Source organism: Misgurnus anguillicaudatus, chromosome 21 (assembly GCF_027580225.2).
Source record: "Misgurnus anguillicaudatus chromosome 21, ASM2758022v2, whole genome shotgun sequence".
Lineage (NCBI taxonomy): Eukaryota > Metazoa > Chordata > Actinopteri > Cypriniformes > Cobitidae > Misgurnus > Misgurnus anguillicaudatus.
This window is the reverse complement of record NC_073357.2, coordinates 16253828-16314567: the sequence shown is the minus strand read 5'-3', so window position 1 is coordinate 16314567 and position 60740 is coordinate 16253828. Positions and strand designations below refer to the sequence as shown.

The following is a 60740-nucleotide window of genomic DNA, read 5'->3' as shown; positions in this document are numbered from 1 at the left end:
GTTCATGGTGCATTTATTATAGTTTTTCTCAGTTGCTTTTGAGCTTAAAATATATGTTTGCATTTCTCAAAACAATCTGTACTGCACAACATTATGGATGTCCTGCAAAAGCCTGTAACTTGTTCAAAATCTTTAGGTCATCTCTTAAAAGTAAATTTTTACATCAGTAAACATGTTAGTGCCTTCAAAATAGCATATCCGCGTGTCATTGTTCATGAACAAGACAGTCAAAATGTTTAGTCAAATGTTGTCAATATACCAAGTGTACCTACACAATTATAAGTGTCAGTATTTTCTGATGTAGTAATGAATTCACCTTTTTACCATTTTTAATGGCGAAATTGTATTAAAGCATTTGCAATTTGTCCAAAACAATGAGAAATTGATTTTATGTTGTGCACAACTGACTTGATGATGTAGAGGTTGAACAAAATGTTTTGAAAATTAATTTCTAATCTGAGAAATGGTCCAAAGAGACTTGTAATAAGTAAAAAATGTGTTTTATACAGTCATGTGATGAAGACAAATGCAATTTGGCATCTCCAATTCATCTAACCTGCATGTTTTACCTGTAGGAGGAAACCGGTATACCCGGAGTAAACCCACGCTGACACCGGAAGAACATGCAAACCCCACACAGAAAGGCCACCTGACTTAGCCGGGGCTCGAACCGGGAAGCTTCTTGCTGCCCTGTTTGACCTGTTTCTTGCTGCCTCATTATAAAGGTAAGTGTGCAGTTTTATAGTTTCATCAGTACACTGAAAAAAAATTATTCATTGAATTTAATATTTTTTTTTAAGGTAAGTGGTTGCAATCAATTTATTTAAGCTACATTTAAACAAAAGTTTTATATTTTATTTTACTTTACTAATCTTTTTTGTTTAAATGTAGCTTAAATAAATTGATCATTTTTTCAGTGTATTTTATACATGTTAATAAACATCACTGCAAACACACAAAGAAGACTTAGTAAGACTGAAGTGTATTGGTTAGTTAAGTGGTCACATTTGACACTTTAGGCAAAAAAAAGTCCAATGAAGTTCAACACTCAGCTCTTAAAGGAGAGAGTTACGACAGCAGGAGTTCAAAATGCTTGAGCGCCTCGTGATTCATGTTGACTTCAGATACTTCCAGAAAGTTGATAGCAGGCCATTCAAAAACACTGAATTAGAGGCAACAAACTGTCATTTTTGGATAGAAAAATGCATCGATGTACATTATTTATATGATACAGGGTTGGCAAAATTATACTAATAATTTTATATTTTACAACATACTTGTACGTTTTATAAAACATTTATATTTTGGCCAGGAATTTTTTTTTGCTGTATAGGTTGTAAAATTGCCCCTGAAATACATTTTATATATGAAGGTTTAAACTAAATATTTTTTTCAAATGAAAAGAATATTTAAATTAAGCTTTGCTTTTTACAAAATGTATTTAGCATGTATTTAAAACATATTTTTGGCCAGAGAAATTTATTTTTTTGACATATATAAGTTCTAGATGATAGCTGAGTTGTCGTGACAACCGTGACGCATCATCAGTCAACAAAAGAGCAGCACCAAACTCTGAACTCTTTCAACTCTTCTCTTTTATTGTAAAAGGTTAGTAAAAATTATTTCAGTCCTCTCTGAAATGCCTAAACCCAACCAATCAAGGTGCTTCGTGGGGCGGGTCTTGGCGTTGCGGGAATCGTAATTTTGCAGACGGTGGTTACATGATGTCATGTCACCTCACCACATGCTGCAACTGACCAGGTGGAGCTGGACCTAAACATCGCTTCTACGGCACTTGTGATAATGTTCAGACGATATTCTTGTGCTTGTGCACACTCATTTGGTAAGTAAATATTTTACCCGTGTGCACACCGTTTTGTTTCTGTAAGTCAGCGCCAGTGTTTTGTGCTTGATATTCGTGTAGTAATGTCTGCTGAACTATATTATAGACATAACGTGGCTAACGTTATATTTTGCTGAAACTTGGTCAATACTTTATTCATTTTTCAATCCACAACTTTCTCGGTGTTGAAAATTGGTAACTTTAAAGACTTTTGACACGTTAAAATTCAGGAATAACTTTATTGTTATGCGGCGCCGCAAGAATCGACAGCCAAATGACGTCAAAGTATCGCGAGAGCGAGACGAAATAAGATTTCTTGAATCATTCTCGCGATACTTTGACGTCATCCGGCTGTCGGTTCTTGCGGCGCAGCATGAAGTCGAACAAGCCTAGTAAGGTAACTTTTGTCGAGTAACGTACTGACTAGCATGATGACAGACTGATCCCGGTGGTTTGTGAGTTTCCTGAGCTTTATAACTGATTTTTATAAGTTTAGGCAGAACAAGTATGTATCATTTTATTTTAAGCTAGGCTGTAAAGTTAGCACTAATGCTAATTTAGCTACCAATAATAACAGTCTGTGCTTATCAAAGACAAGATTACCTCGTGTGTCGTCATATGATTGGGGATATCCCCACAATGTTATTTTATTTAACACTCGCACTTAACACTGGTCGGTATTCATAGCTGTGCCGTTTCCATGGTTACCACGTGTAGTACCCAGATCAGACACGTTACAGACAAGAGTGTCTCCTTGTCTGAATTTTTTTTACACAGTTTATCATAGTCTGTTATGATAGGGAACGTATTTGCTGGCATACTCCGTTGCTTACCTTATTATTCAAGGTCATCTTGTACATAATGTGCACATTTTAATAAGGGGAACTGTCTGTGGGTTATAGGCCTATGTTAGTTTTCACATGTAATGTTACTTGTTTGTGAGTTGTTGTGAACTTTGGTTGTATTAAATTGTTGTGTTTTTTTAAACTGTCCTCTTTCAGGCTCAAGCAGAATGGTAATCAATCCTCCTCACATTCCATAATCCCAGCAATAAAAGTTATTTTCAACTAATAACTGTTATTATTGCATGTTAAAGTAAAAGTTATGCTTACATCAGAGCAATTGGATTACAACAAAAGCGAATCAATTTAAGAAATTCAAAGTAAATATCTTGTGTGTTTAAATGAATTTATCATTCTGTATGATGAAATATACTATAATGTTTTGTGCATATGTTGAATTTCAAATATTTGATGTAATTAGTATTTCTGAGCTGGCTTTATAGATACTGTGGACAGTCCATCATATCCAGGACTAGACAGTATCCTAGATGCCAACCACAAGTGAGTCATTTACCTTTTGTACTGCTCCGTTCACTTGTCTTGAAGTTCAATGATTAAAACTTGATAATTAGATTTTTGCAAGGATTTCGTTTTTCCTATAGCTCTGGTATTTAAAGTCTGATAATGAAGCCGGCCCTATCTTGCACCCGATGCACAGCGAACTTTCCCTCCACAGACGCACGTTAGTAAACTAGGAATGAACTTTTGTTCCCTGGGCTGTTCGGCCCAAAAAAGAAAGCGTGTTCCGGCGCAAACAATCCCTCACAAATCCTCAGCTGATGTATTATTCACTATCTAACTGGGATTGGGCCGATCCTAGCCTGATTTCAATCCTTACGGTAACTACGGATACAACGATATTACTTGCAGTGTCAACATTTACCGAGCAACACAGAATAAAATCAAACATAACAATTTATTAGCCAGGTAGGAAACACATAATTCAGAAGCCAATTTACATTCCAATTCAAATACGAAGAAGAAACAAAAATAATCAAATGAGAGTAATGCATACCTGGCAAATGGTGAATATCTGGTTACAGATTTCTCAAAGTAAAATAAAATACATGATGCTGTATCAAAGATACAGCATCATAGGGGTGAGTTTCCATGTACAGAAAAACCCGCTGAACAATTTTACATCATTCCCTTAAATATCCAGAGAGACAAAGCATATTGGAATTTGGTACTGATTGGTTGTAAAACTCAGGGGTGTTGCCTAATATACATACAGTGGGTGATTGGTCAACATGTCTAAGGTAGGAGTTGTCTCCCAACATTAGGTAAAGTTTACAGATTAACATTGAATCCTGTTGTCATATTAATAAACCCAAATGTACCACTTGCATTAAAACACTTCATATGACACCAAACAAGACCAGTCTCAGATTCTTTGTGCATATAGAATGTAGCATTTCATATACAGTTTGCTTTGAAAACATGAGGAGAGGGGGACGAGAAAGTGTGGCAGGATGTGACTCTTCTGTCTCACCCCATGGGGTAGCCGTCTTTGGGGGGTAGATGTGAATTCTTTGAGAAACGTTTCAGATGATAATTCAACAAGAATTAGGAAGCAGTTCCCTGTGGATTCAGCCATTTGCTGCTGGCTTTAGAAGTACCTTTTGTCAAGGTTTAAAGGGCTTACAGTCTTTAATTGTGAAACACGCAAGTCTTTTTGAGTTGTTGCGCCTTTCTTCTCAAATGTGTTTTTTTATCAATCTTATGCCAGGCCGCTGCAGCTCAGTCGTCTAACTTCCAAAATTCACCAGGATGTGCATTCTTGCCTTCACGCAGGAGCTGATCCACTGTGTGTGTGTGTGTGTGTGTGTGTGTGTGTGTGTGTGTGTGTGTGTGTGTGCATGCGTGAGCAAACGAGAGAGAGAGAGAGGCAGTGTAGTGGTGATTTGTATGCTTCTGATACTGTTGTCATTTTCTAGTAGAAGAGCCTGCGATGGGTTGAAATTACCAGAGCCATAACGGTTTACTTGTATAAAAAAATACATTTAGCAGTTTGGCTTTCCTAAGGGTCGATATAACCTGTTCTGAAAATAGTTTATTAAAATCAACACACTGCAATACATACCGCTATGGCAAAAGGCAGCAATGCATATCGCCATATGGATTTTAGGCCATATCGCCCATCTCTACTCGCGATGCACCTACATTTAAAATAACATAAAATGGTTGCAGGGAAAATGGTCTAAAGAACGGTTCAATATGAATACGCTTATCGTTACACCCCTAATACCTACACAACTAATTTGAGAGATGTAAATAGAAATAAAATGTTCCAAATAAACGTTATACATATTCATTCGTTCATTTCAAATTTAAGTAAAAGGAGTCTAGGTTGAACTGTCAGTGTCACTGTTCAAGAATGTTCAAGAATAGACCTTATTGGATCTCCATAGCTGTAGTTTAACCAAATCAAATATATTTTGTTTGCTTTATTGTTACAATCCAATGTGAAAATGTTATCAGAGAATGTGGCTTTAAATACATTACAACAATAAAAATGAATGTTATAGACTAGCATAAATTGCAATGCTAAAGAATTTGTGTCTTTGCATCTAAACAGCGAGAGACAAGGCTCTAGAATGCATCACTGTTGGTGTCCTGACGGTTGTCAGGGAAGATAGTCCTCACGAGAGTTAAAGCTTAGTGGTCCTCCAGCCCATCTCCACTGCCATCATTCTGGAGGGAGGTATTGTTATGGATAATGTTAAGAACTTGCCTCAAGTCTTTTGTTTTGGGTTACATATGCATTGCATTTGGATTACCCAAAATGCATGGCAAATACACTCAACTTCATTCAGACTGTGATGCTTGGACTGGGAAAGAAAAACCTCCCACCAAAACGGTTGACTCTGAAGAACAGTCAATCTGGGTTGGAACAATAAAGAGATGTCACATAGCACTTTGTAAGCTTTGCAGCCATTAATGTTCTCCTGTTATTAGAGACAGTTTGATGCTTTCATGCAACTGTAACTGATTTGTGAGTCAAAAACTGTAATGTGATCTGAACCGTGAGTTCTGTGATCCGTCACACACCCCTAGTAAAGTTAGTACACAGTGATAGCCATAAATGCATTTTTACTAATAATTGGCATAATAATTTCTTTCAGTGTTTCGGTTTTTCTGCCTTGGTTTCCTCTTTTTCGGTTTCGGCCAAGAATTTTCATTTCGGTGCATCCCTAACTAACATGAACAAACAATCAACAATATAGTTTTTCAGCATGCATTTATTCTTGTTAATGTTAGTTAATGTCAATACAACATAAGTTCTAGATGAGAGCTGAGTTGTCGTGGCAACCGTGACGCATCATCAGTCAACAAAGAGCAGCACCAAACTCTGAACTCTCTCAACTCTTCTCTTTTATTGTAAAAGGTTAGTAAAAATTATTACATTTCAAAGAAAAAACATTGTAATTCACACGCTTTAATCTCAAAGTAAAGATTTTATCGAATATTTGGTAACACTTTAACATTAACATTAATAAATCCATTAACTAACATGAACAAACAATCAACAATATAGTTTTTCAGCATGTATTAATTCTTGTTAATGTTAGTTAATGTCAATACAGTTATTCATGTTAGTTCATGGTGCTTTAATTAGTTTTTTTCAGTTGCTTTGGAGCTTAAACTGAATGTGCGCATTTCTCAGAACAATCTGTACTGCACAACATTATGGATGTCCTGCAAAAGCCTGTAACTTGTTCAAAATCCTTACTGTAGTTCATCTCTTAAAAGTAAATTTTTACGTCAGTGAACATGTTAGTGTTATCAAAATAGCAAATCCGCGTGTCATTGTTCTTGAACAAGAGGGTCAAAATGTTTAGTCAAATGTTGTCAATATACCAAGTGTACCTACACAATTAGAAGTGTCAGTATTTTCTGATGTAAACTGTGATGAATTCACCTTTTTACCATTTTTAATGACGAAATTGTATATTGGACAATTGTATAATAATCTGCATGATTGTATTAAAGCATTTGCAATTTGTCCAAAACAATGAGAAATTGCTTTTATGTTGTGCACAACTGACTTGATGATATAGAGGTTGAACAAAATGTTTTGAATGCTCCAAAGAGACTTAGAAAAACTGTAATAAGTAAAAAAAATGTGTTATATACAGTCATGTGATGAAGACAAATGCAATTTGGCATCTCCAATTCATCTAACCTGTTGGTGGAGACCGGTATACCCGGAGTAAACCCACACTGACACCGGAAGAACATGCAAACCCCACACAGAAAGGCCACCTGACTTAGCCGGAGCTCGAACCGGGAACCTTTTTGCTGTCCTGTTTGATTCTCATTATAAAGGTAAGTGTGCAGTTTTATAGTTTATCAGTATTTTATACATGTTAATAAACATCACTGCAAACACACAAAAAAGACTTAGTAAGACTTAGTTTATTGGTTAGTTAAGTGGTCACATTTGACAGTTTAGGCTAAAAAAAGTCCAATGAAGTTTAACACCCAGCTCTTAAAGAAGAAACTAGGGATGCATAACGATTAATCATGATTAATCTATAGCAGAATAAAAGTTTTTGTTTAAATCATATATATGTGTGAACTGTGTATTATTATATATATATACACATGTATGTATAATTTTAAGAAAAAATATATTTATATATGAAATATTTATATATAATATAGATTATACATACAGTACCAGTAAATATACAAATGTATATACACATGTAAACAGTTCTTAAATATATACATGCATGTGTATGCATTTATCTATACAAAGTTATTATACACAGTACACACATATATGATCTAAACAAAAACTTTTATTCTGCTATAGATTAATCGCGATTAATCGTTATGCATCCCTAATAGAAAATCATTAAATATATAAATTACTTCAAAAAACAACAACATGTTATCCTCATTTTAACCTATTTGGACTAATTTTGAATGTCCATCAGTCTGGTTTTGTTTTGCGGATCTGGCAACCCTGTTTATAATCACATAATTTTATAATCCACTGATTGAAGACTTGTTTATCATGTTTAAACCTTGGCCGAAAAGTGCAAATACAAAAAAAATTAATCAGAAAGTAGTTCCCAAACAAAGAGGCTTTTAAAATAACTCTGTTGTTGTTTTCTAGTTTTCTTTTTTCAAACGTGTGCCGTCGAACTGTTGTATAAAAGCAATATCGCTCTCGGAGTTGTGTGATATAGCTCTATATCATCATGACTGTGATTAGGCCAGAGGCACGAGGCCGTATATCACACTCCTACTCGAGCGATATTGCTTAATTATTGTATAGAGTTCAAGCAGATCACAGAGGAGAAAATGTTGGTGTGGCTCGAGTGATGTTTACTGCATGTGGATCAGACAGAAACTGCTTTATAGCAGACAAAAGTGTTCACAGTCAGAGGTAAAATTTATTGTTTTTTTTACTTAAGTCACTATTTCAAAGATTTAATGTAATTCGTCTGTTTCATTTAGATTAGAGAGCGTCTGGCGTGATCTCTGGATAGGGGTCACTAGCTTGTTCTAACATATTTTACACACACTAGAGGAACAGGACATGCTGGATCTGAACAGCGCTCTTCACTTATTTTAACCAAATGAACTGTGAATTATGATGATGTAAACAATAAACCTTATGCTTTATGTTAGGAGATGACCATTCCTGATATCAAAAGAGAGGACAGTGAATCTATCAAAGATAAACACAGCGATAAATTAGCCACACTTTAAAGGGCCTATAAGTCCTGAGCATATGAAGCAGTTAAGACAACTTATTACACGGCTCTCTGGAATGCTTGATTCTGATTGGTCAGTTGAGACATTTGCAGGTTCGTTCTTTTCAAATAATAACCGCTCCAAAATAATAACGCATAGCCGGACTACTTGCATGTTTTTAATCCCTCCGCGCCAACAAAGATTACTGTTTGGCGCCATCTTCTGACAAACACTGGACAACCACAATTAAAAATGGAAAGAGCTGACTGAACTTAAATAGAACAAAATAGAGCATGACAGCTACGAAGCCAACACACAAAAAAATACAGAATGGGCATTAAAACTTCTCAAAGACTGGCTAAAAGAGAAAAAAATGGAGACAGACAAGTATGAAGCAGAGGATCTTAATAAGGTATTACGATCATTTTATGCATCTGTGCAAAGTTTCGCGGAAGGATAAAAATGTTAATTTAAAACAAATATGCCAATAAAATGTTTCAAAAACTAGACTTATGTTCATATCAAGAAAATACATCTTAATTAAATCATTTTTTTAATATTTGTACTGAAAACAAAACAAAAATAAACCTTACTGAAAAATCCAGCGAAGACCAGCATAAGCTGGTAGCTGGTTTTAACGGGTTTAAGGTGGCAGTAGCTGGTTTAAGCTGGTCCTCCCAGTCTGGCAAGGCTGGTCAAGCTGGTGGGTCAGCCGGTTTTCAAGCCTGGCCAGCTAAGTCCAGCTAGACCAGTTTAAAAAGTGATCAAAGCACAGCTAGACCAGCTTGCTACACCAGCAAAACCAGCCCACCTGCTTATGCTGGTCTTGGCTGTATTTTTTAGTAGGGTAAGAAAGTAATTTTTGCAGTGTAATGGCTAGGTATAACAAATTAAAACATTTAACTGACCAGTCAAACATTAAATAGTCTCAAATCAAACAAATTTCTCTCATTATATTGTAGTCCAACATATAAACTATACAATTGCTACAAAACTCATAGTGTAAGAGAAAATAAATATCCTGTAGTGAAACATTTTCTTTATAAAGGCTCTCCACACCTTGTGACTTTATTTACTTTGCTGTTTTATAAGATGGGTAACAGCGCCACTTACTGCATATGTTACTGGCGGGGAAGCGTTGCCTCTTTTTGACCAGATAACTAGTCTTTGGCTGGTAAAGAGTTGATGGTTGTAACATCTTGACCAAAGCATTTCTGTTGTCAAGGTCACCCTGGCACAACGCTTTGATATTGTGACATCATAAAGGTCACGCTCAAGTCATCGCGTGTGGAACAGCACGAGTCGTTCATGCGTCCCATTTGAAGTTGGCACCTCCTGACAGCTGCTGGATTTCTCCTCCAAAAGGTATTTGTCTTTTATTTAAGTTTTATGATGTTTGCTTATAGCGGTCGTTTTAAATGCAGTATTGCTTACAGAAGTAACGAAATAGGGCAAAGCAATCATATAAATCAAGTTTTTATTGAGGTGTATCTCCAGCAAAAGAAGAAATTAAGTGATTTTAACTGCAGTCCGTGCGTTTTCACCAACACTGTAGTGAATTATTTAAATTCTTCTATTTAAAATTAATATTAAGTTTAATTTCATAGTCAATTAGCTTTTCGCTAAGTAATTACAGCATGTAATGCAGAATGGTTGACCTTTTGTTATAGTCTGTTACTGTAAGCATGTTTTCCAAAGCGTTTTTAGTCTTTTGTAAACTGAAATTATAAGTTGCTGTTAAGTGAATATTAAAATTTTGATTTACAGAAAATGTCATGGTACTCAGGTCATAAGTAGGCTAATACGGTAAGTGAAGGTCATGATAATTTGTTAGTAATTATTAGGGTCTTACAACGTAATTACTGAATTAGTTATGATCTGGTACACTGTGCTGAAGTGAAACTCATGGTCATTTATTTTGTTAGCAATTATATTTCAAATGCTGCTCATCCCTGTGCATACCCGCCATTAAATGACGCTGCATTGGTTCAATTCATGGTCAAAATGAACATGGACTGACTAATAAAGCTAGCATTTTCCCAAATGAATATAAGTAATAAAACAGTGATTTGATATAGGGTGTATTCTGTAAAATTATGAATCTGTAAAATTATTTTTAAAATTATGAATCTTTAGTGTGGAAAACATAGAGGGGTGGTGTACCAGACAAAGATTAGCTTAAGCCAGGACTAGGCCTTAGTTTAATTAGGAAATATAACTAACGGAAAACATCACTTGTGTGCATTTTGAGTCAAAACAAAGAGCACTGATGTATTTTAAGATACAAGATACAAGTTGTTTTCAGTTTGAACTCTCTTACAATTATTTTAGTCTAGGACTAGTCTAATCCCTGTCCGGGAAACCGCCCCAGAAGAGTTTAAAATTTTCAGACAATCTCATTAAAGTAGATGAAATGTGATAATTTGTGGCCCGTTTATGCTTAATAACTATTAAGTGACTGTTGATATCAACCTATTTTCATGAATTATCTATAATAAATAGCACGCTGTTAAAAAGTCATGCAATATACCAAGTTCAAATTTGCGTGCATATGATATGCCAGTCCTTCCCGTTCACTTAATACCGCACATCTTTTTGTGTCATTTCATGTATTGGTTTCTTTTTCCAATTTTGTTTACTATTGTCACTTGGGATTGCAGTTAGAACAACTTTCTGTTAAATATCAGACATCCTAACTCCAATTCTAACCCAAATTTTAAGGTTTGTAACAACATAAGAGTGAGTAAATGATAACAGATTTTCATTTTTGGGTGAACTGTCCCTTTAAAATTACAGTTTTAGTGCATAATTGTTATGCATTTGATGAAGCTATTTTTGACAAAATAAGAGTTTTCAAAATAATGAGAATAATTCCTTGCAGAAATGTAAACAAGGCAGGAGCCAGAGATTTTATAGGGGTGGCTGCGTAAAAATCCTTATACAAGCACAAAAATCCTTATACAAGCAAAAAAAGGCACTTAGCTAAACCTAAAATATGTTTCAAAATAGAATATACAATCTATAATGTACCTAGATGTACCTAATGTACCTAGGTAATTAAAAATGGTCGTTTATTATAAATGACTTTTTATAGGGTTATGAAAACATTTCAATTCTGGCTTTAGGGCAAGTTTGGACAAATTTCCTAAAACTATTTTAAAAGGACACTGACTATGGGCCCAATGGGAAACGACTTGCTAATGACGCACAACCATGATGTTTGGTCTTCTTTTCAAATCCTGTAGTGAAAACTATTCATAAGCTCTGTCCCAAATGACATACTACACACTATACACTTAAACTACACACTATGTACTCACACATCAAGTGTATACATTTTAGAAGAGTAGTATCGTCCCAAATGAAACACTTGATGGTTTTGTAATAATCAGAAGTGTAAGCGTTTTCTAGATGAGGGCAATGACGTCAAATTCATACTGTAGTATAAACTACAAGTCAAGTCAATGTAGATCAATTTGTACACTGTTCTTATAATATCGTTATTTATTTTGTTCAACATGACTTTAGTAAGTGTCAGACTGTTTCCACATGTAAACATCACTCTTACTGCATCTGGCAGCCCCGCCATACGGCCAAAATATATATATATATATATATATATTTTAACATATACAAAAAATTTCCGAAAAATATATTTGCTGAAATATATTTTGGAATATATATATACAAAAATATATTTTTCACCATTATATATATATTTTTGTATATTTTGAAATGTAATTTAAAAATAAATTTATTTTTAAAGCATTTATATTCACATCACATGGGAGAAAAGTTTTGAAAATGTTAAAATTAATTATATTTTAACTGCAAAAGTTTACTTATAATTTTATATAAAACATTTATATTTTGGGCAGGAATCTTTTTTTTTGCTGTATAGGTTGTAAAATTGGCCCTGAAATACATTTTGAAAAATATGTAAATATATGAAGGTTTAAACTAAATATTTTTCAATTAAAATCAATATTAAATTAAGCTTTGCTTTTTGCAAAATGTATTTAGCATGTATTTAAAACATATTTTTAGCCAGAGAAATTTATTTTTTTGCCGTATGGGAAGCCACGACTGTTGATTGTATTAATTTTCAGCATTGCACTCTTGGAGTGCATCATCCAGATACTTAAAGTACACTTTATTTTTGAGTATTTTTAGTGTGATGACTACTTACACTGTTATACTAGATAATAGGCTAGAATAGTGCATAAGTGTGCGATTTGGGACACACCTTTCAAGTCCTGTTGGATAATCAAAATATTGTGTTATAAAGTTTCAGGAAAAATGTTTAAAACCATTTAAAAAATAGACTTTATCCTATTGACAATGAAACCAGTAATATAGTAAATTATGTTGTATTTTTATATTGTATATTAGGGCTGGGGAAAAAATTGATTTTCCGATTAATCGTTTTTTAAAACGTGATCTAATAAAAATCGATTCTCAAAGAGCAGAATCATTTTTTTTTCTTTCATATTTATTTCCACAAACATTCATGGGTGTCGGAACCATTATACATGGGTGTGACAAGACCCACCCACTTTTTAAGACCAATGATAATGGACCCACCCACTTTTTCTCTAATTTAGCGCATTTGTCTGTTCACTTATCAAAGCGCTGTTAGTCAAAATCCATTCGACTAGAGCAGGGATCCCTAACCTTTGCTTTTTTTTACACCGCGGACCCGTTAGCTTCTAAACATAATTCACGGGGGTGAGTGGTCGCTGAGTTGCTGTTCAAACAAAGTGCTGAAAAACCTCCTTTTACTTCTGTTTAAAACTTTGTACATTTGGCAATGTCAAACAACCGAACCATGCATTAGGAAAATTAATAACTGCTTTATTTATAGTATATTTTCTATAGACGTGTAAAACCAGATTATAGCGGATTATTTTACTTTCATTGTTTCACGAGTTTACCTGCCCATTTAGTCTTAATAATTAACGGTAAACGAATTTAGCTTGCTGTTCTTAAAGGCAGCTCGAACCTTAGGTCGGACTCGAGCCCCAAGTTCAAGACACAGAAGAAAAAATGAGGAGATGATGAGGAGAGATGCCAGAAGAATTGCGTCTGTCGCGGAGGCACAGAGCCTCCCGTTGTGCTTTTAATGATAATTACCACAGCACTAAATGTGGTTCCTTTTAAACGTAAAAAGTGTAGGCTACTCGTTAAAATATTATTACTGCTGTAAAATAGTTTATTTTGATTATGGTGCCACGATCGCTGAATAATTTTCAAGTTTTTTTTACAGAAGCCTGCAATACTTTTCAATTGCGATATCACAGAGTTGAACGTCTTCACGTATTCTTATTATTTGCGAGGTTCATTTGCGGATAATTCATAAAGTCATACCTCTATTTAATCGATTGTGTTTTAGAAGTAGGCTACACATGCTCAAACTCTTATGACAGCATTGTTTCCCGACGGATACCATTAAATAAATTTATCTCATTACCAGAATCTCACATTTATATTTCTCTAAGAGAGAGAGAAAGAGAGATTGGGTATAACAGATAAAAAAGGTATATAAAAGTTGTATCAGTTTACCTTCATTCGTTTTTCTTACCTTTTATTTCCTCAAAATAAAAAATAAACATTGTAGCCTACTGTCAGCAGAGTAGAGAAAAAAAATGACACAGAGAAAGATAAATGAAACATGACATCTGTCATTATTTGCAAAATATTTAAAGGGCTATTACCAGAATTTCGACCTTAATAGGCTACTGTTTTTTATTTAATAAACGCAAATTTTCAGGATAAATAAAAGGAAACATGAAAATGTCGTCTATTGTGTATAATGTATTTTCCGGGGGGTGGGGGGGGGTGTTACGTGGGGACCCACCCACTTTTCATTTGCTTCCGACGCCCATGCAAACATTGAACGTAAGATTAACTTTAATCTGATTACTAGTCTTCTTCAACGTTAGTGTTGTGGCTTTTAATTTTTTTATTAATTATTACCCACTTGTAAACTGCTGTTCACTGTTCTTTTTTATTAATATAGTATTTGTATTAAATCTATATTCATTGAGTTGAATCGAGAATCGAGTATAAAAACCTACCCGAGAACCAGAATCGAAAATTGAATCGAGAATCGGAATCGAATCGATAGCTTGTGAATCGAAATCGAATCGATCTGGAACATCTGAATCGATACCCAGCCCTATTGTATATTGATGTTGAGTGTTTCTGCATTAAGTTCTAGATGAGAGCTGAGTTGTCGTGGCGACCGTGACGCATCATCAGTCAACAAAGAGCAGCACCAAACTCTCAACTCTCTCAACTCTTCTCTTTTATTGTAAAAGGTTAGTAAAAATTAATAAATTTCAAAGAAAAAACATTGTAATTCACACGCTTTAATGTCAAAGTAAAGTTTTTATTGAATATTTGGTAACACTTTAACATTAACATTAATAAATCCATTAACTAACATGAACACACAATCAACAATATAGTTTTTCAGCATGTATTAATTCTTGTTAATGTTAGTTAATGTCAATACAGTTATTCATGTTAGTTCATGGTGCTTTAATTACAGTTTTTCTCAGTTGCTTTGGAGCTTAAAATGTATGTGTGCATTTCTCAGAACAATCTGTACTGCACAACATTATGGATGTCCTGCAAAAGGCTGTAACTTGTTCAAAATCTTTAGCTCATCTCTTAAAAGTAAATTTTTACGTCAGTGAACATGTTAGTGCCATCAAAATAGCAAATCCGCGTGTCATTGTTCATTAACAAGACAGTCAAAATGTTTAGTCAAATGTTGTCATTATACTAAGTGTACCTACACAATTATCAGTGTCAGTATTTTCTGATATAAACTGTGATGAATTCACCTTTTTACCATTTTTATGGCGAAATTGTATTAAAGCATTTGCAATTTGTACAAAACATTGAGAAATTGCTTCTATGTTGTGCACAACTGACTTGATGATGTAAAGGTTGAACAAAATGTTTTGAAAATTAATTTCTAATGTGAGAAATGCTCCAAAGAGACTGAGAAAAACTGTAATAAGTAAAATGTGTTATATACAGTCATGTGATGAAGACAAATGCAATTTGGTATCTCCAATTCATCTAACCTGCATGTTTTTACCTGTAGGAGGAGACCGGTATACCCGGAGTAAACCCACGCTGACACCGGAAGAACATGCAAACCCCACACAGAAAGGCCACCTGACTTAGCCGGAGCTCGAACCGGGAACCTTTTTGCTGTCCTGTTTGATTCTCATTATAAAGATAAGTGTGCAGTTTTATAGTTTTATCAGTATTTTATACATGTTAATAAACATCACTGCAAACACACAAAGAAGACTTAGTAAGACTAAAGTTTATTGGTTAGTTAAGTAGTCACATTTGACAGTTTAGGCGAAAATAAGTCCAATAAACAACACTCAGCTCTTAAAGTAGAGTTACGACAGCAGGAGTTCAAAATGCTTGAGCGCCTCGTGATTCATGTTGACTTCAGATTAGGGATGTCCCGATCAGGTTTTTTTGCCTCCGAGTCATTTGATTTTGAGTATCTGCCGATACCGAGTCCCGATCCGATACTTCTATTATACATAAAAAAAGAATAAATAAGAGCGAAAAAACAGAACCAGGATGTTCCTTATGTCATGCCGCACGCATTGCTGTTTCTGTGTGGAGTCAAAAGAGTCTAACTCTGTGCCAGCGCATAACTACAGATGTGTTAAAAAATAATGAGAATATATATATAGTATATGTACAGGGGTTAAATTGGGATTTGTTTTGTGGGGATGTTCTGTTGGGAGGGAGGGTTCGAGGGGTAAAATTTTTAATCCTGATGACAGCAAAGCCACTGGTGTGTTTTAATGACATTTTGGACCTCTGTCAGTTTTAAAGCTGTGCCACATGTTGACCCAAACTTTAAAACCTGAACTTTAAATTATGCAAATCTATGAGTCTGACACCCTATATGCATTTGTTGCACATGTCATTATGCAAAATTGATCAAACTTTGAAGGAAGTTATAAGAATCAACCTCCTTGACTAATTCTAGGCATAAGATAGGCTACCCAAAAAGACTCAATTAACAAGAAAAACAACATACTGATTCAGCAATATATCTTATAAATTAGCCATAGAGATTCCCTAAGCTGGTCAGCAGTTAGTTATAAAATACCTATAGTTAGGTCGTGATTAATCTGTATAATCAAAATACATTATTTTATTAAACTATACAATCAGTTGTATCCAGTTATCTAGTTAACATATTGTAATCAGATGAGTGACATGACTAGACATACTTTAATACTTTGTTTCTAGACTTCTATTAAGTTTTCTCGACATGGGCACCATTCTTACCTCTCTCTCTATCTCTCATCTCTACAGTATCCTGCGCGAATGCGCGTTCTTGAGGTTCTGAGTGAGACGCGGAGCTGCGTCTGAGCACATGGTGACAAAAACAATCAACGCGTCGTTTAAATGAGCGGTAAAAACCCGGTTTTGTCGTGGGTTCCCTGCACGCATCAGTGTGAAGCCTATGGATGAATTTGAAAGCACGTCAGTGGGCTTGTTGGGCTTCGTGCGGCGCCGCGGCGGTCGACAGCCGGGTGGCGTCAAACTACCGCGAGAGTGATCCACGAAATCATACGGAGGAGTTTGCTTTTGGATCGCTCTCGCGGGGCTTGGGCGTCATCCGGCTGCCGGTTGTTGCGGCGCTGCATGAAGTTGAACAAGCCCATTCTCTTCTCATCAGTTCACACGCACCAGCGCAGCGCGTACACTGCCGTGGAGCAGAGCGAGACCTTAATGGATTTTAAACCCTGCATATGTATCCGAGTCCTGATCGGGAGGTAACGTCCGATTCCGATCCGAAACCACGTGATCGGGGCCGATTTCCGATCACGTGATCGGATCGGGACATCCCTACTTCAGATACTTCCAGAAAGTTGATAGCAGGCCATTCAAAAACACTGAATTAGAGGCAACAAACTTTCATTTTTGGATCAAAAAAATGCATCGATGTACATTATTTATGATACAGGGTTGGCAAAAAATATACTAATAATTTAATATTTTACAACATACTTGTACGTTTTATAAAACATTTATATTTTGGCCCGGAATTTTTTTGCTGTATAGGTTGTAAAATTGCCCCTGAAATACATTTTATATATAAAGGTTTAAACTAAATATTTCTTCAAATGAAAAGAATGTTAAATTAAGCTTTGCTTTTTACAAAATGTATTTAGCATGTATTTAAAACATATTTTTGGCCAGAGAAATGTATTTTTTTGCCATATATATTGATGTTGAGTGTTTCTGCATTAAGTTCTAGATGAGAGCTGAGTTGCCGTGACAACCGTGACGCATCATCAGTCAACAAAGAGCAGCATCAAACTCTGAACTCTCTCAACTCTTCTCTTGTATTGTAAAAGGTTAGTAAAAAATTATTACATTTCAAAGATAAAACATTGTAATTCACACGCTTCAATGTCAAAGTAAAGTTTTTATCGAATATTTGGTAACACTTTAACATTAACATTAATAAATCCATTAACTAACATGAACAAACAATCAACAATATAGTTTTTCAGCATGTGTTCTTGTTAATGTTAGTTAATGTCAATACAGTTATTCATGTTAGTTCATGGTGCATTTATTACAGTTTTTTTCAGTTGCTTTGGAGCTTAAAATGAATGCGTGCGTTTCTCAGAACAATCTGTACTGCACAACATTATGGATGTTCTACAAAAGCCTGTAACTTGTTCAAAATCCTTCATCTCTCAAAAGTAAATGTTAGTGCCATCAAAATAGCAAATCCGCATGTCATTGTTAATGAACAAGAGAGTCAAAATGTTTAGTCAAATGTTGTCAATATAGCAAGTGTACCTACACAATTATAAGTGTCAGTATTTTCTGATGCAAACTGTGATGAATTCACCTTTTTACCATTTTAATAGTAGGTATGATGACAAAATTTTCAAAAACCCCAAAACTCTAAATTTATCACATGACTAGACAGAGCAGACATTCCCATTTGCAAAGAAACAAGGATTGTAAAAATCTGTTGAGTATTGAGAAAGTTGTGATATTTTTAATATTAGAAATCAGGGGAAAAAGTTATATATGGATGTCTATGGAATGTGTGTGACCGAAATGCTGCTTATTCACAAGTTTTTGCTTGTAACTTTCTCATTTTATCAGATATTTGCATGAAATTTTAACAGAAGGTAGAATTTTGTTAGTACTTTCAAAATAAATTATAAAAATTTACTGTTTTAGTTGGAATGGGCATCAAACTTTAGTTGGAATGTGCATCAGACCCATGGTAACCATGGTTTTTAGAACGATTCCTGCAGTGGACGTTCTGACAGAGCGTTCACTGTAGTCTATTAATAGATACGTGACTACCAAATTTCCGCGGTTTATTTAAATACCTTCTCCACCATAGACTCAGACTACAATGTTTCAGGACCAAGATAAAAGATATTTATTTGGGTCCATCTACTTTTCATTAGAGACCAGAGCTTAGTGGAAGCACACCGCCCGGTTGAAACTGACACAAATGTTTAAACAGTTGCTGTGAATTAAAAACACCTCCGAGTTGAAAGTTAAAAATATCAAACGCGTCCGGTGGTCGGACTTGACCTATTTATTGTCGTATTTAGTAAAAACATACTACAACCTTGCGGCGAAAAGTGGATATTGCATGACACACATTTAAAAGTACTGCGTGGGCTGAAACAGATTCTTCGACCCAGAAATTCGACGCGCGTGCCCGCGATGTCAGCATTGCTATTAATAGCGATATTGTATATTGGACAATTGTATAATAATCTGCATGATTGTATTAAAGCATTTGCAATTTGTCCAAAACAATGAGAAATTGCTTTTATGTTGTGCACAACTGACTTGATGATGTAGAGGTTGAACAAAATGTTTTGAAAATTAATTTCTAATCTTATAAATGCTCCAAAGAGACTGAGAAAAACGGTAATAAGTAAAAAATGTGTTATATACAGTCATGTGAAGACAAATGCAATTTGGCATCTCCAATTCATCTAACCTGCATGTTTTTACCTGTAGGAGGAGACCGGTATACCCGGAGTTAACCCACGCTGACACCGGAAGAACATGCAAACCCCACACAGAAAGGCCATCTGACCTTTTTTGCTGCCCTGTTTGACTCTCATTATAAAGGTAAGTGTGCAGTTTTGCAAACACACAAAGAAGACTTAGTAAGACTGAAGTTTATTGGTTAGTTAAGTTGTCACATTTGACAGTTTAGGCTAAAAAAAGTCCAATGAAGTTCAGGAGAGAGTTATGACAGCAGGAGTTCAAAATGCTTGAGCGCCTCGTGATTCATGTTGACTTCAGATACTTCCAGAAAGTTGATAGCAGGCCATTCAAAAACACTGAATTAGAGGCAACAAACTTTAATTTTTGGATCCAAAAATGCATCGATGTACATTATTTATATAACACACCGATATGTGTATGTACACAGCAAAACCCCCATTCATTCTTAAATTAACACTCTACAGATAAGGCTAAGCTAAAGCCAGGACTAGGCCTTAGTTAAATTAAGTTGTTAAAACATCTTTTATAAACATGCCTTAGAAAAAGATGCTACTGGTGTTTATCTTGAGACAAATCAATGGCACTGGCATATTTTAAAATCTGTATGTGCACGTTATTTTCAGTTGAGATAACTCAAACAAATGTCTTAATCTAGGACTATCCTTAAAAGGTACCCCGACTATGAAGACTTGTATGCTTTAATACTTTATATTTGCCTTCAACTACTAAAATTAATTGATAGAAACACATAAATTACTTCAAAAAACCCAACATGTACTACTCATTTTAACCTATTTGGACTAATTTGGAATGTTCATCATGCTGGTTTTGTTTCGCGGATCTGGCAACCCTGTTTATAATCACATAATTTTATAATCCACTGATTGAAGACTTCTTTATCATGTTTAAACCTTGGCCGAAAAGTGCAAATAAAAAAATAATCAAAGTAATCAATACAACAAATTAAAAACACAAATGCAAATGTCTGGTTAAAGATGCAGTTTGTATTATTTGCGCTGCTAGATGGCGCCAGATCAAACAATAACAATGATGTTGTTTACTGATGCTCTGAAGCAGCGTGGAATTATGGGATTTGTAGTCTTTAACTCAACCGCTGCTGGCCATCAATCAGACGAGAACGAGACATCACGTTGATGGATAAGGTTATCAAGTCTTATAAATGTTGCGTTTGATGACATTGTTTATTTCATTATGTAAGTTCATATGTGATGTTCAAAACGAAATTTTCAGTCATAGATATTACAGTATTAGTCCAAATTCGATGGTTAACACAGCACAGAATTAAGTTTTTCAATGATTTTTTTACATAATGTATTGACAGTACAAATCTTATTGTGAAGTGTCTTAAAATTAGGGATGCACCGAAATTTCTGTCGCCGAAAATTTCGGCCGAAAATGGCATTATCGGTTTCGGGCCGAAATAAAAAATCCAGCCGAAAATGTAAACCGAAAATGAATGTCAACCGCGCCCCTCCCATCTGTGCGCTAGCGCTTGGGTTTCACTCACGGTGATCAGCCGTCTCCCACCCCTCCCCTTCGTGCTCAATAGTGCTGCAACGACGCGTCGACGTCATCGATTACGTCGACTACGCGACGCGTCACGCTGTTTACATTAATCTCGCGTAATGGCGGCTTCTGCTCCTGGCAGTGTTATCCATACATTTATTTGTTTGTGTGCGCCACCAGGGACGTCATAAGGCCTATTTTAGGGGGGCTGAAGCTACCCCAAAATGTTCCTAAGCCCCCCTAAATGATTATAAGAACAACAGTAAAATTTGATTTATCAAAAACCGTATCCTCATTAATATTTAGACTCAACAAATGTAATATATCCAGCCACAAAAAAACATCTGACAAGTCGGACAGAATGTGCTAGATGTCGAACGTCAAGTGACCAAACCGGAAAACGGCGATCGCTTCCGGTTGACTGTATTAGTGATGGGTCGTTCGCGAACGAGCGGCTCTAAGAGCTGATTCTTTGTAGCGAACGAGCAGAGCCGAATCTTCAGACGCATGCAGGGGAGCCGGCTCTTCTAAGGGAGCCAAACCAGAAGAGCCGAATCTATGAAAAGAGCCGGTGTCATGAGCAATCCTGTCCCCCCGAGCAATTCGGTCTCCCCTAGGACCCCGATTGGTATCTAGCACTATATGCCTGCTCAAAAATGTGTCATTGCAATATCTCGTCTGCATACGCGGCTAGCAAGCTAATTATGTTGTACAAAATAGAAACATTACATTTAAAAAAAATAAAGTTAACTAAAAAAACAATATAATAAACTAATATTTATGTTGCAGACACGTCAGTACTTTTGTGTCATTTTTTGTAAATTATTAACATACCTTACGGAATATATATTTTTAATAGTAAAAGTGTAGTAATCATGGCTTATAATTATAATTTAAATGTGTGATTCAACTATGTAGTAATCATGTTTTGTATAAGTAATTAATAAGTAATTGTATAAGTAGACAGTCAAAAGTGGAAATGGTACAGTATAATCATCTAAATAATAAAATGACTCAAGCAATGTGTATATCTCCCACCTATAGCCTCATTTATATACTACTATATGAAACATATCATTTAAAAGACATCAATTGTAATTTTAACAACGTTCTAACTACATAAATCATAACGCGCTTTTGTAGGAATTGTAATGAGGCGCTAAGAAAACTACCCATGAGGAGTTTTTTCAGCCAATGGAGTCGCGCGGGGTCCTAGGGGAGACCGAATTGCCCGGGGGGACCGAATTGCTCACGACACCGGACTGCCATCACTAAAATGTAGAGCCAGCGCTTGAGCCGAAAGAGCCGAATCAATGGAAAGAGCCGGACTGCCCATCACTAATACACACGCTAGTACGCACGCTAATGGTAAAATAAAGATTGGTAAGTGTCGTGATACGGAGGAGTGAAATTGTAAGTTGTTTTTAATTACCTGCTGGCTGCTTACCTTTAGCTACGTTTTCTTGAGGTAAAGGAATGGGAATATTTTGGTTTGCTGCGTCATGAAAAACTTTAGTCTTGCACAAGCAAAATACAAGAAATTGTTAACTTAGCAATCTAATCACAACTCTTTATTCTTTGCCAACAATATAGGCCTAATAATCTTTAAAATAAAATATCTCTAAAATAAAATATCTCTAAAAGAGGCATATTCAACAGTATCAATCCCCATAGAATGTTGTTTTCACTGAAAACTAAATGTCATTATAGGGTCCCTGTTAATGCAATACTGTTGTATCCTTCAATTCATTGAGCAGATGAGATGGATATTAGAAAATATTTTAGGAGAGAGAAAGAGAAGCAGCTGCAGGAGATTGGCAGGCCAGTTGATTCTGAGGGAGCCGGTGTGATTGAGGTCAGTAATGGTCTATAGGTCTAAGGATAGTTTTTCTTTTCTTTTCTTGAATTTCTTATAACAATAAGCATTTGTTGGCAGGTCTAGGCACTATGCATAGCATACACTACTTTTTTTTTTCATTATATTTAATATGCTAGCTATATTCTAACTAGGCCTGAGACTATTTTAATCATATAATGTGATAAATTAAATATTAAATACGTAGATGTTACCTAAAAGTAGGCTAAAGATGAGTAAATGCCCACACTCTCCACAGATACACATGTGAAACAAAAATGAAAGCAGTCATACAGTACATATTATACAGTAATCATTACTCCAAATCTTTTATTCCTTCCGCCATCAGGTTATTGTATTTATACAGTAGCCACTTTAAAAAGGATCCATATCAGTAGCTTACCTGGTAAAATACTGCCTTTTTGTTGTTGATTTATATTATACATTGTATTCATTTGGCAGAATAAATCATCTTTAATTGAGAAGTGCTCAAACCTGTGTGTTGTCAAATATCACTATGACTTTAAAACTCTAGTTCTTGGGTTAAACTGTATGCAAGTCAAACAAAATTGCACTCTGATTGAACCTATCCACCATAGCATTCTGTGTGTGGACAACTTAATATAGAAATTAGATATAGTATGCTATTACTTTATCATACAGTTACAAAAGCATACAGATAGCATTTAAGTCATTGCTTATAGAATAACTAATCAGGAGCAAAGTCTGGCCTAAATTCCCCCATGCAGCTTTGATGTGTCTAAAAGCTAACATTACAGTAACTTTTATTTAACAGAGTAGAAATGGAAGAGGAGGATATGTCTGTCATGTTTTACTTGTTAACATCTTGGTTTCTTGACTGGTTGTTAACATAATTGTAGCTCAGATGTGAGTGCAAAAATGTTGCAAACACAAGTTACAAATACTCTGTGGGCTGAGCCCCCCCTGTCTTCCAATCCTAGTGACGTCCCTGTGCGCCACAAAATCAACAATGGTCGCAACATTTACATTTTTATTTTCATTTAAAACGGCTTCATTTATTGTTGTGAGCGCTCGGTGGTGCCTCTCTTGTGCTCTCTCTCTCTCTCTCTCTCTCTCTCTCTCTTTCTCTCTCTTTCTCTCTCTCTCTGTGCGTGAAGCCCCTAGACAGCGCCTCTCATACATGACACTGAGTGAAAGAATTAAAAGTTGGATGTGTTTTCCATGCGGATTCCTCTGTGTACTTGCATTTTCACGTAAACATCAGATGTTACTGACAGAGAGACAACTGATTCGAGTTTATCATGAAAGGTTAGCGGTGTTTTCCCACACACACTGATTCTCTATGTGCTTGTGCTCGAGCTCTCTCTCTCCTATGCCCGCGCATGCCTTCTGTAGTAACTCTGTGTAATGGCAATTTTGCAATTTGCGCCGAATTGTCTACGATGTCTCGTTTATAAATCAAGATTTTAGTAACTTAGTAGTTAAAGTAACAGCTGGTTGGATTAAACACAAGGTTATTGGGTCATGTTTAGTCACTATTTTAATAGTCTTTGGGGTGGTTTCCTGGACAGAGATTAGCTTAAGCCAGAACCAGACCTTAGTTTAATTAGGAAATATAATTAGTTTAAACAAACATGCCTTACAAAAAACATTACTTGTGTGCATTTTGAGGACAAACTAAAGGCACTGATGTATTTAAAGATATGTCAGTGAAAGATGTTTTCAGTTTGGACAGCTCTTATATTTATTTTAGTCTAGGACTAGTCTAATCCCTGTCTGGGAAAACGCCACTATACGTCTGACAACAGAACAGATAATATGTGAAAATAGCATTCAGTTGTGTTAAAATGCTAATTTCAAACCTTATTAATGTACAACTTTGTTCTTTTTTATAAATGTTTGCAATTTCTTTATTGTTTATTAGATTTTTCCCACCTTTTTGCTGATCCAAAAAATAATCTGATCTGTGCCTCAAAAACTGTAATGTGATCCGAACTGTGAGGTTTTTTTATTCGTCACACACCCCTAGTAAAGTTAGTACACAGTGATAGCCATAAATGCAATTGTACTAATAATTGGCATAATAATTTATTTCGGTGTTTCGGTTTCGGTTTTTCGGCCTTTGTTTCCTTTTTTCGGTTTTCGGTTTCGGACAAGAATTTTCATTTCGGTGCATCCCTACTCAAAATGACCATTTATATTGCTGTACAATACCTTTGATGTGCATACCGTCTGCGGGAAGACGCGCTGATTACAATCTACACACTAATGTTGTGATCAATATAATAGCATACGTTTTTTGAAGGGTTACGAATCAAAACAACTCACCAATCGCGTAAAACACAAGCAGGATCATAATCTCGGTCTAGTTAAATGTTGTCGGGAAGCTCTCTCCGTCCAGATAATGCAACAACAAATTGATCCTCTCTCGTTTTGTTCCAAACTCTTCTTGGGTCGTTTGGTTGGCCCGTACGCTAACAGGAGCTGACACAACCAGCAGCAGACGGTAAAGAGTTATCCATAAGTTCATAAGCAAGCGCGTAGCTCGACAGGCGCTATCGCATAGTTCCGCATTTGTCCACGACACTGGCTGCGTCCGAAACTCAAGGCAGTGAGGACTTGTTGCCTCGTTGCCTCATGAGGAAATGACTTCGGACTCGGAGGCCTGAAGGCAGCTCAGAGAAAGGCTTTCCGACGCACTTCAAAGGCAGCGTGTTTGAAATATGAACAGAGAGCGCCTTTGTGATAACTAATCACATATTTGAAAACTACAATACAAATTTCTCGCTAGAAATGCAATTAAAATGTGTAAAAAGTGAAAATATACGTTTATTTACACTAAATTTGTGCTCCAGTCGCTTCCTTGGCTGCCATTTTTATTTTTTCGAACTCGACCACTGTTGTCATGTGGTTTTTACGTCAGTAAAGGCGGTGACAAAGGGTCACATGGATAATAACGTAATTGACAGGAGACTGCACTGCCCCGTAACAATGTTTTGAATGGAAATTTTCTCACGATTTACAAGTAGTTGAAAACATTACAGATATTGATAGTAATCAGCTGGACAAAATATATAACACTGGCCTAGTGGTTTTTGGACATTTTACTGCAAATATCTTACAAATTGCACCTTTAACACGACCTCTGCCTGCAACGTCCATTGACACGAGGTAAATTATTTTCTGTGGTGCAGAATGATGGCTAAATTTGAACCTACAGTAAGGGCTATACAGGCCATGTTTACATTAGAAAGCATCTGTGTTTTAAAAAGGCATTTTAAAATGATAATGATCCTCGTCTATACTGGCATTTCAAAAAATATCTTCGTCCACACTATACACGACCATAAACACATGAAACATGACCATTAACACACACTGGGCATGAGCATAAAAGTGTAAAATAACTTATTACTCTAATAATAGCTTACTGTACCTTTAGCGCATATTGGCAAAGATTTATATCTGGATTATTTTGCAGGTAACGATACCAGACAATATTTTAAAACCTTCAAAAATGTGTTTGTGAAAGTCTTATATTTTTTTGAAAACTATAATAACCCTGGTTACAAATACAAATGTTGTAGGGGGGTGCTAGAACAATATTAGTTTTTAATTTAGTTTTGTAATGTTATTTTATTTCAGTTTAGTTTTAGTTCTTGCATAAATAGTTTTGATTTCGTTTCTATTTTTCAAAAATCATTACTTTTAGTTTTTATTTAGTTTTAGTATAGTTTTAGTCTTTAGCATAATATCATTGTTGTGTACATACACCTTGCCAAATCAGGTAATGTTGAAAATAAGATAAGATTTTTTTTTAAATAAGTTTTTTTATTTAGTCCTGTCAATCAAAGCGCAGGACAAATACCACACCAACCAACACTCTAAATCCTGTTAGGTTATTTAAGCTGGGTATATATAATATAAATATATAAATATACAGTTTTGGTTATAAATAATCATATGCTGGGTTATTGTTAACCCAAACATGAGTTAAAACAACCCAGCATTGCATTGAAATAACCCAGCATATGATTATTTATAACCTAGTGTGTGTTTTGTCCAATATTTTCCCAGCATTGGGTTAAAAATAACCCAGATAATTTAGATTGAATCAGCACATCTTACTTGTACAAACTTATGTCTGTGCACAACAACTGAAAATCAATGCAAAGTTTAATGTTCTGTCTATGAGTGTCCATTTCTGTACCAGAAGACATCGTTGTACTAACAATTATTTGTTGACTTAATATTAATATATAATATTATTTGTTGATTATCCGCAAAAGCATATAAAATTTCAGATAAGTTCAGCGGACATTCTTTATCATAGCAACCAAAAAGCGTCAGCTAACACTGCCAAGCAAGCGGTCGCGATTAGCGTTTTCAGCCATGTTTAACATTTAAATGCTTCCGTGTACAGTACATTGATATATAACCAGTACAGTTATTGTAATGATTTGCCAGCAGAAGACAGGTTGTATTAATAAACTAGCCGTCGTACACATTACGTGACGCTGCTGCGCAGGTCAGGAGTTCTAATAGACATTCGTCTGCCACCTATTGGTCATTAATGATTAAGCAACATCTGCTGAACATTTGCTTATGATCCGGTAATATGAGTGACTCTGTGTTCAACTGATGATCCAATAACATTTAAAAAACGAAAACGCAAGTTTTGTTTTCCAAAATTTTAGTTAGTTTTAGTTAGTTTTGCAGGTCCACATTTTAGTTATAGTTTAGTTTTAGTTTTATTTAGAAACCTTCGTTTTTATTTTATTTCAGTTAACTAAAATGTTTTTTCACAGTTTTCGTAATAGTTTTCGTTTACTATAATAACTCTGTTTGTAACACATCAATAAGTTGCACAGGGTTTCTTTTAATGTTCTTATTTATTTATATTCACAAAACGTATCAACAAAACATTAATTAAAATTAAGAGACTAATTATATGAAATGAAATTCGCAAGCTAAACTTAAATTAAACTCGAAAATTATGTCTGACCCTCTCTATTTCTCCCATCATGCTGACCTTCAATCAATTACAACGCGTTTAAAATTACAGTCTGTCTTTCGTAATAGGCTAATTGAATTGAAACAAAACATAAACAGCATTACAACAACATTTAAAACCAACAATATTCAAACATAAATATAAAACAGACATTCTGTATTGTCCCGCTGAACTGACTTGAGTCTTTACAGTCGGGGTGCTGTGGTAGTTCGCTCTTTCTGCACCTTTGGCAGCAATATGCAGTGTGGCCTCTGCCATCGGGCACTTCAATCGCTAACTGTGCCAACTGACATAAAGGCCCTAGTGGCTGTGCCAGTTGGTGGGTGACACTTTTGAGTGCGTCTCGGCTGTGTTAGAGCCGTGACTGTTGAACAGTCGAGGTGGGGAGGGCAGACGGCCCAGCGCTCTTGGCTGCGTGCTCAGGTAAGCGCCTTGTCTCTGGGTTCCACCTGGGTAGCCTTAAATAGTCAACAAGTGTAGTGAAAGAGATACACCTTTCTCCCCTTCGTAGCCACTAGAGGCACCAGATGTAAGGTAGCATTCACTATCCTTCAAAGGTTGGGCCTAGCCCAGCCACTCTTGCTAAGCCACTTAATTTTCTATCTATCTGTCTGTCTGTTTTTGTCTGTCTGTCTGTCTCTAGCACGACTATCATGCACATTAAAGGGTTTTTCCCCTCCTAGGAGTTTTCCCCCTGGACTAGCCAGGAGGGTTTTTCTCCTAGGGGTTTTTTCATCCCCTGGAGAGTCTGCCATCTTTGGCTTAACTTACTACTTTACTGTGTACGTTACATTATTACTACACTCACTTTTCTATGCTTTTCCTACATCTATTAATGTAAAGCTGCTTTGAAACAATTAACAATTGTTACAATAAAATTGAATTGAAAATTTAACTGAATTAAAGCAATGCACAAAAAAAGATGCTAGAGGCTCGGCCGCGGTTGTCCAGTTTGGCGCCGACTAGGGCTGGGCGGTATGACGGTATATTTTGTTACCGCGGAATAAAATGTCAGACGTAACAGATTTTTTTCTATTCCGTCTATTCTGCGGAATGCAAATAAGTGGGCGTGGCTAACTCTGCCCTCCCGCACGTTAGACTTAGTTTGTTTCTTTTCTGGTTTGCAGGTGGAGCTATGGGGGTTGTACCAAGGTGGCTAATTGATGGCCTAATTGGAGGCTGGATAAAATCAGTGCTCTCCAGTGCACTCGCGAGCAGACTCTCAGCAGCAGGCATGAAAATCCCTCACGTGAATCATGTAGATTCGATGAGAAATTTTTTTTTTTTGGGGGGGGATGCGCGCGTTGTTAGTAGACGCGCCCTTCGCTGTCATCCAACATGTATCCCACACATTAGATTTGAGTTCATGCTGCGTTGCAAAACCCGACAAGCAGGCAGGTGACATCAAAGTATCACGAGAGTGAATCGAGAAGCCATAAGGAAGTCTGCTTTCGAACGGCTCTCGTGCTACTGTGATGTCATCCGCATATCTGTGTTCTTCGTCATACAAGCTTGTTGAAGATGCGTAGAGCGACTGCCTTCGGGACGTAAAGTCAACACAAAACGCTGTAAAACTATCATTGTGGAATTGTAAGGCATCAACCAATTAAAACAACATATCTAAACAGACTGACACTGCAAAGTGACCTAAAATATTTTTGTTGGAATGGATTGGAACGAATTATGGACGTACTCCTCGCTTGTAAATCACATGGTCTACGGCTGTAAGTACTTACATGTAAATATGGTGAAACTGCAAAATATTGCATTAAATGCTGTAATAAGAACATACTATTATTAATACTGCTAATAAGAAAGTTTACAGTAACATTTAAGCGATTTTAGACTATTTGAGGGACAAAGATGCTAAAGTGAACTGTTTTCAGTGCGCATACGTGCACAAACTCAAAAGCCCACGCCCTATAGTTTAAAAAGATCAATTATATTTAATTTATAGAATAAAAACAGTGTTATGTTAATTTGATACTGTTTTTTCAACCTAATCAATACTGTTAGATCTTACTTTATTTGTAACTTTGTTCTTTTCTGTTTTATATGCTTGTAATGTCTTGATTTGTTCTTATTTTATTTTCCCACATCACTTTTTTCCTTATCTAAAAATTATTCAACCCATGACTCAAAAACCATAATGTAATTCATTTAACCAGTACTATATTGTAAAATTAAGTCATTTTAAATTAGATGTAGGCCTTCAGGTCCACCCTATTGCAAGGCCAACTTAAAATTGTATGGCCTTGCGACTGATGGTCAGATTATGGCAAAATAAAATTATTGCAGATTTAAAATAGTAAGGGAATGCTACTTGTTACAGCTTTCCACATTTACCAACCCATTTAATTAAACATGGTTTAGTTAAATGTTTACATTTTAAATTTGAAATAATTAAATAATTGAAATAATGGTCATAATGTATTTTTTGCGTATGTTATGGTGTGCATTTTGTTTCTGCGCACATGGAGGGATGTTGCGTTCCTTCCTTGTTTTTTGTCCTTGGCCAATCACATGCCTGAAGAATAAATAAGTTAAGTTACAGCATGTTCCCTAATGAGGCCATAATATTTATTCTGGGGGGGTCCTCCCACCTCGCGGCCCCATCAGAGGCCACATTGCCCCTCGAGCGCCCTTCTTACCTTTTTCACCCCTGACCCGTTTTCATGCCTGGCTGCAGCCCTGCTTCTTTACCTTTTTGCACTACACATTCACTATGTTGATTTACACAACATTTTTGATTTGTCTTACATATACTGACTTTATGAATATTTTAGTTAATAAATATACTTTTGTTTAAAATATAATTTGGTGTGGTCTCCCCTTTATGTCGTGTTCACTGTGAGCCAAGTGGCTACGACAAAGTTTAAACTAAATATTTAGTTTAAGCTTTGCTTTTTACAAAATGTATTTAGCTTGTATTTAAAACATATTTTTGGCCAGAGAAATTTATTTTTTGCCATATGGGAAGCCGCGACTGTTGATTGTATCAGCGTTGCACTCTTGGAGTGCATCATCCAGATACTCAAAGTACACTTTATTTTTGGGTATTTTTAGTGTGATCACTACTTACACTATTATACCAGAAAATAGCTTAGAATAGTGTATAAGTGTGTGATTTGGGACACTCCTTTCAAGTCTTATTGGATAATCAAAATATTGTGTCATAAAGTTTCAGGAAAAATGTTTAAAACCATTTAAAAAAAAGAGACTTCATTCTATTGACAGTGAAACCAGTGATATAGTGAATTATGTTGTATTTTTATATTGTATATTGATGTTGAGTGTTTCTGCATTAAGTTCTAGATGAGAGCTGAGTTGCCGTGACAACCGTGACGCATCATCAGTCAACAAAGAGCAGCACCAAACTCTCAACTCTCTCAACTCTTCTCTTTTATTGTAAAAGGTTAGTAAAAATTATTACATTTCAAAGAAAAAAACGTTGTAATTCACACGCTTTAATGTCAAAGTAAAGTTTTTATCGAATATTTGGTAACACTTTAACATTAACATTAATAAATCCATTAACTAACATGAACAAACAACCAACAATATAGTTTTTCAGCATGTATTAATTCTTGTTTATGTTAGTTAATGTCAATACAGTTATTCATGTTAGTTCATGGTGCATTTATTACAGTTTTTCTCAGTTGCTTTGGAGCTTAAAATGTATGCGTGCATTTCTCAGAATAATCTGTACTGCACAACATTATGGATGTCCTGCAAAAGCCTGTAACTTGTTGAACATCCTTAGGTCATCTCTTAAAAGTAAATTTTTACTTCAGTGAACATGTTAGTGCCATCAAAATAGCAAATCTGTTCATGAACAAGACAGTAAAAATGTTTAGTGAAATGTTGTCAATACAGCAAGTGTACCTACACAATTAAAAGTGTCAGTATTTTCTGATGTAAACTTTGATGAATTCACCTTTTTTCCATTTTTAATGGCGAAATTGTTTATTGGACAATTGTATTATCTGCATGATTGTATTAAAGGATTTGCAATTTGTCCAAAACAATGAGAAATTGCTTTTATGTTGTACACAACTGACTTGATGATGTAGAGGTTGAACAAAATGTTTTTAAAATTAATTTCTAATCTAAGAAATGCTCCAAAGAGACTGAGAAAAAATGTAATAAGTAAAAAATGTGTTATATACAGTCATGTGATGAAGACAAATGCTATTTGGCATCTCCAATTCATCTAACCTGCATGTTTTTACCTGTAGGAGGAGACCGGTATACCCGGAGTAAACCCACGCTGACACCTGAAGAACATGCAAACCCCACACAGAAAGGCCACCTGACTTAGCCAGGGCTCGAACCGGGGACCTTTTTTCTGCCCTGTTTGACTCTTATAATAAAGGTAAGTGTGCAGTTTTTTTTAGTTTTATCAGTATTTTATACATGTTAATAAACTGCAAACACACAAAGAAGACTTAGTAAGACTGAAGTTTATTGGTTAGTTAAGTGGTCACATTTGACAGTTTAGGCTAAAAAAGGTCCAATGAAGTTCAACACCCAGCCCTTAAAGGAGAGAGTTACGACAGCAGGAGTTCAAAATGCTTGAGCTCCTCGTGATTCATGTTGACTTCAGATACTTCCAGAAACTTGATAGCAGGACATTCAAAAACACTAAATTAGAGGCAACAAACTTTAATTTTTGGATCAAAAAAATGTATTGATGTACATTATTTATATAACACACCGATATGTGTATGTACACAGCAAAACCCCCATTCATTGTTAAATGAACACTCTACAGACAAGGCTAAGCTAAAGCCAGGACTAGGCCTTCAACGTCCATTGACACGAGGTAAATTATTTTCTGTGGAGCAGAATGATGGCTAAATTTGAACCTACAGTAAGGGCTATACAGGCCATGTTTACATTAGAAAGCATCAGCGTTTTAAAAAGGCATTTTAAAATGATAATGATCCTCGTTTATACTGGCATTTCAAAAAATATCTTCGTCCACACTATACACGACCATAAACACATGAAACATGACCATTAACACACACTGGGCATGAGCATAAAAGGGTAAAATAACTTATTACTCTAATAATAGCTTACTGTACCTTTAGTGCATATTAGTGGTGTGTCGTTCGTGAACGATTCGTTCATTTTGAACGAATCTTTAATATGACTTGGCCGATTCCTACCGAGTTGTCTCAGAGAGTGATTCGTTCATTTTGTGTTGACCGCGCCTGCGCATTGCGCAACTTATGGGTTCTGAATCTGAAACAGAAATGATTGGTTCATCATTCTCTTGAGTCTCGAGTTCGGGACAGGTTCGAGTCTTTTGTTCTTCCTGTCAGTCCCATAGAGGCTATGCTACCAGTACCGGAAAGAGAAATGATTAGTTCACCTTTTGAGTTCGGGTTCGGTCGGGTCCGAGTCTTTCGTTCTTCAATAAGATGGAACTTTTATTTTTCAAATAATGTTTTTGCACATATTTTGTATTTTAATTACTAAATATAAAACAATATAGGATACATTCAGACGCAATCAATAATACGAATCTAATGTTGTATTTAATGTGATATACCAGCAATCACGTGACATAAGGACTCGGACCCGGCCGAACCCGAACTCAAGACTTGAATGAACTAATCATTTCTTTTTCCGGTACTGACAGCATAGCCTCTATGGGACTGACAGGAAGAACAAAAGACTCGGAACCGAAAGATGAACTAATCATTTATCTTTCCGGTCCTGAAAGCATAGCCTCTCTATGGCTGACAGGAAGAACGAAAGACTCGAACCCGTCCCGAACTCGAGAGAATGATGAACTAATCATTTCTCTTTCCGGCCCGATACTGTGCTGTATATCACACGGCACAGCCTGGCCGAACACAGAGAGTCAGTAAGACAGTGACGAGTTGACAAACATCTGTAGACACGAGAGGAGGCATACAAATGTGATAAATATGAAGTTCAGTTTCTTGGCTTTGGCTGCATTAACCTGACTTGTACACGAGGACTGACTTAGGAGGTAAGCTAATCATTTCTATCTCTTGTGCAGGTTTCAGAGCTTGTGTCAAAAAATAATGAAATAGGGATTTTTATTTCTCATAACTTGTTAGAAATGTCATAATTGTTTGCATAAGTGGTTATTTTGGGGTAATTTGTGAAATTATAGGTAATCATATTTTAAATGAACGAAAAGAACGAAATGACTCAAAAAAAGATTCGTTCATTTTGATGAACGAGATTCAAAGATCCGAATCAGAAAAATGATCCGAACTTCCCATTACTAGTGCATATTGGCAAAGATTCATATCTGGATTATTTTGCCGGTAACGATACCAGACAATATTTTGAAACCTTCAAAAATGTGTTTGTGAAAGTCTTATATTGTTCTAGCACCCCCCTACAACATTTGTATTTGTAACACATCAATAAGTTGCACGGGGTTTCTTTTAATGTTTTTATTTATTTATTTTCACAAAACTTATCAAGAAAACATTGATTAAAATTAAGAGACAAATTATATGAAATGAAATTTGCAAACTAAACTTAAATTAATATTCGAAAATTATGTCTGACCCTCTCTATTTCTCCCATCATGCTGACCTTCAATCTTTTATAATGCGTTTTAAATTACAGTCTGTCTTTCGTAATAGGCTAATTGAATTTAAACAAAACATAAACAACATTACAACAATATTCAAACCCAACAATACTCAAACATCAATATAAAACAGACATTCTGTATTAGGATACATGTAAAAAACAATCTGATATAGCGCTTATAATAGTTGGGTGCACTAAGTTTATAAAAATCACTTTCACACCGCAGACAAAATAAATAAATGAATGTATTTTTAAAGCATTTATATTTACATCGCATGGGAGAAAAGTTTTGAAAATGTTCCAATTAATTATATTTTAACTGCAAAAATATACTTATAATTTTAAAATTAAAAAAACATTTCCATATGGGAAGCCGCGACTGTTGATTGTATTAATTTCCAGCGTTGCACTCTTGGGGCTCTATCTTACACCCGGCGCAATGCAGCGCAATGTGCAACGCAAGTGTCTTTTGCTAGTTTCCACTCTGCGCAATTATAATTTTCACTAGTATTAGTGAAAATTAGTGCATTAGTAATATGCGCCTAAACGGGACGCAACGCGGGTTTGCTTAACACATACATGAATGCGCAGCAGCACAAAAACACTGTTAAATATGAAAGATTAAAGGATTGAATGTAAAATATTATTATTGAGTCTCTTGGACATAAATGAGGACTAATTTTGAGACGTTAGAAGGCACAAAGAGCTGCTTCACCTGTAGCCTGGTAAGTAAATAAATGCATCTGTTTTTAAATGTTTTTTTTAAATGCTACCTCACGGCTTTATTGTATATTATTACTCTGTACCTGTGCATATGGTTAGATGAAAAACATTTTTAAGTAATGCTTAAAAAACTGACGCTGTCCAAGTGCGGGGGGCCGTTTGTAAATTCTTTATCTCCTGTTTGTTACAAATAAAGTATTTTTACATTACAAACCTTTTCTTAACACTCTAAAAATGATTGGGTTGTTTTTCACCCAGAGCTGGGTAACTATAGGACAGAACACATTTCTGGGTTAAAATGACCCAAATAATGAGTTTTTTTTTAACCCAACTGCTGGGTTATTGTTAATTAACCATGTTGAAACAACCCAGCAGTTGGGTTAAAACAACCCATTATTTGGGTCATTTTACAGAAATGTGTTCTGTCCTATAGTTACCCAGGCCTGGGTTAAATATTTTTTAGAGTGTGTAAATTATTTTTTGATGATTTTGGATAGCCATACATTTAAAGCAATTAAAAGCCTGCTTTTTTACGTCCATGACTAAAAGAAAACGGGTTTTAAAAGGTTTGAATGAAAAAAATAACAATTTCAATACAAGTGAAAAACAACACAATTATTTAACATTAATCTTTAACTGGGGATCTTCTTCCTCCGCCTAGTTTTTCAGTTTACAAAGTCCGTCATCTAAACAGTGATTAGACATAGCGCCAGTGCAACTATCTGTTAAAGGGGATGAGAGCTGAGACTCTCATTGGTTTATTGCACGTTAAGCCCAAAATACTCCCATTAATCATTCAAAAATTGGACCAACCCTTTTCGACCATGCGTTCGGCGCACAAACCATTTTTCCCGTCGTTAAATTAGTAAAAGTGCATTTGGACACGCCCATTTAGACAATGAGCTTAGATCGTTAAAATAGTGCCCTTGGAGTGCATCATCCAGATACTTAAAGTACACTTTATTTTTGGGTATTTTTTTTGTGATCACTACTTACTCTATTATACTAGAAAATGACTTAGAATAGTGCACAGGTGTGCGATTTGGGACACACCTTTCAAGTCCTATTGGATTTAAAAAATTTTCCTGAAACTTGAAAGGTGTGTCCCAAATCGCACACTTATGCACTATTCTAAGCCATTTTCTAGTATAATAGTGTAAGTAGTGACCTCACAAAAAAATACCCAAAAATAAAGTGTACTTTAATTATCTGGATGATGCACTCCAAGAGTGCAATGCTGGAAATTAATTGTCTCCCATGCGATGTAAATATAAATGCTTTAAAAATACATTTATTTATTTTGTCTGCGGAGTGAAAGTGATTTTTATAAACTTAGTGCACCCAACTGTAACAGGTCTAGCCTGTTATAGATGTAGTTCCATTCCTTACCTTGAGTGTGTTGAGTTTGTATAAGGTAGGGCACAGGTAGAAGAAAAAAGTATGGCTTCCACCAAAGTTTATGGTTTACCACATAGATATGTATAAAGGCTAGATGTCTTACGGCCGAGTCTCTAACGGCATCACCTGGCGGCCATCTTACCACAGGGCGCTCGCTCACTCGTAGCATTGAGTTTAATGGTGCAGGTACTTTTAAATGACCATAACTTGCTCAATTTTCTTCCGATTTTCAAACGGTTTGTTTTTTTACAAACGTTATTAACGTGGCTATAATTCTGGATGCTTTAACCGGTTTCATGAAATTTTTATTTATTTTTAGTATAGTTATGCAGTGTCATAGGTACATCTTTGACGTTTATAACAAACCAAACCGTTTTAAAATCAGTAAAAAATTAAGCAAGTTATGGTCATTTAAAAGTACCTGCATCATTAAAACTCAATGCTACGAGTGAGCGAGCGCCCTGTGGTAAGATGGCCGCCAAAATGCGGACATTCCACTCAATTGGCCAGCAGCGCGGACGAGCCATCTAGCCTTTATACATATCTATGGTTTACAAGTGTTTGTACTGGGTTCTTTGAAAGGCCTCTTGATGGGAAACATTTGTTTCTGTTGCCATTGTGAGTATTTTTACTGTGATGTTTTGACTTTATATGAACATTTTGTATTTCTGGTATTGTTTGTTGTGTATTATTAATGAATACAAACTTGTAATTGAGTTTATTTTGTATTCATAGAAGGGGCTTTTGTTATGTGTGTATGATGATGGAAATGCTTTAAGTACAAAGAAGAAGCCTCAAGACAGATAAACTCATCATCTTTCTAAGAACATTAGTTGCTTTTTATCAGCATTTCTGGTCTTCTTCAAAACTGGACATCTACTCTGATAAAACTGTTTTGCCAATATTTGCATTCATTTAAAATATGTTGCTTAAAGACATGTGTAAGATTGTAAAGCTGAGTAACACTGTGTTATGAGGGTTTAAGGTGCTTGATGTTTCATATAAATAATACTAAGCAAAGAAATTGTTCTTTTTGTTTTGGCTGCCTTAATTTACCCAGTGATCTTGTCATCATTTATGTGGACCCCCCCCCAATTCAGATATATAATTAACTTTGTTTTTTTTTTTAAGTTTGAACAGAGTTATTATACAACTATTATAAACGCTATATCAGATTGTTTTTTACATGTATCCTTATACAGAATGTCTATTTTATATTTATGTTTGAGTATTGTTGGGTTTGAATATTGTTGTAATGTTGTTTATGTTTTGTTTTAATTCAATTAGCCTATTACGAAAGACAGACTGTAATTTTAAACGCGTTGTAATGGATTCAAGGTCAGCCTGATGGGAGAAATAGAGAGGGTCAGACATAATTTTCAAGTTTAATTTAAGTTTAGTTTGCTAATTTCATTTAATATAATTTGTCTCTTAATTTTAATCAATGTTTTGTTGATAAGTTTTGTGAAAATAAATAAATAAAAACATTAATAGAAACCCCGTGCAACTTATTGATGTGTTACAAATACAAATGTTGTAGGGGGGTGCTAGAACAATATAAGACTTTCACAAACACATTTTTGAAGGTTTCAAAATATTGTCTGGTATTGTTACCAGCAAAATTATCCAGATATGAATGTTTCCCAATATGCGCTAAAGGTACAGTAAGCTATTATTAGAGTAATAAGTTATTTTACCCTTTTATCCGCATGCCCAGTTTGTGTGAATGGTCGTTTCATGTGTTTATGGTCGTGTATGGTGTGGACGAAGATATTTTTGGAAATGGCAGTATAGACGAGGATCATTATCATTTTAAAATGCCTTTTTAAAACACAGATGCTTTCTAATGTAAACATGGCCTGTATAGCCCTTACTGTAGATTCAAATTTAGCCATCATTCTGCACCAGAGAAAATAATTTACCTTGTGTCAATGGACGTTGCAGACAGAGGTCATGTTAACCAGACATTTGCATATGTGTTTTTCATTAGTTGTATTGATTACTTTGATAATTTTTTTGTATTTGCCACTTCAATCAGTGAATTATAAAATTATGTGATTATAAACAGGGTTGCCAGATCCGCGAAACAAAACCAGCCTGATGAACATTCAAAATTAGTCCAAATAGGTTAAAATTAGTATTACATGTTGGGTTTTTTGAAGTATTTTATGTGTTTTTATCAATTAATTTTAGTAGTTGAAGGCAAATATGAAGTATTAAAGCATACAAGTCTTCATAGTCGGGGTATTTTAAGGATAGTCCTAGATTAAGACATTTGTTTGAGTTATCTCAACTGAAAATAACGTGCACATATAGATCTTAAAATATGCCAGTGCCATTGATTTCTCTCAAGATAAACACCAGTAGCATCTTTTTCTAAGGCATGTTTATAAAAGATGTTTTAACAACTTAATTTAACTAAGGCCTAGTCCTGGCTTTAGCTTATTGTCTGTAGAGTGTTCATTTAACAATGAATGGGGGTTTTGCTGTGTACATACACGGTGTGTTATATAAATAATGTACATCGATGCATTTTTTTGATCCAAAAATTAAAGTTTGTTGTCTCTAATTCAGTGTTTTTGAATGTCCTGCTATCAACTTTCTGGAAGTATCTGAAGTCAACATGAATCACAAGGCGCTCAAGCATTTTTAACTCCTGCTGTCGTAACTCTCTCCTTTAAGAGCTGGGTGTTGAACTTCATTGGACCTTTTTTAGCCTAAACTGTCAAATGTGACCACTTAACTCTTTCACCGCCAGCATTTTTTAAAAAAGTTGCCAGTCAGCGCCAGCGTTTTTTATGATTTTCACAAAAGTTTAATGCCTTCCAGAAAATGTTCTTCTTCAAATATATAAACATACAATATGTAAGGAATAATTGACGACGGGCCATTTAATTATAAGAAAATAATGCACACCGCAGGTGTGCATTATTTTCAAATAATTCAAAGGACCGGAGTCAATTATTCCGCTTATACCACGGTTACCACAAACATTGCTCTGGTGTCTATATTTAAGACATTTGACAAGTTAGGTGTGCGGTTTACAGAAAAATAATCAACACCCATAGAACATTTCTCAGCCAATCAGAACGCAGCATTCAACAGACCCGTGGTATAAAGCAAATGAAAGAACAGACCCTCTGCTTTCAAACAAAAAAACGTGTCATCCTACTTTCAGTAGTTCTTTTGTAATCAGCTTTTGAATATGGGTAGGTTTCTGCAAAAACACTATATTTTGAGCAAAAAGCTGAGATAATTCCATTTTTGTGACAGACTTTTCATAGAGATCCCATTCAGAGCGATCTTTAAAACAGACACAGACATAAAGCAGCTTGCCATAGGGCAATACTTCCGGGTTTAAAAAGTTGCGGAACTAGTGGATAATAGCGTTATTGCGGAAAGGTATTGGGGAAGCGTTTTCTCTTGATTGACAAGATATCTCGTCAATGGCAGGGAAAGAGTTAACTAACCAATACACTTCAGTCTTACTAAGTCTTCTTTGTGTGTTTGCAGTGATGTTTTTTAACATGTATAAAATACTGATAAAACTATAAAACTGCACACTTACCTTTATAATGAGAGTCAAACAGGGCAGCAAAAAGGTCCCCGGTTCGAGCTCCGGCTAAGTCAGGTGGCCTTTCTGTGTGGGGTTTGCATGTTCTTCTCGTGTCAGCGTGGGTTTACTCCGGGTATACCGGTCTCCTCCTACAGGTAAAACATGCAGGTTAGATGAATTGGAGATGCCAAATAGCATTTGTCTTCATCACATGACTGTATATAACACATTTTTTACCTATTACAGTTTTTCTCAGTCTCTTTGGAGCATTTCTCAGATTAGAAATTAATTTTCAAAACATTTTGTTCAACCTCTACATCATCAAGTCAGTTGTGCACAACATAAAAGCAATTTCTCATTGTTTTGGACAAATTGCAAATGCTTTAATACAATTTCCACATTAAAAATGGTAAAAAGGTGAATTCATCAAAGTTTACATCAGAAAATACTGACACTTATAATTGTGTAGGTGCACTTGGTATATTGTCAACATTTGACTAAACATTTTGACTCTCTTGTTCATTAACAATGACACACGGATTTGCTATTTTGATGGCACTAACATGTTCACTGATATAAAAATGTACTTTTAAGAGATGACCTAAGGATTTTGAACAAGTTACAGGCTTTTGCAGGATATCCATAATGTTGTGCAGTACAGATTGTTCTGAGAAATGCACGCATACATTTTAAGCTCCAAAGCAACTGAGAAAAACTGTAATAAATGCACCATGAACTAACATGAATAACTGTATTGACATTAACTAACATTAACAAGAATTAATACATGCTGAAAAACTATATCGTTGATTGTTTGTTCATGTTAGTTAATGGATTTATTAATGTTAATGTTAAAGTGTTACCAAATATTCGATAAAAACTTTACTTTGACATTAAAGCGTGTGAATTACAATGTTTTTTCTTTGAAATGTAATAATTTTTACTAACCTTTTACAATAAAAGAGAAAAGTTGAGATAGTTCAGAGTTTGTTGCTGCTCTTTGTTGACTGATGATGCGTCGCGGTTGTCACGGCAACTCAGCTCTCATCTAGAACTTAAAGAGCCACACAGATCCAAAATCGAAACTAACCTTTATTGCAGTGTGTCATGTAGCTGTCCATCAATGTAAACAACGTGTAAAATAGTTGAACCAAAGAGTGCACGATTAATAAAGTTATTGGCTTCTTAAGCAGGGAGTCGACTCTGAATCGCTGAAACGAGTCGTTATAGGGAGTGAGTCTTCTTCCTGATATTTTCCAGGTCACACGAACGCATCAACGTCACATCAGATACTAATCTCCGCCTACAGCCTTGCCCGCGGGAGAAACGAAAACTATGACCCGCCCACAGCTAGTTAGTGTGTGTAGACATCAGCTCACGCTGTGTTTTCAGTTTGTGTTGTTTTCACTACCAAATGAGACTTTTTCAAGGAGGGATATACTAAACGTGTCTGGCTGTGAAGATTCAGTGGTTAAAATTAATTTTTAACGGTGGGATTTAGACGTTTGGCAATGAAAGATGGTTCAGTACCCACTTTATTTGGAACAACATGCGTCTCCTAACCACAACCTGTATGATTATAGCTACATACTTGCTTAAATGAGTTTAAAATGTCTATAGTTGTTTTTATTGCTTGGATTAACGATGAATGATATCGTTGTTTAAACTCTATATACTGTCAGAGTCACGATAGCAAGCGGTTAACGTAACGCATGCTCACTAAGGGTTTTGCTATGACCTGGTTAGTTTATATAAATGCTTAAATGAGTGTAAAATGTTAGTTTCAATCGTCGTTGTTATTGCCTGGATTAATGATGAATGATGTGTATTGATGTTGACAATGTCTTCTCAGTAAATCATGTTAGCACTAGGTCAATACATGTTGCACTATTGTTGGTCTGTGCCACTGATCTGTGGTCTGTGCGACTGTTCATGTTAGTTAATGGATTTATTAATGTTAATGTTAAAGTGTTACAAAATATTCGATAAAAACTTTACTTTGACATTAAAGCGTGTGAATTACAACGTTTTTTCTTTGAAATGTAATAATTTTTACTAACCTTTTACAATAAAAGAGAAGAGTTGAGAGAGTTGAGAGTTTGGTGCTGCTCTTTGTTGACTGATGATGCGTCGCGGTTGCCACGACAACTCAGCTCTCATCTAGAACTTAATGCAGAAACACTCAACATCAATATACAATATAAAAATACAACATCATTTACTATATCACTGGTTTTATTGTCAATAGGATAAAGTCTCTTTTTTTAAATGGTTTTAAACATTTTCCTTGAAACTTTGTAACACAATATTTTGATTATCCAATAAGACTTGAAAGGTGTGTCCCAAATCGCACACTTATGCACCATTCTAAGCCATTTTCTAGTATAATAGTGTAAGCAGTGATCACACTAAAAATACCCAAAAATAAAGTGTACTTTAAAGAGCCCCTTTCATGGATGTCAACCTTTTAACTCTAGTTACAGTATGTAGCAGTTTTGAGCATAAAAGGGATGTGCAGAGTTACAAAGCTTAGAGCCCAATTGAAAGGAAGATATTCCCTTTAACCGAAGGCATTTTTAATGTACTACATTAAACTCTAATTAAACATGGCGTGCTATGAAGACTTTAAAACCTTTCTTACTTACGATGTTAGTGGCTGCTGTTCATGGGAATGGTGCTGAATTGTAAGACAGCGATCTTTCTGGATCCATATTTCAAACAGGCATGATTATACACATATCCATACTTATTTATAGATAGATTGTCTATTCAAAGAGAGTAAAAAATATTTTGTATTCACTGCGCCTTTTTGGTTACTTCCATAATAAACTTGACGTTGTACAACAAATGGTGCGAAACTATCTGCACGTTGTGTTAAATCCCATGTTCAACACTCGGATAAATGTAGTGTGTTTACACGAGAGAGTTTGCTCTGCACTGCGGAGAACGCCTGTATGGTATTTTATTTTAGCGCAGATGTTTGGTGTCTGTACATCGACTGTGTTTATTACTATAAAGCAATTCTGCACCACGGTTTGCCGTCATGCTTTTATACAGTGAAAGAGAGTAACAGGTTACATGATGACAGACAACTAGTCCAGTTCTCTTCAGTACACAGCAGAGCTTCACCGAAAACATCGGTGACATCAAAGTATCACAAGAGTGAATCGAGAAGTCATAAGGACTCTGCTTTTTTTGTCCTTGGCCAATCCCATGCCTTAAGAATAAACAAGTTAAGTTACAGCATGTCCCCTAATGAGGCCGTAATATTTATTTTGGGGGAGTCCCCCCACCTTGCGACCCCAACAGAGGCCATGTTGCCCCTCGAGCACTTTTATCACCTTTTTCAGCCCTGACCCGTTTTCATGCCTGTAACATACATTTAGAATTTTGTGCCTATTAAACCGAGAAAAGGGGTGTTTGTACTCGCACCCCCTCAACAAAGATATTAGACTTCCTGCTTTTAATGATGCAAAATGATGATTTTTACATCATTGAAAGAAGGATGTGCAACACTGAAATCTGTATTTCTCCTGTCTCAGAGGCAACTGAGGAAATGATGCACAACCATTCAAAAACATGACTGGGGTTCTAACAATACAAAGCTTAATGCAAATGGGTGAAGTGTCCCTTTAAATATGCAGACACTTAAATGAAGAATTGTAATACACTGATTATTTATTTCTGAATATGGAAAAATTACAGAGGTCTGAATTTTTGTGACCCTGTTGCTGCAGCCACAACACATCCGAAGTGTAAGGTGGTTACAAAAATAGCATTGTGAAGTATCCTGCTCAATTCGTCCTTGAAGGAGTTTCTGTTAGATTTGTTTCTTTCTGCAAACTCTCTGAATCTGATTCAGGCTCAAACTGCAAGGCAATACTGATGCAATAGCCTACTAGAGGCAGTTTACAGACACAATTTTTTATTATCTGTACACGCATGAGAAGCCGAAACCCGATTATGGTAATAGACATTTGGAACGCTACAAAAATTGACCAATCACAATCGTTTAGAACCCCTGACCAATCAGAGTATACTTGCCGTTTGTGGGGGTGGGATTTTGAAGAGATACGCGCTGCAATCAAGCGTTTTAAAGAGAGATGTTGCAAATATCTATATTATTAGAACAAGAATGCGTTTTTTGAACTTTAATTTAAACAACAGTATTGTGGTAGACCACAACAATAAATATATACATTTTTTGTGGTCATTTTAGTGGCTCTTTAAGTATCTGGATGATGCACTCCAAGAGTGCAATGCTGGAAATTAATACAATCAACAGTCGCGGCTTCCCATATAGCAAAAAAATTAATTTCTCTGGCCCAAATATGTTTTAAATACACGCTAAATACATTTTGTAAAAATCAAGGCTTAATTTAATATTTTTTATTTGAAAAAAATATTTAGTTTAAACCTTCATATATAAAATGTATTTCAGGGGCAATTTTACAACCTATACAGCAAAAAAAAATTCCTGGCCAAAATATAAATGTTTTATAAAATGTATAAGTATGTTTAAAATATAAAATTATAAGTATATTTTTGCAGTTAAAATATAATTAATTTTAACATTTTCAAAACTTTTCTCCCATGCGATGTGAATATAAATGCTTTAAAAATACATTTATTTTTAAATTACATTTCAAAATATACAATATATATATATTATATTTAAGAGAAAGTTGGTGGAAGCTACCTTCTTACCAGTCTTAGATTATGGATATGTTTTTTTTAATAGAAATACCACTAAGGCTCTTTTACAATCATTGGACTCTGTTTATCATTCTGCTTTAAGATTTACAACTCGTAACAATCATTATACTCATCACTGTGTATTGTATTAAATGGTAGGTTGGCCTTCGCTTCACTTAAGAAGATACAAGCATTGGCTTATATTTGTGTATAAGCCCATAGTTGGCCAGCTTCCTCTTTACATGAATAGTCTACTAACTGTCAGTAGTCAAGGGTATAATCTGCGTTCAAGTAAATATTTTCTTTTAAATGAAGACAGAGTTTGGAAAAACTGCTTTTACTTATAGTGCATCAACTGCTTAGAATGAGATCCAAAGATCATTGAAACTGAGTGTATTTATCTCTATGAATGAGTTTAAGCTGTATCTTAACCGAACATTCCAAACTGTCTGCACTTGTTCTTAATCTTATTTATTGTTGGGATTATTGTTCTATGTACTAAATTTGTTTTTATGTTGTCTATTTTGTGCTGCTACCTTGGCCAGGGCTCACTTGTAAATGAGATATTTATCTCAATGTGATTTTATTCCCTGGTTAAATAAAGGTATAATAAAATAATAAAAAAATAAGATATATATTTTATATAAACTTTACTTTGACTTTTATAAGTATAAGTATTTTGCAGTTAAAAACAATTAATTTTAAGATATTCAAAACTTGTCTCACATGCAGTATAAATATAAATGCTTTAAAAAGTAATTTCTTTTTAAATTAAATTTCAAAATATACCAGAAAATATACATAACTATAGTAAAAGTGTAGTAACCATGTTTTTTTTCGTTAGACTAATAAAGTTAAAATTTGTACAGCCACAGTATTACTACAAATACGCAAGAGGGTCAGTGTGGTTGCTCCTCCCTCCCGCACGCAATGGGTTGTGGGCAATATTAGCCCTTAGAGTGTGCATTGATCTGCACTTCGAATTCTAACCAGAAATAGTAGACCATCCGGGTATCTTTAGGATACTTATTTCAACAGACTACGATTTGGGACGTACTAACTCTAGTTTCGAATACTATTAAGGACGGATAGTATGTGAATTGGGACTCAGCATCTCTGTCTATGAAGCGAAGCAAAATAGCAGAGGATGGTATTACCAGGCTAGAACTGATCATGCACAACGAAAAAACACGCAAGAATTAAATCTTGAATGGCAAAACTATATGGCACAACGTAGTGGTGTCAACTTAAACATAAATATGAACAGGATTGATTGCAAAGTTAAACCATTACAATAGTTCAGTTTTACTGCTGCTTTTAAAGTAATGACGTTAACTTTAAACCACGATGTTGAGCCTCAGTGAAATGATAGAACAGACAGATGCATTATGTGTTAGTCAATTAGCCTCATTTGCGCGAACTGGACGCGCCCGCGCCTCGCTGAACGCGTCATTGCGTTTATCACATGCGTAACTTCAGCCATTCTCAGTGGTGTGACTGAGACACTAACTCTGCTTGTCATCATAAACAGATAATCAGATTGTGATGTTTATTCCCGCTTTATTAATATGCCGAATATGCTGCCTTCCTTCTTTTCGGCACAGCTCCACAACCATCTCGCAAGTGTTGATAGATAGGCTATTACTCGTGAGGTGTAACTGGGTGTGTAACCAATCAGATAGCGCCGTGGGCAGGACATTGAGCAAGTCTGCAGAGAGGCTGCACGGCAGCTGTATCAGAGCCAGCTCCCAGCCAACATTGACATGTGGGCCCCACGTGGGTCCCATCTGGGCAGCATGGGTTACATGTGGGCATGGGCTTCACATGGGCAATATATGTGGGTCCCATGTGGGTTTCCTATGTGGGCCCCATATGGGTTTGCCCATGTGGGATAATAATGTGGGCCCCTCATGGCACCTATGTGGGCAAAACATTTTTATGCTTGAAATACATCTTTATACATTTACAATCTTAAAATAATAACTTTTGGTTGATTGTCACTTTTAAACAAATAGCAAATAATATAACAGATATGATTTGATCAGTATAAAACATTTTAAATAAAAATGCATTATTTTTTACATTTAATTAACATTGATATGTGGGCCCCACATGGGTCCCATATGGGCAACATGGGTTTCATGTGGCCATGGGCTTAACATGGGCAATATATATGGGTCCCATGTGGGTTGACTATGTGGGTCCCATGTGGGTTTCCCTATGTGGGCCCCATATAGGTTTGCCCATGTGGGATAATAATGTGGGGCCCTCATGGCACCTATGTGGGCAAAACATTTTATGCTTAAAATACATTTTATATACATTTAAACTCTTAAAATTATTACTTTTGGTTTATAGTCACTTTTATACAAAAAACAAATAATACCACAGATAGGATATGATCAGTATAAAACATTTTAAATAAAAATGCATTATTGTTAACATTTATTTGTGATATTTGTAATGTTAACCTGCCAATTATTAATTTTAATTTGCACAGCTGAGCATGAGTGAAAATAAGAAATGTCAGAAAGTTCATCAGTTTGATAAGTGTGTTAATTAAAGAAATGTTTCAAACATTCTGAAAGGAGTCTGATTATTGGAGTCAGGTGTTTCATATAAGGAGACCTCATTACGATCTGCTCACTGCTACGACACATTACGCTTGACAAAGTAGTCCTGCTTCAAATGTTTTTAATTGTGATTTTTATCACATAATATAATATCATATTTTAAATAATCTTTGCTAAAATAGGCAGACTTTTAAAATTACAACTATAAAGATGATAAACATTTAAACTACAAGAATTTCCGCTCAGGCGCAAGGATACGGTTTCTATCGGAGCAGCAGGAGTCTCTCACAACTGTTACACTTGTAATGTATCCTGAGTTGTGTTTTTAGAAAATGTAATTATACGGTACAAGTTCACGGACTGCACAGGGATGAATCAAAGCAAACGTGCAAGGACATTTAATGAGTTTGGCTGTGGATGTTTTGGAAGTTCTTCATAAAACGTTTGAGCAAAGATTAATTGATGATCAGAAGACCATCTCCAGAAGAGTGAGCAATGTTAGTGTTGTTTTTGAGTTCGAAGTATTTTAAGAGTTTGACTTCTTTCAATGCTTATTTTAAGTGTTATGTTAAATTGTTAGTCATTACCTGCCTTAGCAGTTTTGAAATGTTCATGATTATTTTAGCATTGTATTGTTATAAATTGACAATAAAGTATTTTGATATATTGAACCTTTACAGTTTTTTAATTTGATTTCTCATATTGCACCTCCTTCATGTTTTGTGATGTTACAGATGAATGAACTGTTGAATATTTATGCTGAAATCTGATATTTACCGAACTGAAATGATTTGCTTTTATCTGTTTTCAATTTAAAACAAATATATTATTTAAGTAAATTACAATTAAGCATTAAAAGTATAATTATTTCATAATAAGGGACCAGTCCAGTACCCATTAAAAATCCATTCTGGGCCCTGATATGTAACGTGGGCTTCATTACGTGGGTGCAGTATGGGCCCTATGTGTGTTGCCCACGTGTGCCCCACATAGGCCCCACTCAGTTTCTATATCAAATTCATGTGGGCAACCCAGGTGGGGCCACAGTGGAACCCATGGACAAACCCATGTACAGCCCACATTGGAAGCCCATATGGGGCCCATATAGGGCCCACATGGGCCCCATGTGTGTTGCCCAGCTGGGCCCCACATAAGCCCCACTCAGTTTCTATATCAAATTCATGTGGGCAACCCATGTGGGGCCATAGTGGAACCCATGGACAAACCCATATAGGGCCCACATAGGAAGCCCATATGGGGCCCACATGGGCCCCACCTTGCAATGTTGGCTGGGCTGAAGTAGCGCATTTTAAAATAAAATTGACTTTAATCAAACGACGTATTCGTGATAAGTTTTGTGATCCGTCTTTAGTTTAGTAGGACTGTTCATATATATATAAAATCTATCTATAAAGTATATATATATGAGCAACTGAGAAAAACTGTAATTAATGCACCATGAACTAACATGAGTAACTGTATTGACATTAACTAACATTAACAAGAATACATGCTGAAAAACTATATTGTTTATTGTTTGTTCAGGTTAGTTAATGGATTTATTAATGTTAATGTTAAAGTGTAAACCAAACATTCGATAAAAACTTTACTTTGACATTAAAGCGTGTGAATTACAATGTTTATTCTTTGAAATGTAATAATTTTTACTAACCTTTTACAATAAAAGAGAAGAGTTGAGAGAGTTGAGAGTTTGGTGCTGCTCTTTGTTGACTGATGATGCGTCACGGTTGTCACGGCAACTCAGCTCTCATCTAGAACTTAATGCAGAAACACTCAACATCAATATATATGTCAAAAAATACATTTCTCTGGCCAAAAATATGTTTTAAATACATGCTAAATACATTTTGGAAAAAACAAAGCTTAATTTAATATTGCTTTTATTTGAAAAATATTTTGTGTAAACCTTCATATAATTACATATTTTTCAAAATGTATTTCAGAGCCAATTTTACAACCTATACAGCAAAAAAAAAAAGATTCCTGGCCAAAATAGAAATGTTGTATAAAATGTATAAGTATGTTTAAAATATAAAATTATAAGTATAATTTGCAATTAAAATATAATTTTAACATTTTCAAAACGTTTCTCCCATGAATATAAATGCTTTATTTATTTTTAAATTACATTTATATATATATATATATATATATATATATATATATATATATATATAAAAAGGTATGAATTTTTGTAAATATATTCCAAAATATATTTAAGCAAATATATTTTTTGGCCATTTTTGTATATTTTAAAATATGTTTTTTTTTTTTTTGGCCGTATGGCTTTGATTACATAATGTAAGAGAGGCATGGCTGTCAGATGCAGTAAGAGTGATGTTTACCTGTGGAGACAGTCTGACACTTACTAAAGTCATGTTGAACAAAATAAATAACAATGATATTACAAGAACAGTGTACAAATTGATCTTCATTGACTTGCAGTATATACTAAAGTATGAAGTTGACGTCATTGCCCCCATCTGGACACTTCTGATTAGTACAAAACCATCAAGTGTTTCATTTGGGACGATACTCTTCTAAAATGTATACACTTGATGTGTGAGTACATAGTGTGTAGTTTAAGTGTATAGTGTGTAGTATGTCATTTGGGACAGAGCTTATGAATAGTTTTCACTACAGGATTTGAAAAGAAGACCAAACATCATGGTTGTGCGTCATTGGCAAGTCGTTTCCCATTGGGCCCATAGTCAGTGTCCTTTTAAAATAGTTTTAGGAAATTTGTCCAAACTTGCCCTAAAGCCAGAATTGAAATGTTTTCATAACCCTATAAAAAGTAATTTATAAAAGTGAATAAATGACCATTTCCAATTATCTAGGTACATTAGGTACATCTAGGTACATTATACATTGTATATTCTATTTTGAAACATATTTTAGGTTTAGCTAAGTGCCTTGTTTGCTTGTATAAGGATATTTTGTGTACGCAGCCACCCCTATAAAATCTCTGGCTCCTGCCTTGTTTACATTTCTGCAAGGAATTATTCTCATTATTTTGGAAAATCTTATTTTGCCAAAAATAGCTTCATCAAATGCATAACAACTATGCACTAAAACTGTAATGTTACAGGGATAGTTTCATTTACTCACTCTTATGTTGTTACAAACCTGTATATATTTCCTTGTTCTTCTGATGAACACAAAGAAAGATATTTTGAGAAATGTTTGTAACCAAACTGATCTGAGGCCGCATTGACTTCCATAGTATTCCTTTATTCTACTATAGACGTCAATGGGGCCTCACATTGGTTTGATTACAAATATTTCTCAAAATATCTTCCTTTGTGTTCATCAGAACAAACAAATATATACAGGTTTGATGACAGAACTTTAATTTTGGTTAAAATATCCCTTTAAGAGATCTTTTGTACGGCTTACTCAGATCTAGAGGTCAGTACCTTTTCTAATGTTGTTTTTAAAGAAAAATGAAGGTGTATGTTCTATATTGTTCAGTGCATTACTGTGTAAAACACTAGTGTGAAGTAGAACTTAGTAATGAAAAAAACAATAAACCCCAACTAAGTGTATTTGCACACTGTTTGAAAAGTTGTACAATACATACGCCAAAGTCAAATTTTGCATGGACATGATACGCCAGTCCTTCCCGTTCACTTAATATAATCTTTTCATGTCATTTTATGTATTGGTTGTGTACTGGTATTTTTAAACCATTGTCTTTTGGGATTGGGGTTAGATTTGGGACTTGGATTAGTATGTTGTTGTATGTATAGGTTTCCTATTTTTAAACCATGCTCGCTTGAAGTTTGGGTTAGAATTTGAGTTAGGATGTCTGATATTTAACAGAAAGTTGTTCTAACTGCAATCCCAAGTGACAATGGTAAACAAAATTGGAAAAAAAGAAACCAATACATGAAATGGCACAAAAAGATGCACGGTGTTAAGTGAACGGGAAGGACTGGTATATCATATGCACGCAAATTTGAACTTGGTATATTGCATGACTTTTTAATGACGTGCTATTTATTATAGATAATTCCTGAAAATAGTTTGATATCAACAGTCACTTAATATTAATTATGCCAATAAACGGGCCATAACTAATTGCATTTCATCTACTTTAAGGAGATTGTCTGAGAATTTTAAACTCTCTGGGGCGGTTTCCCCGACAGGGATTAGACTAGTCCTAGACTAAAATAAATGTAAGAGAGTCCAAACTGAAAACAACTTGCAGTGACATATCTTAAAATACATCAGTGCCCTTTGTTTTGACTCAAAATGCACACAAGTGATGTTTTTCGTAAGGCATGTTTGCTAAAACTAGTTATATTTCCTAATTAAACTAAGGCCTAGTCCTGGCTTAAGCTAATCTTTGTCTGGTAAACCACCCCTCTATGTTTTCTACACTGAAGATTCATAATTTTACAAATAATTTTACAGATTCATAATTTTACAGAATACACCCTATATCAAATCACTGTATTATTACTTATATGCATTTATGGGAGAATGCTAGTTCATTTTGACCATGAATTGAACCAATGCAGCGTCATTTAATGGTGGGTATGCACAGGGATGAGCAGCATTTGAAATATACTAGGCTTTATGCCCAGCTGCATTTCTTCCTGCCTGACCTCAGTAGTCAGAACAACAATAATCAGACACACCTGGATTAATCAGTTTGTCCAATAATGGCAGACAGGAAACAAGGAGCTGGCTGAAGTTCAGGAAGTAGTGCAGCTGGGCATAAAGCCTATTGCTTACAAAATAAATGACCATAAGTTTCACTTTAGCACACTGTACCAGATCATAATGTCACGGAGTGACTTTTAGGGCGGAACTAAAAGTAAGAGGAGAAGTTCCGCCCGAACCGAATTGTACAAACACCCGTCACTTCCTGGTTCTCCATGGCAACTCAAATTGGGCTTTATTAGTCACAGGTGGAGAAATCAACGTTGCAATGTTTGATTGGGCAATGCAGCAAAGAGGAAACATACAAATAGTGCATCAGAGGCACAGGAGAGCGGTCGATTTTCGGGCGAATTCCCTTCCGCCAAGGGCGAAGCAAACGACGAAAGCTTTCTGAAGAGTCCGCAAAGAAACACTGCGGGTGAGACTGTGTGTTCTGCTACAGAGGCGAGGCAAACAGGCAGAGGCATTTGAGAAGATTCGCTAAACGGATGAAGCGCTTGGAGACTAACAACCAAAGCAGGTTTGAAGAAAGCGAAGTTTAAAGAGTTGTGTACTTACCAGTGTATGAATGCTGTATTGAAGGCTGTGTAGAGAGATGATCCCAGAGCAGAAACACCACAGCATTGTTGGGGGTTTGGAAAGCAGTCCGAGGAGAAAGAGTGATAAGGAGGAGGGAAGGCAAACCATTACGGAAGTTGTGAGTACAGCGGTTTTGTTGCTTTCGTTGATACACCAGAAAACGGAGACTAATACCTGTGTACGGGTGGGTGAGCCGGAGGATTAAAGGGCAACGCATACCACAGTGTGGGTATTAGAAACATCAATACCACTGCCCGTGTCAGCGAACCCAACTCTTCCTTCAGGGTGGACCTTGACTTAGTGCGGAGTATTGGCCTTATAAGTCACTAAAGTGTGTGTATTGCAGTGGGTGAGTGTGCTTTTTACGTGTGTGCACCTGAAGTCTTGCAGTGCTGTGCCGTGTCTTCTGTTGTCTGTACTCGCCTCTAGGTCAAGCAAATCCCTGTGGAAGTCACGTGAGCTGGTGTGGCGGTGACCACCATTCTGTACCTACCCACCTATAACTGTGTGAATGTAAGTGTGAGTAGGTGTGTAAGTGTGAGAAAGTGTGTAAATGGGAGTAAGTGTGTAAATGTCAGTGAGTGTGAGTAGGTGTGAGTGTAAGTGTTAGTAAGTGTGTAAATGTGAGTGTGTAAATGTAAGCGAATGTGAGTAAGTGTGTAAATGTGAGTAAGTGTGTAAATGTCAGTGAGTGTGAGTAAGTGTGAGTGAGTGTGAATGTAAGTGTTAGTAAGTGTGCAAATGTGAGTGAGTGTAAGTAAGTGTGAGAGTGAGTAAGTGTGTAAATGTGAGTAAGTGTGAGTGGGTGTTAGTGTGGGAGTAAGTGTGAGCAAGTGTGTCAATGTGAATTAGTGTGAATGTAAGTGTTAGTAAGTGTGACTAAGTGTGAGTGTAAGTGTGAGTGAGTTAGTGTAAATGAGTGGGTGTGAGAAACTGTGAGAGTAAGTGTGAGCAAGTGTGTCAATGTGAGTGAGTGTGAGTAAGTGTGAATTTAAGTGTTAAAAAGTGTGTAAATGTGAGCAAGTGTGAGTAAGTGCGAGTGTGAGTAAGTGTGTAAATGTGAGTAATTGTGTGTGGGTGTGAGTAAGTGTGAGCAAGTGTGTCAATGTGAGTGAGTATGAGTCATTGTGAGTCAGTTTGAACGTAAGTGTTAGTAAGTGTGTAAATGTGAGTGTGTAAATGTAAGCAAGTGTAAGTAAGTGTGTTAATGTGTGCAAGTGTGTAAATGTCAGTGAGTGTGAGTAAGTGTAAGAGTTAGTGTGAGCAAGTGTGTCAATGTGAGTTAGTGTGAGTAAGTGTGAGTGAGTGTGAATGTAAATGTTAGTAAGTGTGTAAATGTGAGTAAGTGTGAGTGTAAGTGTGAGTGAGTTAGTGTAAATGAGTGGGTGTGAGTAACTGTGAGAGTGAGTGTGAGCAAATGTGTCAATGTGAGTGAGTGTGAGTAAGTGTGAGTGAGTGTGAATGTAAGTGTAAGTTAGTGTTAGTGAGTGTGTAAATGTGAGCGAGTGTGAGTAAGTGTGAGTGTCAGTGTGTAAATGTGAGTAAGTGTGAGTAAGTGTGAGAGTAAGTGTGAGCAAGTGTGTCCATGTGAGTGAGTGAGTGTGAGTGAGTGAGAATGTAAGTGTTAGTAAGTGTGTAAATTTGAGTAAATGTGAGTTTAAGTGTAAGTGAGTTAGTGTAAATGAGTGTGTGTGAGTAACTGTGAGAGTAAGTGTGAGCAAGTGTGTCAATGTGACTGAGTGTGAATGTAAGAGTTAGTAAGTGTGTAAATGTGAGTGAGTGTGTAAATGTGAGCAAGTGTAAGTGTGTACATGTGAGTAAGTGTGGGTAAGTGTGTCAATGTGAGTGAGTGTGAGTAAGTGTGAGTGAGCGTGAATGTAAATGTTAGTAAGTGTGTAAATGTGAGTGAGTGTGTAAATGTGAGCAAGTGTGTAAATGTCAGTGAGTGTGAGTAAGTGTGAGTGTAACTGTTAGTAAGTGTGTAAATGTGAGTGTGTAAATGTAAGCGAATGTGAGTAAGTGTGTAAATGTACGTGAGTGTGAGTGAGTGTGAAAGTAAGTGTGAGCAAGTGTGCCAATGTGAGTGAGTGTGAGTGAGGGTGAATGTAAGTGTTAGTAAGTGTGCAAATGTGAGTGAGAGTGAGTAAGTGTGTAAATGTGAGTAAGTGTGAGTGGGTGTGAGTAAGTGTGAGAATAAATGTGAGCAAGTGTGTCAATGTGAGTGAGTGTGAATGTAAGTGTTAAAAAGTGTGTAAATGTAGCAAGTGTGAGTAAGTGCGAGTGTGAGTGAGTGTGTCAATGTGAGTAAGTGTGAGTCATTGTTAGTCAATGTGAATGTAAGTGTTAGTAAGTGTGTAAATGTGAGTGTGTAAATGTAAGCAAGTGTGAGTAAGTGTGTAAATGTGAGCAAGTGTGTAAATGTCACAGAGTGTGAGTAAGTGTAAGTGTGAGTAAGTGTGTAAATAGGAGTATGTGTGTAAATGTGAGTGAGTGTGAGTAAGTGTAAGAGTTAGTGTGAGCAAGTGTGTCAATGTGAGTGAGTGAGTGTGAGTGTGAGTGTAAATGTGAGTAAGTGTGTAAATGTGAGTAAGTGTGTAAATGTGAGTAAGTGTGTAAATGTGAGTGAGTGTGAGAGTAAGTGTGAGCAAGTGTGTCAATGTGAGTGAGTGAGTGTGAGTGAGTGTCAATGAAAGTGTTAGTAAGTATGTAAATTTGAGTAATTGTGAGTTTAATTGTAAGTGAGTTAGTGTAAATGAGTGGGTGTGAGTAAATGTGAGAGTAAGTGTGGGCAAGTGTGTCAATGTGAGTGAGTGTGAATGTAAGTGTTAGTAAGTGTGTAAATGTGAGTGAGTGTGTAAATTTGAGCGAGTGTAAGTGTGTAAATGTGAGTAAGTGTGTAAATGGGAGTAAGTTGGTAAATGTCAGTGAGTGTGAGTAAGTGTGATTGTAAGTGTTAGTAAGTGTGTAAATGTGAGTGTGTAAATGTAAGCGAATGTGAGTAAGTGTGTAAATGTGAGTAAGTGTGTAAATGTGAGTAAGTGTGTAAATGTCAGTGAGTGTGAGTAAGTGTGTAAATGTGAGCAAGTGTGTAAATGTCAGTGAGTGTGAGTATGTGTGAGTGTAACTGTTAGTAAGTCTGTAAATGTGAGTGTAAATGTAAGCGAATGTGAGTAAGTGTGTAAATGTATGTGAGTGTGAGTGAGTGTGAAAGTAAGTGTGAGCAAGTGTGTCAATGTGAGTGAGTGTGAGTGAGGGTGAATGTAAGTGTTAGTAAGTGTGCAAATGTGAGTGAGTGTGAGTAAGTGTGTAAATGTGAGTAAGTGTGAGTGAGTGTGAGTCAGTGTGAGAATAAATGTGAGCAAGTGTGTCAATGTGAGTGAGTGTGAATGTAAGTGTTAGTAAGTGTGTAAATGTGAGTAAGTGTGAGTGTAAGTGTTAGTGAATTAGTGTAAATGAGTGGGTGTGAGAAACTGTGAAAGTAAGTGTGAGCAAGTGTGTCAATGTGAGTGAGTGTGAATGTAAGTGTTAAAAAGTGTGTAAATGTAGCAAGTGTGAGTAAGTGCGAGTGTGAGTGAGTGTGTCAATGTGAGTAAGTGTGAGTCATTGTGAGTCAGTGTGAATGTAAGTGTTAGTAAGTGTGTAAATGTGAGTGTGTAAATGTAAGCAAGTGTGAGTAAGTGTGTAAATGTGAGCAAGTGTGTAAATGTCACAGAGTGTGAGTAAGTGTAAGTGTGAGTAAGTGTGTAAATGGGAGTATGTGTGTAAATGTGAGTGAGTGTGAGTAAGTGTAAGAGTTAGTGTGAGCAAGTGTGTCAATGTGAGTGAGTGAGTGTGAGTGTGAATGTAAATGTTAGTAAGTGTGTAAATGTGTGTAAGTGTGTAAATGTGAGTGAGTGTGAGAGTGTGAGCAAGTGTGTCAATGTGAGTGAGTGTGAGTGAGTGTCAATGAAAGTGTTAGTAAGTGTGTAAATGTGAGTGTGTTAATGTAAGCAAATGTGAGTAAGTGTGTGAATGTGAGTAAGTGTGTAAATGTCAGTGAGTGTGAGTAAGTGTGAGTGTGAGTAAGTGTGTAAATGTGAGCAAGTGTGTAAATGTCAGTGAGTGTGAGTAAGTGTGATTGTAAGTGTTAGTAAGTGTGTAAATGTGAGTGTGTTAATTTAAGCAAATGTGAGTAAGTGTGTAAATGTGAGTAAGTGTGTAAATGTGAGTAAGTGTGTAAATGTCAGTGAGTGTGAGTAAGTGTGAGTGTGAGTAAGTGTGTAAATGTGAGCAAGTGTGTTAATGTCAGTGAGTGTGAGTAAGTGTGAGTGTAACTGTTAGTAATTGTGTAAATGTGAGTGTGTAAATGTAAGCGAATGTGAGTAAGTTTGTAAATGTACGTGAGTGTGAGTGAGTGTGAATGTAAGTGTTAGTAAGTGTGCAAATGTGAATGAATGTGAGTAAGTGTGAGAGTAAGTGTGAGCAAGTGTGAGTCAGTGTGAATGTGAGTGTAAGTGTGTAAATGCGAGTAAGTGTGTAAATGTAAGTAAGTGTGAGTGGATGTGAGTGGGTGTGAGCAAGTGTGTCAATGTGAGTGAGTGTGAGTAAGTGTGAGTCAGTGTGAATGTGAGTGTAAGTGTGTATATGCGAGTAAGTGTGTAAATGTAAGTAAGTGTGAGTGGATGTGAGTGGGTGTGAGCAAGTGTGAGAGTGAGTGTGAGCAAATGTGTCAATGTGAGTGAGTGTGAGTGAGTGTAAATGTGAGTGTTAGTAAATGTGTAAATCTGAGTAATTGTGAGTGTAAGTTTGAGTGAGTTAGTGTAAATGAGTGAGTGTGAGTAACTGTGGGAGTAAGTATGAGCAAGTGTGTCAATGTGAGCCAGTGTGAGTAAGTGTGAGTCTGAGTAAGTGTGTAAATGGGAGTAAGTGTGTAAGTGTGAGCAAGTGTGTCAATGTGAGTGAGTGTGAGTAAGTGTGAGTCAGTGTGAATGTGAGTGTAAGTGTGTAAATGCGAGTAAGTGTGTAAATGTGAGTAAGTGTGAGTGGGTGTGAGTAAGTGTGAGAGTAAGTGTGAGCAAGTGTGTCAATGTGAGTGAGTGTGAGTGAGTGTGAATGTAAATGTGAGTAAGTGTGTAAATATGAGTGAGTGTGTAAATGTGAGTGAGTGTGAATGTAAGTGTTAGTAAGTGTGTAAATGTGATTAAGTCTGAGCGTAAGTGTGAGTGAGTTAGTGTAAATGAGTGGGTCTGAGTAACTGTGAGAGTAAGTGTGAGCAAGTGTGTCAATGTGAGTGAGTGTGAGTGAGTGTGAATGTAAATGTAAATGTGAGTAAGTGTGTAAATGTGAGTGAGTGCGTAAATGTGAGTGAGGGCGTGTAAGTGTGTAAATGTGAGTAAGTGTGTAAATGTGAGTGAGTGTGTAAATGTGAGTAAGTGTGTAAATGTAAGTGTGAGTGGATGTGAGTAAGTGTGGGACTAAGTGTGAGCAAGTGTGTCAATGTGACTGAGTGTGAGTGAGTGTAAATGTAAGTGTTAGTAAGTGTGTAAATGTGAGTGTAAGTGTGAGTGAGTTAGTGTAAATGAGTGGGTGTGAGTAACTGTGAGAGTAAGTGTGAGCAAGTGTGTCAATGTGAGTGAGTGAGTGAGTGAGTGTGAGTGAGTGTGAATGTAAATGTGATTAAGTGTGTAAATGTCAGTGAGTGTGTAAATGTGAGTGAGTGTGAGTAAGTGTGTAAACGTCAGTGAGTGTGAGTAAGTGTGAGTGTGATTAAGTGTGTAAATGGGAGTAAGTGTGTAAATGTGAGTGAGTGTGAGTAAGTGTGTAAATGGGAGTAAGTGTGAGTGGATGTGAGTAAGTGTGAGAGTGAGTGTGAGCAAGTGTGTCAATGTGAGTGAGTGAGTGTGAGTGAATGTAAATGTGAGTGTTAGTAAATGGGTAAATCTGAGTAATTGTGAGTGTAAGTGTGAGTGAGTTAGTGTAAATGAGTGGGTGTGAGTAACTGTGAGAGTAAGTGTGAGCAAGTGTGTCAATGTGAGTGAGTGAGTGTGAGTAAGTGTGAATGTAAATGTGATTAAGTGTGTAAATGTCAGTGAGTGTGTAAATGTGAGTGAGTGTGAGTAAGTGTGTAAACGTCAGTGAGTGTGAGTAAGTGTGAGTGTGATTAAGTGTGTAAATGGGAGTAAGTGTGTAAATGTGAGTGAGTGTGAGTAAGTGTGTAAATGTGAGTAAGTGTGAGTGGGTGTGAGTAAGTGTGAGAGTGAGTGTGAGCAAGTGTGTCAATGTGAGTGAGTGAGTGTGAGTGAATGTAAATGTGAGTGTTAGTAAATGTGTAAATCTGAGTAATTGTGAGTGTAAGTGTGAGTGAGTTAGTGTAAATGAGTGGGTGTGAGTAACTGTGAGAGTAAGTATGAGCAAGTGTGTCAATGTGAGCCAGTGTGAGTAAGTGTGAGTCTGAGTAAGTGTGTAAATGGGAGTAAGTGTGTAAATGTCAGTGAGTGTGAGTAAGTGTAAGTGTAAGGGCCCTATCTTGCACCCAGCGCAATTGATTTTGTCAGTGACGCATGTATCATTTCGTATTTTGCACCGGCGCACAGCGGGTTTTTCCCTCCACAGACGCACGTCGGCAAAATAGGGAATGAACTTGCGCTCCCTGGGCGGTTCAGCGCAAAAAAGGAGGCGTGCTCCGGCGCAAACCATCTCTTATGCTATTTTGCAGTTTCAAAAAACAATTGCGCTACTAACCAAAAAAAACTAGTCTAAAGTCAGTGGCGCGTTGCGCGTGGTTCATTATGCTATTTTAAGGGCGCATGCTTGACCGTGCACAACGCGCATTGCTTATCTAATCTACACAGATGCAACAGTTATTTTTGCAAATCATAAATTGTTACAATAAAAAATATAAGATAAGGGAAATCATTAAATCATAAATTGTTACAATAAAAAATATTGATACATGAGATAAGGGAAATCATTGTGGTGAGCATTGTGGTGATAGTTTTTATTTATTTTGTGTGGCAGCGTTAAACAATTATCATGCAAATAACGATTAAAATATTTTCATAAGTTTGTTGTGTGGCTGTATTACGTTTATTTTATGTAAATAATAATTAAAAAGTTTTCATAAGAAACCTTCATGTATGTGAACTTGATTTGTAAGTGTACTTTGGGGTTGGACCTTGCTTGCGTTTCTTGTGTCCGATTTCAAAGCCCCCAAACCCTTTCAGCGGTGAGGGTGGACACAGCGATGTCCTCCTGTGTGCCCGGCGTGCCCGATTTATGCTGGCAAGCTTGGGATCCCCCCGTCTCCTGACATCATTGTAGTGCTTGGCGCAGCTGATGAGACAATTGCGGCTATTTCCTCTCACGCTTGTTTAACCGAAGCTGATTTGGGCGGGTTTCTCCCATCTCCATACAAAACAACTTCTCTGTCTTTGACTGCTCTTACAAGAACGTCGGTCTCCTCGGCTGTGAACCGCTCCTGGCGTGCGCCTGTCAAATCCGTCATAATAATAGCAACCCGCCATGGAACTTGCGCCCTTGGGTTTAAAGGGAATGTTGGATAGCGATCTGATTGGTTTATTTGACGTTACGCCCAAACCACACCTATGAATAATGAACCTACTTCAGACCAACCCCTTATTGATTTGCGCCCGGCGCAAGACTTATTTCTCCCGCCGGGAAAATAGCAACAGCGCCCAAGATCCGCCCACAAAGTCACTTGCGCTTTGTGCTTCGGACTTGCGTTTCAGATCGTTAAAATAGGGCCCTAAGTGTTAGTAAGTGTGTAAATGTGAGTGTGTAAATATAAGCGAATGTGAGTGTGTAAATGTGAGTAAGTGTGTAAATGTCAGTGAGTGTGAGTAAGTGTGAGTAGGTGTGTAAATGTGAGTAAGTGTGTAAATGTCAGTAAGTGTGAATGTAAGTGTGAGCAAGTGTGTCAATGTGAGTGAGTGTGAGTGAGTGTAAATGTAAGTGTGTAAATGTGAGGAATTGTGAGTTTAAGTGTGAGCAAGTGTGTCAATGTGAGGGAGTGTGAATATAAGTGTTAGTAAGTGTGTAAATGTTAGTGAGTGTGTAAATGTGAGCGAGTGTGAGTAAATGCGAGCGTAATTGTGTAAATGT

General features: G+C 36.0%; 3 long non-coding RNA genes across 3 annotated transcripts; all 3 read left to right on the top strand.

Annotated features, from left to right (window-relative positions):
* The first annotated feature begins 440 nt into the window (after positions 1–440).
* On the top strand, positions 441–6388 carry LOC141353249 (uncharacterized). The gene is made up of 3 exons (XR_012360259.1): positions 441–3005; positions 3129–3186; positions 5264–6388. It is a non-coding gene; the product is annotated as an uncharacterized lncRNA (long non-coding RNA).
* A 489-nt stretch (positions 6389–6877) lies between these two features.
* Positions 6878–14718, top strand: LOC141353248 (uncharacterized). The gene is made up of 3 exons (XR_012360258.1): positions 6878–7014; positions 9623–9762; positions 14612–14718. It is a non-coding gene; the product is annotated as an uncharacterized lncRNA (long non-coding RNA).
* A 770-nt stretch (positions 14719–15488) lies between these two features.
* LOC141353247 (uncharacterized) lies at positions 15489–27217 on the top strand. Its single transcript, XR_012360257.1, has 3 exons — positions 15489–17813; positions 19465–19578; positions 22743–27217. It is a non-coding gene; the product is annotated as an uncharacterized lncRNA (long non-coding RNA).
* Positions 27218–60740: the final 33523 nt, after the last annotated feature.